Source organism: Mytilus californianus, unplaced genomic scaffold (assembly GCF_021869535.1).
Source record: "Mytilus californianus isolate M0D057914Y unplaced genomic scaffold, xbMytCali1.0.p SCAF_13, whole genome shotgun sequence".
In the NCBI taxonomy this organism is placed as follows: Eukaryota; Metazoa; Mollusca; class Bivalvia; order Mytilida; family Mytilidae; genus Mytilus; species Mytilus californianus.
Genome location: NW_026262615.1, coordinates 10,978,649 through 11,050,737, shown reverse-complemented (window position 1 = coordinate 11,050,737; position 72,089 = coordinate 10,978,649). Strand labels below are relative to the sequence as shown.

Here is a 72,089-nt window from a genome sequence, read left to right as displayed (position 1 = left end):
ATGGTTGTAAATGACTTTAATGCGTAGTTTAATGACAGCGACATGACATTTATAAACATCACAATTTATATTGACAAACTGATTCAAATAAAAGGTTTGTGATTATTTCAATAGTCTTATGCTTTTATCTTTACAAATCCAACGGTTGGAAGTCTTTCATTTATCAATGCCACAGAGTGCGTCTAGCTTTGAAGTTCATAAAGTACTTTCATTGTATATCTTATATATTCGCAACAACCGGAAAAGAGTCAGAAATCAGCTTTAGGGTTATAACATCCGTAAGTTTAACATGTTTGAGATCACCTTACCGTTCATTTTCACGCTGTTAAATTTATACACTTACATTTTTCAACTCATTCGGTATTCAAGAACTTGCAGCTCCTGCTCAGACTTTATAAAACGTAACCAGTGTCTGAGCAGAGAGATGCTGAACCAGGGTTATGTCAAAGAACGTGTCGTGTTTTTTTTTCTAAAAAAAAGTTCATCGGAAAATACCAAGACCTTGTTGATAAATATTCCGTATCAACTTCACAATTAATACATGGTCTTAAAGTATAGATTCTAGGTACTGACGTTGTTTGTCATCTTAATTACGTGTTATAGTGATTTTAATTTGTCTTTGTAAGCTATTGCTATTACTGTTTAGTCCATTTTGTGGGGTGGCTCGGTACTTATACATCCCGTCATTGTGTTATTGTGCAATGGTCATTTTTTATATTCTTGTGTTTCATATTTGCTTATGTGCTTTGTCTATATGCCATTTTGTTTTTCTCCGTTTACATATTTGTTTGTTTTTATAGTGATTAAGATTTTAACACAATTTTGACTGCTGTACCCCTATTTTTGACATTTTTACCTGTTATGTCTGTTTGTTTTGTTCACACATTGTTGTCAATATAACGGAATTGTATGCCACTGCCATACAAGTGAGAGGTTTGGCTAGCTATAAAACCAGGTTTAATCCATCATTTTCTACATAAGGAAATGCCTGTACCAAGTCAGGAATATGACAGCTGTTTTCCATTAGTTCGATGTGTTTAAGCTTTTGATTTTGCCATTTGATAATGGACTTTCCGTTTTGAATTTTCTTTGGAGTACGGTATTGTTGTTATTTTACTTTTTAATTTTGTGATGCATTCCATTCAAATGGCAATCTTGCTTTGCCGAATTGTATCTTATCATTTTTCTTCTATCTGACTTTGGTGTTATGCAGTGTTTTATCACGTCTGAATCTATTCTGGCAGATGTAAACGAATTGATTGCCTTTTAATTCGCCTTTTATTTTCCCTTGTTGATATTTAATGTAATTGTTATAAATCGTAAGTGCATTAGATTGACCTACCACATTAACAATGCAATATATTAGTATCTCTCGCAGACATTCTTTATAACTGTTGTTAGGATAAGTAGAATGAATTGGGTCTACAGCATCAACACGCTGTACATATTGGTAAACGATAAACGACGAGATAAAATAATTCATTAACACATTTGCAATTGGTTCTCAATAATTCTCTTTCCTTGAAACACAACCACTGAAAATATCCGTGGGCTATGATCCTAAATACCTTTGACTTAATTGGAATTTTTGAGAAAGCGATTTATTTTTACATTTGTGGTCGCTACATTTGACATGTTGATGACGGTGGAAACAAAATTTCGCCAATAAAAGTTATATGTGATGCCATACTATGGACTGGGCTAGGTATATAAAATTCCTGGAACTTTTATTCTATATAATTTAATCATCAAAATATTATAAATGCTAATTTTTTAATTCACTAGGGGGTTTAAGAAAAGAATAGAATGCTATTCGCAACCTTTGTCGTACTGGAAATTCAATTATATGTTTCAAATTTATGAAATTCAACAAACATTTAGTAGTGATTAACGACGGGAGGTGGATGCCCCACACACATATCCCAAGTTCTATTAGAACTACGTGTATTTACTTACATACATAATTACGTCTAAATGGTGTGTTGTAGTCTGAACTAATAGTCAACGTATCTGAATCCGAATTCAGTACACATTTTCTTAAATGATGATACTCCAGCCGATCACAGTTGGGGTTAACCTTGTTCAGAGGAAGTAGTAACTGTTGACATTGATGTCATTTGGTGTTTTTAACATGCTAGAATTGTTGAAAGGTTGTCTTGTTGGCAATTCCACATCTTCTTACTTTCATGGATATGAAATTTCTACAATCTTGTATTACAGGAGTATTTATATAATTTACATTTTCAATCCGATTTCCATTTAGGGAATTAAAAGGAATTATCACATCTAACCCTAGATTATACAGCAACCTCACAATACAACTTCATCAACAAATCAAAAGCTAAGGTTCATTATGAGGTCAGTTTTACTGATTTTTTGTTTGTAAACTATTTCTCAAACAGACATATAGAATAAATAAAGAAAATATCGAGTATTCATTAATGAAACGAGAACCCAACAATAAGAATGTTTATGTAATGATCAAATGCGATTATTACGTGTACCTTTAAATGATTTCTGAGATCCAGATATTCAATTTTTATAAGGTTTTAAACATTTTTCTGTTACGTTGACTTTATTTTATTGAAACTTCCTGTCAGTCTACTAATAAATGTGTCTCCATTTTATTTATAAGATATCTATCATGTCTATTGAGTGAAACAATTATTGGAAACAAGACATTTCTTAAAGCCTTTTTTTGCTGTTTACCACTATGTAAGCAATTAATACAAAGAATATTATCATATTTTCGTTTTCTGTGCTTTTTAGCAAGGATTCCAGTGGGGTGAATCTAAATCTGTATAATTCAATATAATTGATTGGATTTGAATAGATAGAGCTATAATATATTTGATTATTACACATTTCCATCGTGAACACAAGTGACATTCATTTTCTGTATTTAATTGTAACACAGCATCTCTACATTTTAGATCTGTTTCGATACGTACATTTGTACCTATACATATTATTAATTATGTAACACAATAAATTATCCACAGTTAACAAATATTTAAAAAAAAACTGGCATTCTTTCTCTATATCTAATTATAACGGAGTATCTCATGATTTATTTAGAACTATTTCGATATGTAACTATAATTATTATTAATTATATATATTACAAATTATCCACGATAAGAAACATTATAAAAAAAACTGGCGTCCGTTCCCTGTATTTAATTGTAACACAGCATTCCATTTGTTAAGATATGTTTCGATTTATCTCTATAAGCAATGATAAGTATTATTAATTATGTAACCTTTCAAATTATCCACCTTAAAGAAAATAAAAACTCGCATTCATTCTCTGTATTTAATCGTCATTTGTTTAGATTCCTTTCTATTCGTATCTATCGGCAAGATTTTTATGTAAACTACAGATTATCCGTGGGAAAACATATAGCAACAGGCATGCATTCTCTGTACTAATTGCTACACAATATATCGCTTTTTGGTTAGATTTTTTCGATATGTACATATGATTAATTATGTTACAAATGTACCTGACAAATTATCAGCATATACACAAAATTTTCAAACACATTTCCTAAACAAATGATTTTATTAAAGGAAGATTTTTTACATTTTTTTTTACGTTTTTGTCATGGTCATTTGGGACTATTCTTATTTTATTTTCTTTTGTCGTATGTTTATATCTTGTTTTTAATGTTTTACAGGAATTATTTAAAAATATGTAATCGGGGTATAGCACATCTTTTGTTCCTGTTCTATCTTAACAAACAGATAATCAGGCTGACGATTAGGAAGTCATTGTTCACTCAATCAAATTATCACAAGTGAGGAGCCTGCAATTAAATGGTTTTTCGTTTGTTCATGTCTATCATATTTGTTTTTTTTTAACTGTTTTGTCATTCGATTCAACGTTGGAATTGTGTTACTAGTATATAATGCATTTGGTCATGTCAGAGCCTTTTTATTGTTTACACAGATTGTTGCATATTAAATTGTCATATAGTCCATGTCATTTTGACTCTGTATATTTTTCTTACCACGTCTTTTTATATTAACGTCCTATCATAAAAGCCTCAAGTTACCACACACTATTAATCGCAATTCAACATAATTATAAAAATACATGATATTTATATTAAAAAAGCAACTTATTATGAAAATTTCTTTCTTGCATCATTAATGAGTAAATATTACAGGATCGATCAATGTGCAGTTAATAGCAATAACTGTCATAATTCTGATGCATACAATCAGTTATTTCCATATCTGAATAAAATTGTTGGAATATCAATTTCTTATCTATGAGCTGCTTATGTTTAATCCATTTTGTGTGACATTTTGTGCCGTTCTTTCTATTAATTAGTATTATCATATGAAAAGATCATTTAAACCTTTGCGAGAACGGTTCTATCAAATTTTCTTTGTCTGTGTACAGTTCAGATATGACAATTCCGATAAAAAGAATATTTCAAAATGATTACTAAAACGAAATGATGAAATTGGGAATTATATACAAGATGGAACTGCTTTTAAACTCTTAAATATGAGGAACTAGTAGTTTGAAAATACAAGTCAAAAATAAAATATGATTAAATCGCAGACTCTCGACATGAAAAGCGTGTCATGCTATGCATGCATCCTTCATCATGCTATACTATATACTAGAAATTGTTTAAAATATTTGAATGGATAATATGACACAGTCAGTAAATTTTCACATCGGACCATCTTTCTGGTATATTAAGACCTATGACTCGAGTACGCTATCATATTCTCCCTATGATAACAATTCATAGGAATGTTTTGTTGAGATCAGGTTATCGTTCACCACGCCATCTTTTTTTTTTTTCTTTTTCACTCTTGGATACCCTGCCCAGCGCATGGTATCTAAATTATTTTGTTTTTTGGGTACCTGTTGTTCAGTCTTTTCGTTATTTTTACACAAGGCATCTCTCCATAATCTGAGTATGATAGAAACTTATTCTTATTTTGTTGGTTTTTTTTCTGTTGTATTGGTCTATTTTTTCTCTATTTTGTACCCCATCAAGACCGTCATAGTATACAGTTAAAAAGAGTAAAAGTACTTAGGAAGATCCCAGGCCAGTAAGTTCAGGAACTTAATGTCAGAATAAGTCTTCGTACGAATATTGTAAACACATATCCTTACAAACACTGTACAACTACTTCCGTTCAAATACTGTACACAAGCTTCCTAATTGATATTGTACACAAACTTCCTTACACATACTGTACACACACTTACTTACAAACACCGTACACAAATTTTCTTGCAAATAATATAAATGCACTTGTTTACAAACACTGTACAAAAACTTCGTTACAAACATTGTCCATAAACTACCTTATGATTACTGTACACACACTTCCTTACATATACTGTACACAAATTACATTACAAGTATTGTAAACAAATTTCATTACAGTTGCTCATTAACTGTAATATTTTTTTGGGGTTTTTTTTTTCTACTTTTAATTTCATGTTTTTGCTTTATTCTACGTTCAATTGCGTTTGCGTGCAGTTTTGTGGTTCATCTTGTAGGTTTACCTTTATTTTGTCTTTCAACAATATAAAAAAAAATATGAAATCGCCTAACAATTTTGTAACATGGCTTTAAAAAATACCATTAGATAATCCTCATATTGACCAATATAGTATTGAATAAAATGAACTTTAAAACCCATTAGCCTCCTTATAACGATAAAATGAACAATAAAAACCAAATGCATTCTCATAAAGATATAATGAAGTGATATTCGTATTAAGTTAAGTGCAGTCTGTCTAACTTTATTGGCTGTTGTTGAATTACTAACTGCTTATTACATAAAGAGTCTCTTTTACACTCTATATTGGCAAGACTACTGTTCATGTACATATAAACGAAAAGGCGTGTAGACGGTGAATTTTATTATCCATAAACTTGATGTCATGTCAAATATGAAATTTCACACTTGTTGCCATTAACGCTTTTAATATTCGTTTGCTTAATACAAATGAACTTTAACCTTTAGTTCAAACAACTTTGATGATATGCGGTCATTGATATTTTACATTTAGTAAAAATGTTACGGCTTGACATGTATTATCTAAGTTCATCTTCCCAGGTATGTCATGTGTATACATTCGATGCTCCTCAATCAAACAAGAAAATTTCACTTTATTTGTTAACACTGTTATCGTATTTGTAATTTAAAGCTAAATCTAGTTGACATTATCATTGATTCTTTGCATTTTCGCATATTGGCTTTTCATTTGCGTCAACAATTATTTCATCATACTTTTCAGTAAAAAGACCTTTTAATTCGGTTTATTAATTTTTTTTTCTACAGTCAAATATTTTTGTCTGGCGATGTATACTTTTGTTCAATTATGTTTGGTCAAATGCTTTTGATAAAATAATATGTCGACGTGAAAATAAGCGCTGCGGTTTGACGGTGCATATAATGAAAGCTTACTCTTGTACGTTATATTATAGATATATCATGTGTGTAAACTGCATGTAACTTAATTTACCCACAAATTTTACACCATTTAACGACATGTATTGTCTTATTTGTAACTTATTTATCGACTCTATATATTCGCCAATTGGCTTTGTATTTGAATCAGCAAATCTGTCATTCATTCTAATCAGTTAATATTTTTTACTTGTATTTATCTCTTCTGATATCTAGCATGACGTGTAACCCTTCGTGGCCATATATAGGGAGGTTGGAGTTCTATATTGATCCAACCGTGCGAGGGGTTTATAGCCAGTCAAGGTAGTTAAAAACCCCCATAAGTAAGTATTGAACAAACGTACTTCCCTTACATCAAATAATTTTGATAAAATATAATATTTTAAGCTTTGGCTTACATTATGAGACTCTACGTGTCCCCATCTGTTGTCACAGTAATTCTTTCTCGAATCTATACAATACGTCTCTTTTGTACAATCATTGGATAATCCTTATATCTTATTATGAAAAATACAACTTGTTTCCTCTGTTTTTTTTTTCATCTCGAACTTGTGAAAACTGTAAACATGCATACCCAAGTGACTGTTAGAATTGTATGAGATATAAATATCAACTCACTAAATACTCAGGAGTACTCTTTAGAGTTTCTTATACGAGAATCGTATGCCGAATATAACTTACACTGTTAACTTCATTGATGCTGCATAAAAAAAGTATTCATGTATTGGCGCAAATGAAATATTACCCTGTGGCACAAATACTATATAGCCTTGAAGCGCAGATGAAATACTTCATTATAAAAAAAAATGGCGCACCTGCAATAAAATCCTCACATGTCTTTGTTTTCATATGACTTTGATTTGCTGTTTACCTTAAATTTCATTTAATCCATATATAGCTGACATGACAGTTTTACCTGCGTCGCCAACTGCGAAAGCAGTTTTACAACACTTCACTGAACACGCAACATTATCATCAATCTTTTCTTGACTACTGTGGAAGCGAATCTTTTTTTTTCATTTTTTCTGGAACTTGCTTATGCTGAGTTTTAGTGTTTTGGCGATTTATACAGCCATTTTGTTTTATTCTAACATGTTCATCCTTAAAGATTAAATCAATTAAATTTCTTGATTCAAGTCCTATTGAGTTAAGATTTTATAAATCATCTTTCATCAGTCGTGCTTCAGTACAAAGGGTACTTTAACAACTTGCATGCAGCGAAGCAGTTTCATATCCGGTATTGATCTTATTTAAGATGGACCTGTTAACAAAAATTGTGCAAATAACCCTCATATTAAATGATTACGAATATTGCTAATTACTTGGATAATAGTTAAGTCCCAGATGTCAGTATGGCTTTTACTCACAGTTTAGTTTGTTCTTCCTTTGATGGTCTGTCTCTATGTCAAATTGCAAAACCATGTCTGTAGAATATGTTGTTTTTACGCATCGTTATCAATATAATAATGGAATTTTATGCGACCCAGTCAGAAATATGACAGTTGTTATCCATTCGTTTGATGTCTTTGAGCTTTTGATTTTGCCATTTGATTAGGGACTTTCCTTTTTAAATTTTCCTCGGAGTTCAGTATTTTTGTGATTTTACTTTTTACATGGGAGTTTTTTTTTGGATTCAAACATTGTCGGTGAGACAAAAGATATATTTGTAAAAAAAATCTAACAGTACCAGTTATGGAAAAGCTTGTTAGACAAACCAATGATTTAGAAAAAAATAAAATAAATAGGAATCTTTCCAAGTAAGTATGTGCTTAACATTGAAACACAAAAATTAATTAACAAAAGGCATGTCCAAGGTTTCTAATAGTCAGAAGTAACACTGTCTGTTTGACCAGAGAAATAAGATCAATAGTTCAGTCATGTGTATATTATATAGTGTAAAAGTAAAAGTAACACAAGACCATTTAAATCAGGTGAGACTCTAGAAAGTTTTAATCTATAACTATCGTTAAAAATGCGAAAATGCAGTATCGATTTATTATATTGATCGATTGATTGATTTTTTGGTTGCTTGACGTCCAGTGGCAAATATTTCATGCATATTCAGGACAAGAACAAATTAACAATAAATACAATAGGTAGGTTCTGTAAAAGAGGCGTCCGGGATTAAGGTTGGAGAAATTTAGAATGCCACGGGAAATGAAGGTAAATTGGATAGGAACAGAAACTTAGCCTTGCAACAGGTCACCTACGGACCCCTCAATGAGTTGTTGCAAGGATTCTTAACGTGCAAAGAGCGTGGCACTCTCTTTACAAGAGGCATCGGATTTAACGTCCCTATTCTGATCGGATGTAGCTGCAAATTTGTACATCCCGCACAGCCAAACGGACGCCCCACTTTGGCGAGGATTTTACTGCCGGTCGGAGGTAGACCAATGTCGACCATACTTCTATTCCCCAGTCACCCTTGGGGGGGGGGGGGGGGGGGGGCGATTTATTAGATAAAAAAACAAGTAGTGGGTATAGAATAATATGATTATTTGATAAATAACTCCTTAACTTTAAGTAATTGAAGTAACCTTAGATAGATGAACAGTGCAAATAACATTTCCCTTTTTAAATACTTGTTGATACACTTCGTAATAAAATCAAATTGGTGTATTGCCTTAATGCTCGTGTTTTGTGGACAATTTCATGCTCAAATATATCATATTAAACAACCATTCAGGATTGCTGATATATCTCTGTTTGTAATGTTACATGAAACTACCATGGAACAATTCATCTAAGTAAAAGGTGGTTCGACACAACCACGATTTAGATTCTGCAATCTTATAGTAATTGTTGAGACCTGACATTCGGGAGGTAATTCCATCGGGCAACACCAAGCACTATGGATGCCTTGAAACTATAAATAAATATACTAGCAATGAATTTAAGTTTTCCGTTTTCCCTCTTATGATAGTCACTGACAAATGTTTTAGTAGTCCTTGTCTATTGATTAATAGGTGTTGTAACCCATTTCAAACAATTCTGACCATTTTAAATATTGAGACACATCATTGGTATTTTAGAGGTTGATTGTGATTTCAATGTGTTGTACTACTGTAACATTCAAACGTTATTAGCTTAAACTTATTGCATAAATGGTACCATGGTATCAAATTTGTCTGGAATACACTTTTTGTTAGTATATAATGTTGTTGGTTGTATTCTTTCATATATATTTTTATTTCATTTATTGGTATTTTCCTTGTATCATGTTGATAGCTTTTCATACAATACAAGTGTTGCTTCTTGTTGATGATTACATTCATGTCCTTTGGTCTATGGTTTTAATTATTCAACCATTGACAGTAACACTAAACCTCCCTATTGATATATTTAGAATCTACTAGTTATCTAGATTTTCTGTACTCAATGAAAGTTTGCTAATTAACAATAAGTAACCATCTAGCAGGTCTTTGCATTATAACTCAAACTTACATATGCAAGCGGTAACATATTACAATAATTAACATTATAAAAACATTAAAATATTGTCAAAATAAGTTAGACATCTAAGTAATATGTCATTGCTTCCCACTAGAATTCAATCTTACCAGCACTTTATAAGTATATCATCACGTTAAATACACAATCATACCTTTTTACATTGCACCTTGTTAAAGATTGACTTTATTACGTTGGGTCTTTTGGAGGGGGGAACTGTTTGTACGTGTGTGTGGGATTCTAACTTGTTTGTAGAGAGGTGTTTTTTTTGGCGGGGATGTTTTTGTGGGTATATTTTTATTAATGTTGTTGTTTTTTTTTGTAGGGGAGGGGAGCGGAAGGTTTATATATGTATCTGTTCCGGACCATATGAGTATTTGGACCATACGCGTATGGTCATGACCATTTGTGTATATACTCATATGGTCCGACCATAAGCGTATGGTCCGGGTAATTAACTGATGGTAAACGTTGAAAAGGTATCGCATAATTAAGGAAATTTGACATATTCAATCATATGGTAAACAATGTTACATGGTTAATGAAACAATGCGAATTTTACTTACAAGTAAGAAAAATTGTGTTTTTTAAATTAGAATTTCTTAAATATTTCAAATTGTTTTTAGTTATTTATAAAATGTGTTCTTGTTCTAACGATCTTACAATAACATTAAGTTCGTATATAATTAGGTGCAAAAAGACATAAGTTAAGTAAAAATATGTAGAAATTGGAAGAAAATTCTGGAATAATAATTTAAACACCAAAAAAAAAAACATGTCTAAAATAGGTACATGTCTCAATCGCCAGTGGTTTCACTTACAAACGAAAAAGTCGACAGCCAGGAGAACGGCCGCTTACAATTGATGCTAGCGAAGATAAAATAATAAATACACCTAAATTCAGACAATATATGAAAAAAAATAAAGAAATTCAATAAGTATCGTGTGCCGTTTTTGGTTTGGAAAATGAGTTGTGTGTTCCTGTGAACGCTAAAATTTATTCGAAAAATACCTTTATGGTCTAAATAGAAGATGTGATATGAGTGCCAATGAGACATCTCTCCATCCAAGTCATATGATCAGTCTCATTAATAACCAAACCAATATAATACTCATATGGTCCGACCATATGAATCTACGCATATGGTCATGACCATACGCGTATGGTCCAAATACTCATATGGTCCGAAACATATCTATCAAACCATAACATCTTCAAAGAATGTTGATCCGATATGTCTTTTATTGATTTAATTTTAAACTGTTATTAACTATAACTTGTATTTGATGTATTTCAGATCAACCAACCTTACATGTGGTGACCAATGAAACACCAGTCGAGGTTCAAGTCATAGGTCAATTTGGTCAGATACATTTATATGAGTCACTCCGGTAATGTTTGCTGTCGGCATGACCATGAGTACAATTTCATCATTAGTGTTTCTTACTAAGAAAATGAGGAAATTATCTTCAAGCGTATAGCTCGCAGCACTATCAACAGCTGATCTCATGGCTTTGATATTTCATGTCCTGGTTGAATGGATAAGAAAATGACAGGTTACAGCTTCATTTTTTGAAGGCAATGCATATAAAATTATTCTGTTTATGTCGTATACGTCCTTTCCTTTCGGCTTGGCGTGTAGCATGATTCACTTTAGAAAGATATGTCGGAGTTAATCATCATTTGAAACGCAAGAATGTATGTAACCTACGTTCTTCAGAAAGAATCGTTTTCCTTGTTTGTTGATGTGGTTCAAAAGTGTTTCTGGTATCTCGTTTTTTATATAGATGAGACAGTTTGTTTTCTCGTTTGAATGGGTTTACACTAATAACTTTTGAGGCCCTGTATAGCTTGCTGTTCGCAGTGAGCCAAGGCTCCGTGTTGAAGACCGTATGACTTTGACTTATAATGGTTTACTTTTATAAATTTTGAATTGGATGGAGAGTTGTCTCATTGGCACTCACACCACATTTTCTTATATCTATTAGCACACATATTTATAGTATCCCAGTTTTAGCGAGATTTCGTATTATAAACATATTTAACTTATGTCAGTTTAAGTGCAATTACCCCAGTTTTTTGTTGGAGTTCGTACAAACATATCTAACCCATACCAGTTTTAGCGCAATTACCCCTAGTTGTTTGCGGAGTTCGTGTTGCTCAGTTATCAGTTTTCTACGCAATGTTTTGTTTTTGTTTCGTCGGTTGTTCTTTTGGTTAAATGTTTGTTTGTTATTTAAAAGCAATGTATTCTTGGTTGTCCTACATGTATCTCATTTTTTCCTATTGGTACATATGTAACTAAAATGAGTCTAAAAGGATAATGTGTATTGCACATATATGCAGCTATAACACAAGTGTAAGCGATGCTTCTCATTGCACACAAATATTACAAATAACATATAAAGGGATACACTGTATTACAAATATATGTAGCTTATCTAAAGCAAGTTTAAACTAGATTTCGCATTACGCATATATGTAACTAATACAAATTTTAACGATTGGTCGTGTTTCATACACATGCAGCTTATACTTTTTTAGAGATACTTTGCTTTGCACAAATATGTAAAAACAGAAAAACATGTGGCATGATTGCCAATGAGACAATTATCCACCGTAAAACAATTGGTATAGATGTGAAACGTTGTATCGCACAGCAAAGTTTAGCGAGAGTTTGCATTGCACCAGTACATTCAGCGAAATTTCGTACTGCTGCACATATATGTAGCTTAGAACGATTTTGTATTGCGCACTTATTTAGCTAATTTAACTTTCAGCGAGACCTCGTAATGAACACATTCTTATACTGACTGCTTATACGATAGAGAACACTGACAAAATGAGGGAAAAACTGCAAAGTAAATAAAAAGGCACACAACTACAGCACCTAGCATATATAGCTGAAGACCATCTTGTATATTTGTGAAGAAGACTCTGAATATTTATCTATTAGGTCTTGCAAATTTCCGATGAATTTTTTGAGAAAAAGGACGAAACATTCTTTGTAAAAGCCCATCCTCGTAATTTTTGTTTTTTGGCTCAGACACCGATGACGTTTTACAAAGTCTCAGTAGCAACTACAACCTCTTGAATATCGTATAATTTGAAAAATGTATACCCAATACGTGGATAAAGTTTTTATCTTGCTTCTAAGGCGAGGAACATTTATAACTTCAAAATGGAAAATGACATAGTTGCTAGTACTTAGACCGCCATAAATGCCTAGAAAACAGAGATATAAAGCTGTAGCTAAGGTCTTTTTAACAGATAAAGACAAAGACAAAGGTTTTTTTTTACTTCAAGAGGATATATGAATGGGACTCATTCAGAAAAGTTTGAATTATTCGAAGAAAGTACATCATCAATATACATATGTGTGAAATTTAAGTAGCTAGCTTTTTCCACCTAGTGTTTACAAGTGTCTGAAGAAACTCCCTCGCAAAAGAAAATAAGAGAAGGTTGTCCAGGAGAGGTGCACAGTTGGTTTCTATTGGAATGAAGACAACCAGCTGGCAAATTCTTCCTCCAAATTCAACAAGTATGTTAACAATGAGAAACTCTATCATACTGGTTTCTTGTTCTTCGGTGTAGCATGTTTTATTTGCGGGCTCATGTTTAACAATATTGCTGAATTTTATCCAAAAACTTTGAAATTGTTGCGTACGGTACCATTTTTATGGATTATTTTTCTAAGAAGGGTTTTTAATTGTTCATGTGGTATGGTGTTGTTAAAAGGAGGCGAAAGATACCAAAGGGACATTCAAACTCATAAGCCAAAAATAAACTGACAACGTGAAGGCTAAAAAAGAAAAAGACCAACAGACAAACAACAGTACACAAAACACAACATGGAAACCTAAAGGCTGTGCAAAACGAACCCCACCAAAAGCTGAACGTGATCTCAGGTGCAGATTCTGCTCAACATGCGTCACCCGTTGTGTTGCTCATGTAAGTACAAACCTGGTGATACGTCCAATTCGGTAGATCACATTCGGGGAAAAGGAGACTATTCAAACATAATTGTCGTCATCTTTGAAACAGATATCAATCAACGGTAAACCAACTCATGATGGCGTCAAAAAAAATCCCAAGGTATGATTTCAACTTCACCACTTGGAACTCATGATAGACTTACCGAAATTTAAAATTTTTCAGAAGTTTTTTTGAGTTCTTACGAATCCACATTTTGTTATTAACACTACGCTTGTAGATATGTCGATCGGCGTATTTCTGGAATCTATCTTTCACTGCCGACAGAATTTTGGTTAATCTAACGGACAATTCCTAGGTACAACACTCAAATGAACTAATAATGTACCGTTGTTTGTACGGAGCTTTGTAAAGTTTATGCGTAATCCTGATCACAGCTGCGATAATGATCATTATCCCGGTGAAATTGTAAAACTAATTCAAACATGGAATCGATAAGTGCAGAACTTTTACAGCATCCACCGCATGTGTCCAATACAAACAATGTAAGGCCTCAGGTTTGCTGTTCATTGAAGTATTCAATGAGGCCATATTGGGACTTATGGTTTGGCAAGATTTCGCCTCTATCAAAAATAACGTTGTCGTACTTGAAATTCATTATTCTTTAATAAGACACTCATAGTAATGTAATTTACAGACAAGCACAATAGTCCTTGAAGCTTCCTCAGCAGGAACAACATATTGGTCGTTAAGAGCAATTTCATTAAAATGGCGTAATATCGTTTCACACTCGATGCATTGGTAGAATATATATGGATCCAATTATTCGCTATTGTATATGTATCAACAGATTTTCTATATCATCTATGTTTGTCTCCCATTATATTTTGTAAACCTCTTATATGATGCCCTATCATACATTAATCCAAAAATCGGTAAAAATTGCATTACAGTACTTTCTGGAAACGATGACAACTGGTTCTGTGGTTTACATGTTGAAAAGTACTATTATATTATTTATGTATGTATTTCTCTGTCTTTAATGTTTTTGAATTTAGTTGTACTGTATTCCTGTCACGTAATGTTGTCATTTTAGAGGTATGTTTCACATTGCCATACAAGCGGGAGGTTTTGCTAGCCATACACCATGTTCAACCCACCATTTTGTTCTTAAAATGTCCTGTACCAAGTCAGGAATATGGCAGTTGTTATCACATAGTTCGTTTCTATGTATGTTGGCGTTTGTTTTTGTAGCATTTCAGTGTTTCTGTTGTTCCGTTTTGTGTCCTCTTATAGTTGATGTGTTTCCCTCAGTTTTGGTTTGTGACCCGGATTTGTTTCAGTTAAATCGATATATGACTATTAAACCGCGGTATACTACTATTGCCTTTATTTATCACCATCGGATCGGAATTTCTGCTGGTGGACAGTACTGTCCCCGAGGATTCTACCGGTCCAGTAGCCTAGCAGCATGAATACTAGTTGAATGAATAATTTAATGCTTGATGACACGTCGCCATGGATAAAAAGGTGTCGATCGGAAGTTGTCAACGACACAACAGCCTCGATTATATCAGGTGTCCCCAGGTTCATCTTAAAGGTTGTAATGAAAACGAAACATGTACAGTCTTCTGATTCTTCGTTACACTATACAAATTATGTACGGTATTGAATGTGCTCTTTGTGGACTGATCTATGTCGAGGAAACTCGACAAAGACTCAATTTTAGAATGAATGACCATGAGTCTAATGTTATTGATCCTAATTACAACAAATTTCTCTATAAACATAATAATTAGCTTGCACATTCTATTGTTTCAATTAAAGTCAGGATTTTACATGTTATAGAGAAAATTTATCATTCAACAAATGATCCCATATTGAACACACCATATCGGTTACATAGAGAAGACTTTTTAGATTAGAGAGTTTGGAACAGCCATTCCATATGGATGCACTGACAACAATGATGGTGTGGGTATTTTGTCTAGTCCCATGTGTGGTACTGTCAATACACTACAAATATTTAACACTTCTGCTCGACGAAATAGAAGTCATGGTCACAGAAATTATACACCACCCGCTTTTCACACCGTGAACATTGATAGTCTGTTATCGTCTGTTCAAAAACCTTTATGAATTCACCATATCAGAACTAAAGTAAAGTCCATTCCATTATCTAAACTTTAATCACTATTTCAAGATGCCCAAAATACTTCCGTTATTGATTCTAATTCAGTTTTGTATAGGTTTGTTGCAATAATCATGAACATTGCTTACCATAAACTATTCAAATTATTCAAACCAGTATCCACCACTTCCAAAGATGAGGAAAAACGTTACCTTCTTAGTAGAATTCGCCAATAAAATTGTAGATGCTATCAATATCAGCAATATTTTCCACCAGAAATCTGTACAAAAAACTATACCTGATTACTTCAAAGATAAAGCTACACCTGTAATTTCATGTACTTACACCAAGCCTATCGCATCCACGATTTTCAACCAAAAGAGCTTTTAAAAGGCCTTTAACCTCAAAGATATGAAATCTTAACCTCCGAATTGTTCATGTGCATCGTCAAAATACAATTATAGTCCAACTGGTGATGTCATTACCGGCGACTTTGGCATCGTTACCAATGAACAACTAAGAGAGTTGTTAGCCAAGTGACCAAAATATAGAATTCCTCAGCCTATCAACTGGAAAAAGAACTTCAGGTTACTGATGGATGCAGTTAGTTGAAGACTATGCCAGAAAATGGAAAAGGTGCGAGCCAAATGAACTAGAACTGGACGACACTTTGTCTGAGAGGATCAAAGCTATTCGATTATGCATTCAGAAACGCATTCAGAAACAACGATGTACTAAGTGCACAAAGGTTTCTAACCCAGTCAAGAACCCGGGGGTTGTTGATGCTGTATACTCTTTGCATGACACATATGTCGTTGTTTCAGCAGATAAAGCCTCCAATAATATAGTCTTCATATGTCAAAACCATTACTTGGAATGTCTCACAAAAGAGCTTGGAGTAAACAGCAACACTGGTAATCCTACATATTCTTTAACATCATTTACAAAGGATGAAATTTTACAAAATCACAAATATGTCCTTCTTTCTTTTGGTAATAACATAAAAAAAACGAAGAAAATCTACCATCATTATGCTGGATACCAAAACTTCACAAAAATCCTTATAAAGAACGTTACATAGCCGGATCATCAAGATGTTTAACTAAACATCGTTCTAAAGTGCTGACTACTAATTTTTCTACAGTAAAAGACGGCCTTCAAAAATATTGTAATGAGATATAATCTACCAGTAGTGTAAATCAGATGTGAATTCTTAAAAATTCTAACGATCTACTGCTAAATCTTAGATTACAATCTGCAATTCTGCAGCAACATTAAAACTTGTGATTAGTCTACGCTTTATACTACTATTCCCCATGCTGAAAGATCGACTTCACCATCTCATTAAAAAGAGTTTTTATTCTATAAAAATAGGCATCGTAGATTTCTTGTTTTGGGTAATAATTATTCTTACTTTATGGAGAACCATACTGATTCTACCAGAAAATACACTGAAGATGATACTATCAAATGCTGGACTTTTTGATCGACAATATATTTGTTGAGTTTGGCGGATTGATATTTCAACAGTCAGTCGGTATTCCAATGGGTACTAATTGTGCACCCCTACTTGCCGATTTGTATGTATACTCGTATGAAGCAGAATTCTTTCAAAACCTTCTAAAAGACAAAAAGAAAAAGCATCTTGCAAGATTCTTTAATTTTACTCTTGATTTAGAAGAAAAACCTGCATGGTTATAAAATACAACTAATTACATCATTACTAACACAATTCTATATCAATATTCTTGTAATGGTTAGAAAATACATCAAATAACAGCATTACAAACTAAATCCCAATTGTGTATTCTATTTTTAGAAATTTACCTGTGACGTCAATTATTGTGGCGTTGTTACATTCGTGTGACGGACAGTTCATTATTCCATTGTGCTGTATTTGTGTTCTGTCGTAAATTAATTTTAGGTGTTCGTTGTTATTCTGTGGTTTACATGTTAAAATTGACTATGATATTATCAAGGTCTTTCCTTTCTTAATGGAAAGACCTTACTGTATTTCGTCTGTTTATTATATTTATTATTATTTTTTGTTTTCCTCGGCCGATTTCAAAGCCAAAAGTCCAAGAAAATAGGCGGGAGGTTTGGCTAGCCATAAAACCAGGTTCAACCCACTATGTTTTTCTTACAATGTCTTTTACCCAATCAGGAATATGGCAATTGTTATCACATAGTCCGTTTCTATGTATGTTGTCGTTTGTTTTTTTGTTTTTTGTTTTTTGTTTTGTTGCACTTTAGTGTTTCTGTTTTATTTAAATCGATTTACGACTATTGAACAGCGGTATACTACTGTTGCCTTTTATAAGCACCAGAATAAAACACTAAAACATAGATATGAATTCGAGAAAATGCTTGTGAAGGATAATTAATATTGATTGACAAATGATTCAAATCAAATAGCTGCTGTTGTTTTTGACAATGTGATCAGTGCTTTCTTGGTATTATTTATATTTCTCTTTATCTGAATTTTCCTTACGGTCATCTGTCTAAAGATTTGTTGAGATGAAAGACCACAAAAGGACGAAAGGACGTACATCAAAAACAGATAATTATAATGACATCTTTATATTAAGCAGCTATAACTTAAAAATGTGGGTAACAAGTATGGCAAAAATACCGAACTCTAAGTTTGATGCAAAAGGCGAAGTTCCTAATTATTGACAAATCTAAACATTAATAACCAACGGAACGAGTGAAAAACAATTGTCATATTCTGACTTGGCACACATATTTTCTGAAAAAAACATTGCGTGTTAAACCTGGTTTTATAGCTTAGTTAACGTCCTACATGTATTCTAGTTGCGTATAGCTCCGTTGTATTGACAACATTGGGTGAATAACGCAAACAGACATTATAGGTTAATAAAAGCAGTTTACCAAGAAGTATAAACTAATTTTACACGTGTAACACCCGTCACATACAAAACATCATCTGAATTATATGTTGCATTGCAAAAGTAAACAGTTTTTTAAATGTGAGAACGGTTCCTGAAATCGATATATCATTGGCACAGAGTAACCCTTCAGTTATCTCTCTAAATACTGCCTTTCCATCCCGTCCGATCGTATTCGTTTTGAAAATGTTGGAGTTGAGATAATTCCAGTCAATAATTATAACCTATATAAACAAGTCTACATATGAGCCGCGTCGGATAGAAATCGACCTTATGCAAAAAAAAATCTCAATTTGAGTTTTGTTCATATTCATTTTGCTAAAAGTCATACAATTTGAATACAAAAAAAAACGTTTTACTCTAGCTTTCTTCTTTCAAAAGTTTCGCCATTTCAAAGTTTTTACGGATAAATATATTTAACCTCAGAATCTCACGACAAGGTCGTGAAATTAACTTTATCCTGCATTAATTTTATTCTGTATTGGTCATTTTCTCGTAATAAAGAGAGACATGAAAACATGCATTTGTATACAATATTTAATTTAATTTATAAGATTGTTACAATGAAAACATAAAATATTCTCAAGTTTTCAATCCAACTTTAACCAGTACATGTAAAATGTTACTCCTCAGAAGCACGAGGACAAAAATTGGTCACGGAAATTAAACTGAACAAAAGGACGGACTTCATTGTACAGATAACGCCTTCTCTCCTCTGTCAGCCCCGCTGGCTGAATAACTTCTGGAAGTGTCGCGAGCAACTCCGGTAGGTTTGCGCTTTCATTTAGGAGGACTAGCCTTTTCTCCGGTTGATCAAGAGTTTCTCTCGCAAATACGACTCTTATTTCGTCACTGGTAAATCTGAAGTGATGGAATTTTCCTATACCTCTGAGTGGTTTAAAATATTTAGTGAAGAAATGATCCCATCTGTACCACTTTAAACTGTTTTCGTCATCGTCATTTTCATTATAAACTTCTGACCTGTTGCATTTGGCAGAATAGTCAACAATTTTAACCAGTTGTGATACAGTGTTTACGTCCGACTTTCTAGATTTCTTTTTCAACATGCCAAAACATGCGTCACATAAACATTTTGTGTGTCCAGCAATCATAAAATGTAAATTAATAGTTTTGTGTAAACACTTTGCGCACCTCCACAACAGATAATTCAAAGTAGTTTTATTTTTGTTTTGTCCCACGGAATTATCAGCATGAAAATGACACGCCTTTTCACCGTAAGTATTACCATGCAGATAATGATGCAGCATGCTTAAAACAGCATTGGGTCCATGTGTCCGACTTCGATTTTCCCCGATTGTTTGTTGCTCATCAATCAAATAATTCGTTTGCATTGGAAAGTTTTCATCGCAAACTCCAAATATTTTAACCTTTCGAGGTGTTAAAAAGTATAGAGCTCCAACCTGTTGAGACGAATGTGGCAAGTTTACATATTGTGAAAAGTCAAAAGTATAATGAACATTTTCAAAATGTTTTGAACATGGAGTGTTATATTTTCCTATTGGAGACTCAGCCAACTTTAATTCATCGCGTGATCTTTGTGTACATAATTTATAATATTCACGCTCCGTTCGCGCAGACTGTATATGGTCAATTAATTTTTCAGTTGTCACTAATTTCGCGTCTTCCGAAATAGATCCGGAAATTTCCTCAACTGAAAGCACGTTTTACACAGATCCGTCTTTGGTTTCATAAATTGAATATGAGAGACACATGCATTCCAAACTTCCTTAAAACCGGTTAGTTGAACATATTGTTGTTCTGAGTTAACGCATGAATCAACATATTTAGAGTGTACATATTTCTTGCTCTCAAGGTAGAAGAATGGGAGGGGTATTGTCGGTTGCCCGAGGCGCAGCCGGAAGAGGGAGACCAAATTCATCAGCATACCGCTTGATAAATTTTATCGTATTTTCAATCATTTCAAATGAATGTCCGTGATTCGATTTTCTTCCACTAAGACCAAGTGATCGAGGGGTCACGCCATTTTCATTTAAGTGCTGTTTTAAACTTTTAAATTCGCTCCTCCCAATGTTATAAACATTTCTCTATGTAACCTCGCATATCTCAACTCCTTGCAAAGAATATTGGTATCGTTTTTGTTCTCTCTTTCCGCCTCTGAAAACCGAGTCTGTTATTTCTAAGTTTTCTAATTTTGAAAGCAAGTATATGTGACGCTCTGCTTTTGTAAATTCACGGACAAATAACGATACATCATAGGCTTGTTCTCTGAATGTTGAAAGCTTTGTAAAACATTTTTTTGTGCAATTACAGTCGTTAGCAAATAGAGCATTTATTCGAAGTCGGGAAGGATCCTCTAATTCACCATTTTGATTAAGAGTACATGTATTTTCCGATTGATCTTGAGTGACGGAAGTGGGATAAAATTCCCGGGCCCTAGCTTGGATTGTGTCACATGTATTTTCAATATCAGATTCGTCATTTTCAATATCGGAATCGCCGTTATCAGACACATTCAGTTCATTACTGCTTGACGCCAAAACCTTTGGTATTGACCCTATATATTGTTCAGAATAGGCAACTGCTTCATTTTCTAGTTCTTCGCATCCTATGTTATTGAACCAGTCCATTTCAGGAATTTACTATAACATTAAAAAGGAATGGAATGCAAGACAAACTGAATCAAGAGATTATTTCCACACGACTGGTTGTCGCGCTTTGCGCCATAATAGTTCACCGGTGAATTGTGATACCGTATGTAGACCAAAATCTCAAATAATTAATATTTAAATTTTAGTAGTTCAAATTTCTAAATAAACGGGTTTTTTTAAGATGAAATTTTGGTTTAGTATTTATTATCCCAATATCACAGTTAACATCTTTTAAAATTTTTACCTTAATCACGCAGACGGATGGACGGACGCGAAAATGCAAAACCCACGGATGCAAAGATCGGGAATTTTATTGCCCGAGTACTAATTTTAAAGTTGTCGGGATATGAAAAAGGAGGTTTAAAAGGTTTTATCTTGATAGTTATTAGTTTTCCAAATACATGTACACATGTATTTTGCAAATGTTTCCCTCTTTCTTTCAATTTTTAAATAGATATGTCATTGAACAGAAATTACACGCAAAACATTTCTAAATTTCTGAATAGATATGAGCATAAATTGCACGGAAACAGTACAAAATCAACCTTGAGCACGCACAACGTTTTTGTCTCTCTTTAATATTGTATATTTGTGTTGTTGTTTCTTTTTAAATTGTCCAAAATGCAATGGTACAATGATATGAATAACTTTTGACTAATTTTTTTTTTTTTTTTTTTGCGTGCCGTGTGTGTCAAAGTTTTGCAATACAGCACAAATTTCGTTATAAACCACCAGAAATAGTTTTTCGGCCATTTACCTTAGTTTAGTAAAACTTAGGATTTGTATACAATTATTTTTATGACAGATGTTATGCTACTAAACGAAATTAAAATACATTTTTACTAAAATAGATAGTACTTTCGCTTTGTATAAAATGTAAAAATAGATCGTGGACGTAAAAATAGTTCTATATTTAGAACGTATTAGGAAATTTATACATACCTGAGCAAGACAATGTATTCTTGGAAGCCAAAACTATACTAAGATCGAGAAATATGTTACTTAGAAAAGAACAGGATTCAGGAGAAGAAACATTTGTTATTTTATTAAAGCAGACGACACGCGACACGGACAGGTGACGGTTCCCAGATAATTTGAAAATGTTCATGTCGGACCGGATAAGGCTGTTTCCGTGAAAGATTATCGGCATTTTTTTCTTAACTTATCAGAATTAATATACTAGTTTTGTCCTATATGTATGTAACGAGGTAGACATAGGCCCGATGTAATCAGATTAAAGTTGTATGGTTTCCCGAGAGTTCAACATTATATAAACAGTGCATGACCAAAAGTTTTGTTTTTACAAATTTCATATAAAACCCCACTTTTTCCAACAAATATTTTGAAGGCATTTTATGTTGGATTTTCACAAATAGGGAGTTAAAAGACGCAGAATCTTCTAAAGTATACTAGTTTAATTTGTCATAGTTTTGTCGTCCATTATTTTTGTTTTCTTATGCTATGAACATGTATCACAGTTTTTTACAATTTAATTTCGTTGAAATACATAAGAAATTTCTGAACAAAAACAGTACTGGTTATATTACCAAAAATTGAAAACATTCTACAACAAAAATCTAACCAAATGAACAAATATAACTGTGACAGTTCTGCTTCTAGTGGTTCCAAGTACATTAAAATCTTACCAGAAATGTCCCCACAATAATTTTTTGAAAAAACGTAATTTTGTATGAAACAGACATTTATAAGTTATTTTTATAACGTCAATTTCTACATGCATGAAAACGATGCGATGCTTTATCGTAACGTTACTCGGTTTGACGTCGAACTGCATAAGGTCGATTTCTATCCGACGCGGCTCATATGCTTATGCCTTAAGTTTTTTGTGCTTTTAATGATGTCACTTTATTTTATTTATTAAAATATATAATGGATTGCTTTCTTATTGAACTTTTTTCCACATCTTTCTATATTCGTGTTAAATTAAATATAGATATGTGGGGTTCGTCTGAATGTAAACAGTACATGTCGTACCGTTTTTAAACACAGATCAAATTGCTTTATTTAACAGGGTAATCGATAAGGTGATAATTAATTTCCAAAAATATTGTCCATATTCCCAGGGTTAACTTTATTGATTTATGCAATTATTTTATTCTCAAAGTTTTTCAACATTGCAATTGTGTTTGGCTGTCCGTTTAATTCCATGGGCACTGATAAGTTGCATGTAAAGAAAACGCTCGTTTGATATATTAAATGTTATGCGTATCAATGTTAATGGTTTTTACTCAGACAATAACGTAATTTACCATTTCGAAGAATCATATTTTCTAAAACGTTCAATTGAATTTATTTATCTATATTTTTCCTCATTGTTAGTTTGTTTTTCTACTTTGCTGATCTTCAGCAATTGGAGTTATATTAATTGTTTAGGCAATCTTGATCACAGCTTCTATATTGATCATTTTTCAACCGGTGAAATTGAAAACTGTTTAAAACATGGAATGGATAAATGCAGAACTTTTACAGCAGTAACCCGATACAATGTACATGCTGTAGACAACCAAATGATCAATAATTATTCATTTGTCTGGTAACTGTTATGTATACTAAATGTCAACCAGTCAGTATTATATCAAACCTGAAAGCATTATTGGCATACATGTTTACACTGCGGATTTCAATGTCAAAATACAGGATATAGTAAAACATGTAAAAGAAAATAGACAAATTATGCAACGCTATCATTAACATTATAAAAACATACCTGAAAAAGGAAAGAAATGTGGTATGGTTGCCAATGAGACAATTCCGCACCAGAGACGACATGACGAAGAATTTTACAACTATAGGTCACCGTATGGCTTTCTACCTTGAGCAAAACCCTTATCGCATACCAAGCTGTAGAAGGCCAAGAAATAACAAATGTAAAGCACGTCAAACAAGAAGATTAACGGCCTGATTTATAGACAAAAAAATAAACGAAAACAAATAAGATAAACAGCAATAAATGATAATCACAGAATCACAGGCTTCTGACCAAGAACAAACTGACATACAGAACGTGAAGGGAATAAACATGTTTGCTTGCGTCAAAATTCCCTTCAAACTTGGGACAGTGGTGTTGCAGTACAACAGAAGAACATGCTTAAGACATTGAACAGTTTATAAGGACTTGACTCATCCGATCGATACAAAGCACACAAAACTCGAACAATATGCCTTTTTTGCAGTAATCTGACAACAGTGCGTGTATAGTGGATGTGATTGAGCGTACGGGTTTTTCGTAGTTATATAAATATATATATATATATATATAAAATACCATTCTTAATGTGACTTGTAGAGTTTTGGTTCTGTGCACTTTCCGTAGTAAATCCGTAACAACATCCAATGGACTATAATATCACTTTTATTCCGGTATTTTAATGTCGTTTAAACACTTAACAAACAACACCATAACAGACCCTTTTGTGAATTGTCATCTGCGCCATTAGGTAGATCAGTGTTATTATGTCCGATCACGTTAGTAGGACGTTATACGTGTTTTACGATCTATGTGTCCGTCCGTCAGTTTTTCCTTTTCTTTCTTTTTATCTCATACAAACACAAAGGTTTTGTTTTAAGATAGTTTACCATGAAGTCTTGCTAACGGCTACTTCATTGGTTCACATGTTCATTTTGAGGTGAAATTTTTAAATAATTATATGCTTTCATATGTTTCTAGTCTAGATTTTCTGGTTCATTAAACATTTGTGATAATGCAAGAGGAGCCTGCACACATATGTTTCGTCGTTTTGAAACAAATACGGTAACTGGGGTGTCTGAATGTTTGACGATAAATTTTCAGTAAACTTCCGAATTTGCCAAAAAAGGGGTAAGTTCTTTAAAAAATAAGAAAAAAACACAAATGGTCCTATTTGTTGTCGTTTGTTGATGTGGTTCATAAGTGTTTCTCGTTTCTCGTTTTTTATATAGATTAGACCGTTGGTTTTCCCGTTTGAATGGTTTTACACTAGTAATTTTTTGGGGCCCTTTATAGCTTACTGTTCGGTGTGAGCCAAGGCTCCGTGTTGAAGACCGTACTGTGACCTATAATGGTTTACTTTTATAAACTTTGACTTGGATGGAGAGTTGTCTCATTGGCACTCATACCACATCTTCTTATATCTTTTTTATTCAATGTAATTATCTGCCCTTGATTTTAAATGATTTTTCTTCAAATTTTGAATACACTTAACGCCACTTATTTTTTGATGGTTTAGTCTTGAAATTTTAGATTTAGATATTTCAGTTGTAGATTGAATGATACTAGGTAACATATTTTTAAACCAAAATATAATGTTTGCAACAGTTCCAGATGGAATGCTCAGAAAAAGACACATGTACCTTTATGTCACTTTATATATTGTGTGTGTGTATGCCACTCAAAAAAGTTGATTTTCCAGCTGTCAATCAGAATGTTTGTCTTCTTGTTTTTATCCACCTATTGTTCTGGTATTGTCTTTTAGAATCTAGTTATCCTTAAACGTATCTCGAATTGTATAATGTGGCACCTCAATATAAGTTGAACCGGGACGTTCTCAGATTATATTAGGTATAAAAGCTTCAAGTTTAGAATTTGAAATATTAACTGTCTCGAGTGGAGGTATATCGTATCTCAATCGATGCAGTGGTAGAATCTATATGCAATAAAGTATTCCAAATTGCATATTTTTTAACCGATTTTTTATTCCTCTGTTTGTGTCGCTAATTTGTTTGTATTATGGAAACCGAATAAAAAAACATACTATATAATTCTTTGTAAATATACCTCGATATAAATCAGTGTCAATAGAAATCTTTAAAGATCTCACTAAAGTACATTTTGAGACGATGACAACTGATCATTTGGATTCAGAATAAAACACTTAAACATATATATAGATTCGAAGATAATGATAATAATAATAATAATGATGATAGATGTTTATCGTCCCGCAACAAATCAAATGCATATTTAAGACGATAACATGTTAATGTAATATAAATATCAACCATGATTTGAACTTGACCAACACGCTGAGCAAGATTTTAACGTGCTAGTTTACAAGATATAGCAGTCCACAGGAAGACATGGAACCCTACCCGGACACACTTGTTTTACTCCAATCTTGCCAGTGTTTGCTGTTATCCCTTAATGCCCCGTGCTTGACGGAAAAGCAGCGAACAATATTTTGGTTTGACCCGGCCGGGGGTTGAAACAACAACCTCCTTCTTTCGATGCCAACACGCTGACACATGACTACCGAGGCGGTTGATATGAGTTCGAAAAAAAAACGTTTTAGGATAATCATTGAATAGCAAATGTCTTATATCAATTAGCTGCTGTTGCTTTTCGTCGTGGCGATGACAAGTCCTTTCTTGCCATTATTATTATATCCCCTTGACCGAATTTTCCTTTGTTCATCCGTCATAAGGTATGTTAAGAGGAACGGTAACTAAAGGACAGACAAACAACAATAACAACAAGATAAATTGTGGATAAAAAAAATATAACAAAAATACCTAAATCTTAGGTAAATTAAAAAAAAAACGGAAGTCATAAACATTAACAAAACCAGACGTTATCAACCAACAAAATGAGTGAAATAGGGAACTGTCATATTCATGGAACATGCATTTTCCGAAGAAAATGGTGGGTTAAACCTGGTTTCATAGCTAGCCAACTGGATACTCCCTCTCCTTCCCATGAGGCTGTATTGGCTTTGAAAATGTTTGAGTTGAGATACGTTCAGTGAACAATTATAACCGATATATTAAGTTTCAATTTGCTAAAGCTATGAGAATGGAATGTTTTGAAATAATATCACGAAATTTTATTTATTACAACATATAAAGGCATGCATTAATGGTCCAACTAAAGTCTAGTCGACATAATCGTATATTCGTGTTACATTGAATGAACATATCAGTGTGATTCGTCTAAATGTAAACAGAAAATATCATAAAATTTTAAAACGTTTATTAAATTGTTTTATTTTTTCCATTTCATCGTCAAAGTGATCGACTATGTATAAGTTAATGTTTTAATATATTATCCGTATTGACAGGTTCTACATGACGTTTTCTGTAATTGTTTTTCAATTATGTAATTGTGTTCGGCCGTCGGCCGTCCGTTTTGAATCCATGGCCACTGATAAGAAGTATGCAAAAAAAAAAAAAAAAAAAAAAAAAAAAAAAAACCGCGCGTTTGATGTGTCAAATGTTAGGCGTTAAATTTTGGATGGTATCTGACTCTTACAATAAGTTACCACGCCATCGCACAGAACCATATTTTTTTAAACGTACAACTAATTTTATTTATCTATATTTTTTTTCTCATTGTAACTTTTTATTTGTTCTGTGCTGATCTTTAACAATGCAAGCTGTATTGAATTTTTCGCAGTCTTAATTACAGTGTCTTTATTGATTTTTCTCCCGGAAATGGAATGGATAAGTGCAGTACTCCTACAGCAGTAACTCGAAACAATGTTATTGATGTAGACAAACAAATCATCATTAATTATACATTTATCAAGTAACTGTTATGTATACTAAATGTCAAATGCATCAGTCATTACTTTATCATATATGGGAGCATTATTGGTATACATGGCAATGTTTACACTACGGATGTTAATGTCAAACTGCAGGATAGTAAAAGGAACTCATATTACATATTAGGACAAATTATGCAACGTTATAATTAACATCATAAAAACAGACATGAAAAACGTGCTTAGATCCAATGTAGATGTAAAAATAAGAAGAAGTGGTTTGGTTGCTAATGAGACAATTCTCCATCAGAGACGACCAGACGTAGAAGTTAACAACTATAGGTAACCGTACGACCTTCAATAATACGTACAACATATACACCATACCACACTGTAGAAGGCCCCGAAATTACAGATGTAAAACAATTCAAACGTGAAGATTAACGGCCTGATTTAAATACAAAACAATAAAGGAAAAACAAATTTGATATACAGCAACAAATGAAAACCACTGAAAAACTGGCTCCTGACTTGGAACAGATACAAACAGAACGTGGTGTTGTTAAGCATGTTTACTGGCTCCAAACCCTCCCCCTAATAGTGGACAGTGATCTTTCAGTACAACATCAGAAAAAAACAACAACATCGTTGAAAAGGGCTTCACTTATCAGATCGATACGAAACATAAAAAAAAACCTACCAATATGCCTTTTTCACAATGGTCTGATCAATTGTGTGTGTGTTGTGGAGGTGCCTAGGCGTAATATATTCTAGTAGTTATATATATTTATGAATAGCGACATATTGAACTTGACTTTGTCTTTTACGTAATTCGATATGTCGTTATCTGTCGATAACAACAGTGTTTGATGTAATCCTTTGTATCACCTTTTTTGATTCAATTAAATAACATTTCATTGTGTAGTTGAATACTAATTCAATGCATGTTTAACATGATGATAGATTGCTTCCGAAGCGTTTTACCGGACTTACATTCATCGGGAACGTTCAAACCAAAACTTTAAAAGCCAGGAATGTATAAATACGTAGAAACCTTTAGAGCTATATTAACAACTAAGACCTAAAAGGAATAGCATTTTTTTTTAATTAAAGGTAATGAGTACCAGGAATAGAAAAATCAAATCCATAAACACATATTTGTTTAAAGATTTCAAACGTCTTGCTTTTGATAAAAAGACTGCAAAAACATACTAGTTGAAAATATGTCAAAGATCTACTCAAATAGATTTTTTGCTACCCCACGTCTTATACAACGAAGCAAATGTCGATGTAATATCTTGTTTTGTTAATACATTGACTCTTGTTTGATTTTGGCAAACGTTATGTGTCAAATGGTCGTTTTATTTCACATACGTCAATTTTAATAATAGAACGACGTCCTCAATAATAATATTGCAGTGCTTCTTCAACATACGGTTCTAGAGGAAACAAAATTACTTTTGGTGGGTACTCTCCTCATTTATCCGACAAATTAAACATTTGAGAGCCAGGGATTCATTAATACACTGCCAGGTTAGCGCTATATGATTGTAAAAAAGGCTTGAACCGAATATCCACATTCATGTTAGGTCAGCATTGCTTTGGGGAGTTGGAACCTTAGTCATATTAGTTTTTCAGTAATTTCCTAATCTATGAACGGGGAATTTACGTTAAACAGCGGCATGACTAACATGTATTCTTCAGAATATGAAACCATGTTCTAGTGTTTTCATTGTTTGGTGGTTGTATCATGAAAAGAACACCTTAAAGCAAACAGACCAAAAGAGAGACATTAATGGAAAAGAAAAGAAATATAAAGCAAATATGGCTTTTTCAATATCACACGTGTATCAACCCTGTAAATTGAGGAATTATTGCGTGCGTTTATTATCGCGATTTTTGCAAAAAGGACACAAATGCGAGATTTATTATTGCGAATTCAGGAAAATCTGCATACACTTATTTGTATCAGATATTAGAATGCGAGTTTTTATTATTGGGATTATCACCCAGTCGCATTATTCGCAATACTATAAACCTCGCAATGATTTCTGAATTTACAGTACCTCTTGCCCTCGTGATCATATTGATTTAGGTTTGATACGATGTGTGATATTGAACGAGCCATGTCATATAAATGTTAATGTATACCTCTGTTAGATGTTTTTCTTGCGACATGACATTATATAGATAAGGGTTTGATACACTTTGCAACGGTGACTGATATCTATTACATTACGTCATTCAGATTAGTGGATTACGCGGCATTAATGAGTAATTGTTGAGGAAAAACTTGTTGGCTCAGAGTAAGAATAAAGTTTCCGGGTTGTGTGGCATATCTTACTGTGGACAGTTACTTTGAATTGCACGTTCAAAATCCGACTCAGCGTGTCGGTCTAGTACAAAACATATTAATAAGCTATGATCTGAATATGAATATAACTTTGATGTTAGTGAATATCTTGCTTCACCCAATCTGATTATTTTGATTACCTTTGAAATGTGTGAAGGCACATACCATTTAGGCAACAGTATTTGCCCTGTGTTCTGTCATCGTAGATCGGTAAGAAGATACAAATCAAGGTTAAATGTAAAAGTCAGGAAATTGTATGAACCACAAAAGAAACTAGATCAGATGCGTCGACATGGTAAGCGTCCCTTGCTATGTCTTCACCCGAACAAGGAATAACAAATTGCAAGACAAATTCGTAGGTAAATCCTAAGTATAATGCTTAAATATTGCTTAAATCTTTTAATGGAAACAGTTTGCGAGTGACTGTAATAGAACTGATTTACACAAGCAAGTCTGAAGTTCTAATGCAAATATGCAAGATAAAATTTAAAGATATTTTAAAATAACTATGTCTGACAGACCAATGTCTTAGGAACGTCTGATGTATATCATTAGGTAGATTTATGACACTTTTTGATTTCGGCTTCAATGGAATAAATACTGGCTTTGTCATACTGTTGCCTTTGTATATTGACAAGTATACAAAACTGGACTGAACATTTACTGAAAGGTCGTGTTGTTTTCTCTTTTGTTTTTTCTCGTTTTCCTGTTGTGTTATAAATGAAATTTGATCCAAAGATTCTTAAATCTAAGATGAACCTTTTTCTTCAAGCGTCTTAAAATCTTGTATATTATATCTTATTTTCAGACTGATGATTTATTGAAGCATTTTTAGAGTATTATAAACTACAAAATGTCGCTTTGTCTGTAAGCTATCAGTGCCTATTTGTCAACGCAGAAAAGAATGTAACGAAACGGAAATGCCAGTCGCCTACTGAATGTAATTACGAAATCTACTTTGTGTAGCAATGGTGAATTAAATTTCTAATTATGGTGTTTATTAGAATGAACTTTATGTATCGTTATTGTAATTGATCCTACTCACCTGGAAATAGAATTGAGTATGTTTCAAGGTGCATATACGCTGGGATATACATACATTTGTTTCGTTTTGATTTGATTCAAAATGAATGTTTGAAGGTGTAGATATAAAAGTTGAACCATTACATCACGTATATGAATCATGACTTGAATATATGATATTAATAGCACAGTTACAATAGCCAAATTCGTGAAATAGTCACTCAATTGATAACTTAGTCAACATAAACAGAACAGGAAAAACGTGACGAAAACAAATATAATATACTCTTGGTATTAAGTATGTTTAACTTCAAACACCACATGAATAATGTGCTCTGTTATAGGAGGCATACAATTCCACCAACACATTGATATGGGGGCTCTAGAGGAGTATTTTTAATGTCTATCAATAAATGTATACGGTGCTCTAGAAGAGTATAAAATACTTTTACCAACACATGTTTGAGGTGATCTAGAAGAGCATGCGTGATCTAATTGAGTATGCAAGACTTCAACCAACACATGTTTAAGGTTGTCTACAAGTGTGTGAAAAACGCGCACCTACGCATATTTAAGATACTATAATTGTGTAGGGATATTTTCATCCAACACTTGTAACAGATGCTCTTCAAGGTTATGTAAGACTTCCACCAACACATGTATAAGATGCTAAAGAGGAGTTTGAATAACTTTTACCAACCAATGTATAAGATGCTATAGAAACGTGTAGAAAATTACCATAAACACAAGTCAAATGTACTGTAGAAGAGTGTGCAGAAACTCAATCGTCACACATAAAAGATAATCTAGAACATTTAGTGAAACTGTCTCCTTCAAACGGATTATTTGCTCTAAAAAATTGCATACTAATATTTTGCTTGACATCAATAAATAGTCCCCAGTGTACGAAGACAGGGGTAGTTATAAAACTTTGGGAAGCATCAAGAGGTATATGTATAATGTATAAATACCCAAAATACAGAGATACAAAAATGGCCATTTTGCATTTCGCTTGGTTTGAAGACAAATGCTAGGTCATGAATTAAATTGTCACGTGCATAAATATCCTGTTCCTGACAGAGCTATGTAAGTATAATGATGATTTTTAACATTACTGGGACAAAAAAACAGAGCAAGAGAAAATGAAGTTTAGTGAACTATTTCAAATTTGCACGTTATGATTGCAATATAAACAAGTTGCACAAGATTTTGTATGTAATGACGTCATGACATTTAAATCGAAATGCATGCACCTTTTCACAAAAATGAAGAAAGTTGCTGAATTTATTGTTTTTTTCATTCATATTCACATTTTAGAAACATTGTGCGCTGCTAGGAAAAAACAACATAATTTTAGAGAGGATTAATGATAGCTTTATTATAACATGATATGTGTTGCTCTGTTTTTTTGTTTTCTATATTGTGTTTTGCGAATAAATAAAGCAACAAAAGTAATGTACACAAGTTCAAATTTCGTTAATATATTTTGAATAGACAAACTTAGGTTAAAACTTTACCCTGAGGTTCAAGCTATCGCGTGAACTACATTTGTACTGACTCTTGGTTCGTCGACATAGGCAGCGTCTCTTTCTATCCAGATTCATTGAAATGTAACAATCGAGCATAATACAGAGATCGGACAAATTACTTAATATCTTAAGATTTATTCCCAACATATCTCTCTTGAGTTGACTGATACACATATTGTTTACCCTTCCCGACAACCTGAGATCACCTTCAGCTTTTGGTGGGGTTCGTGTTGCTCAGTCTTTTGAATTCTATGTTTTGTTTTGGGAACTGTTGTTTCTCTTCTTGTCTTTTTTGTTGTGTGTTTTTTTTTTTTTTTTTTTTTTTTTTTTTGGAATGGCATTGTCAGTTTAAGTTTGACTGCGATGAGTTTGAATGTCCCTTTGGTATCTAGTAATATCTCATACACATCGTGTTTGCAACAAACTTATGACAGGAGTTATATAATTTGCAAAGTGTACATTTCCGTTGTTCTGCCTGAAAAAATAAACCTGATGTCGCATCAACAATGGACCAGAGCAAATCATTGCAATAGTTTACTTTTCCTTTGACTAGGTGTAATGACCATTGTCGCATGCAATTATATTACTATAATATAATTAACTAAAATATATCTAGCTGTTTGAAAACATTTAATCTAAATACAAACATTGTGAAACAAGTATCAAAATTATTTACAAGCTTGTAAATCGCATACTAGATAACTAAATATTTGCTAGCATGCAGATGTGATTGAACAATAGATCTAAAGCAACAAACAACCAATAAAAATTAGCAATGCATACATCAACTAAAATAAATGTCCAATTACATATTAATTAATTATGGACTTTGGCTAGGTCAATACGTTATCTACTATTTATTTTTAAGTAACATTGAGTGAATATAATCCTTAAAAATGGTAACGTCGAGTCAATATGTCAAAATCGCGAAAATATATAAAGTATCTATTAGGAAAAATGTGACCAAATCAACTAATGAGAAACAAGAAAAATTAAATCATATGTAAAATTTGTTTATATCTTTGAAGGTTTGATATATGTCCTTGTACACACTTGCAACATATACATGTAACACTCAGCATGACAATATATGGTTATGTTGTATACACGTTGCAATTTTGTAAACATTATAATTTGTACATAATTATGCACTATCATTATTCTGAACTATCAACTATAAACAACTGTTTTACAACTGGGAGGTTCGGTTAGAAATAAAACCATGCAGGTTAAACCGACAATTTGTGTTATCAAGTCAAAAAATATATAAGTTGTTTTCAATGCGATCAGTTGGTTGATATAATCGTGCATTCAATATTATCAAGTTTAATTGACTTCCCCTTTATAAATTTACCATAGAGTTTCGTATTTTTGTTAAGATTGTGCAAATATGTTGACACAAATGGATAACACATACTATTAGTTACGATAGAACTATACATAACACTAATACAAAATTAATATAAGATAACCAGGAGATAAATTCAAGACACTGTCTGAATTAGAGCATTTAGCTGTTGATGGGAGGGTTAACACCCAGCTAACTAATTTTGGTGACTAATCATCTGTTATAAACAGAATCTGATTTAATCTGCGTACCCAACCGGAGCACCTGAAATCACCCCCGGTTTTTGGTGGAGTTCGTGTTGCTTCGTCATTGGCTTTTCATGATGTTTTTTTTATAGTGTTATTTGTCTTTTTGTTTTTTTTTTGGTCGGCTTTTGTGTTTGAATGTTCCCTTGGTATCCTTCGCCTCTCTTGTATTATGGCTCCTTACTTTTTTTCAGATTTTTGTTTAAATGAACAGTGCTGAATGTCACGTTGCAGTGTATGTATTAGACAAGCCACTAGTAAAACGCCAAACTAGTAAATAATTGGAAGCACGATAAAGAATAATAAAAAAAAAATAAACATCCAAAGAACACATACGGTTGGATGTGTGGGTATTACTTCATCTCAACATCTCGATGAAAATTGCATTAGCTGCATATGTGTGCAATACAAATGCTCTCGAGCTGGTATTAGTTACAGATGTGTGCAATACGAACAATCGTTGAAATTTGTATTACATTGCAGTTGCATATATCTGTAATGCGAAGTTTTGCTAAAACTTGTAAATAGCTAAAATACATGTGTTTGCAATACAAAATGCACTGGCGTTAGAAACATATTGGTGCAAAAACTTTTATTTTAGCTATATATGTACGCCACACAAAATATAACTTTAACTCGTTTTCGTTACATATATGTACAATTCGAAAAAAGGGACAGAAGAAACCAAAAATAGGATAAACAATAAAAACAAAGATAAAACCATGGCCAATGGAAAACGAAGTAAAAACAAACAATAGTCAACAAACATTGTTGTCATCAAGAAAGCTTAAATTATTTAACCCAGAAAGTGAAATTAACACTTTCTATGTAGCAACATTCCAACAGCGCCTGCATACGGAGTATATATCGACCAGTTGAAACGATATCCCACGCCTTGAAAGAGGGTTGCTGCTCATAAGGAAGGTATACAACCAAGAGTTCCAAGTGTTGAAGTTGAAATCATCCCTTCGTAAGTTTTACGGACGCCATCACGAGATGGTTGACCGTTATGGAATATGCGTTTCACAGATGATAGCGGATATGTTCCTAATGTCGTAACTAAAATCCCGTCCCCTTTTCAAAAAGTGACCTATTAAATTAGACGTATTACCGGGTTTGTACTAACCTGCGCAACACGACGAGTGCCACATGTGACGCAGGATCTGCTTACACTTTAAGAGCACCTGAAATCACCCCAAATTTTTGTGGAGTTAGTGTTGCTCAGTCTTTAGTTTTCTATGTTATTTTTTGTGTACTACTGTTTGTCTGTTGGTCTTTTTATTTAGTCATGGCATTGTCAGATCTTTTTTTTTTCGACTTATGAGGTTGAATGTCCCTCTGGTATCTTTCGTCTCTCTTCTAAAAAGTGGGTCCATCAATAATCTTTGTTCATGAATACAACTGAAGAAAAAAACAAGTCAACAACAGAAACCCTTTACCAAATCAGGGGAAAACTTGGTCGAACTGTTTTTTGTACTTCGAAGTCTCGCTAAAACTGGCAATGTTTAAATAGTTGTAGAAAACGAACTTAAGCCAAAACACAATATGAAATCTTGCAAATACTGAAATAAATTAAATATGAATGCCATATGACGTTTCGCACAACCTGTATCTGATCTTAATTTAATTGTCTTCAAGTCATTTTTGCTGATTGTTTGGTATTTCATTGAAATATAACTCACATGTCTATTTATTTAAACATTGCACATGTCAGGTAATTATCAATATCGAATCGTCTTTTGTCACAAGATGAGAAATGAAATAAAATAAAGCATTCCTCATATGAAATTATTCATTGATACAGCTAGTTTTACACCTTTATTGAACTGTGAACTTTACACCTATATTGAACTGTAAATTTTAAACCTTCATGAACATTGAACCGTTTTTTGTTTTTGTTTTCATATTTCAAGCAATCCACGATTGTGGTGTTGTTGCTGTTGAGTTAGGGAGGGAGCATTTGTGATAACTTTGATAAACTTTACTTCTATATGTAAATAACATTTTGAGTTCTTTCCGGAAGTAAGCACCTGTTATACTATACAGGAAAAAGTTAATGCAATAATTCATAAAAAATATAGTCTTCGTAAAAATCAACAAGTTTTGATTTGTTGGAACGTACAAACTATCCTCCATCCGTATAGAGCTCATTTGCAGAAAATGTTTAAACCATATAATGGCATATGGAGTATTAAAAGCGATGAAGCAAAATGATATAGTTATCAAAATGATGGTAAATTCTAATCGAATTATGCTTTCCTCTGTTATTATTTTCACCCGTCTGTGTCTTTTGTTTCGAGTGATCAACTTCCGAATGATCAGTGTATTCAGTATCGTTATAATCAGGAATGGCAAAAAGGTGATACACACACCAAAAATACAGTCATAAATGAATGACAGGTATGTGTGTTCTACTCGTCTTGTACACGATGGAACATTATTGGGCCCAATATAAAGCACTTCGCTCAGCCATGGTCGGAATGAGGCTATCACGAAGGAAACAACTATTGCGAAGAAAACGATTCTTTTTGAAGATCGTAGGTTACATACATCCTTCCGTTTTAATGGATGACAAACCCCGACATATCTTTCTAATGTGAAACATGCTACAAGCCAAGCCGAAAGAAAACGGAAAGAATACGACATAAACAAAATAATCTGACATACTCCATTACTTTCCAAAAACGGAGCTGTAACTTGTCCGGAACCGACTGGTATTCCTTTTTTTATCCACTCAACAAGGACATAAAATATCAAAGCCATGAGATCAGCTGTTGATAGTGCTGCGAGATATACGCTTGCAGATAACTTCCTCATGTTCTTAGTAAGAAACACTAATAAGGAAATTGTATTCCCGGTTATTCCTACAGCAAGTATTACCGGTGTGACATATGTAAATACATCTGACCCAATTGACCTGTGAACTGAACCTCGACCTGTGTTCCACTTGTCATCACATGTGAGGTTCGATCCATTTCCACATGACAGATAGTCGGATTGGTTGATCTGAAATACACATAATAAAGTTATATCTAAAAACAATTTAAATTATATCAATAAAAGATATGTCGGGTTCAATTCCATTAAAGATGTAATGGTAAGTTAGATACAGGTATATTGCAAATGCCCCCTCACCTCTAAAGAACAAAACAACAATAATAGCAGAAAAACATCCCTAAAAACAACCCCATCTGTAAAAAAAAAAGTGAACATCCAACTTACACATACACGTACACATACGACAATCCCGTCCCCATTAAAAAATCAAAAACGCAAAGTAAGCACGACGCTCTCTGGAACAATATGTGATGCAATATACAAATCTTTCAATTACGAAAAACCCAAATTCCATATCATTTGGTCTTTGGTGGGAGTTATCTGATTGACAATCGCACCACATCTTCTGATTTCTATGATTTTGTATTACGCGTAGTGAGATATTAATAAAGTGTTGGTAAGTTTGAATTCTTGAGGGAACCAATGACGTATTACTTAGGTGTCTATCTTATACTGATAATATTTTCCTATTCTAATTAGTATTATAAGATATCGCTTGCGTATGTAAGTTTGATTCATAATATATAGACCTGCCAGATGATAACTTTTTGCTAATTAGAAAACTTAGATTAAAAAGAGAAAATCTAGACACTTGTAGATTCTGAATGTATCAATGTTGAGGTTTGGTATCAGCAAACTACCAGAGACAACATGGCGTGGATGTAACACTTGGTGGTATGTAAATTATATAAAAGGCATCGGCATAACGAAATATTAAACAATGCAAACAGTAAAACATACGGTCTGATTAATGCGTCACCATTGAACGAAATACAAACATGACGGACTGCTGTGTATGATCAGCTTTTAAATTTTGTTTACGCATATCTTTTGACATTTATTTTTCGTTTCAACGACAACATTTGAATCATGTATCAATTCCAATGTGAAACATTCTATTTTTTAGACATAGTATTGCGATTTGACAGGGTCATGAAGCCGCCAAAGGCAGAACAAATTAAATTACGACAAAAGTATAAAATCAACAATGATAGATGAAGTTAACGATTATCCTAGAAATCTGCAACATTACACATGCTAATAACATAAACGGTGCCAATATTTCTGCACCAGATTCGTTTTTCGAAAATCAATGTGTCTTCGCTATTATTGGCTTACTGTTCATTAAGAGTTATTTACACACTATTTTTCAACGGAATATACCGATACAATGTTTTTTTTTTACCAACACCAATACTGGGCATGGACCTGCGTGTAATTGATTTAGGGACTATCTGTATTGAAATATGATGGATAAGAATAATTTTTAAAAGTACGTTCAATAGGATATGAATAAAGTACGTTCTTTGATGTAACGCTTAAAGACGAAAATGTTAGAATGTAACTGTATATTTTGTGTAAAAATTATCATATTGTTTAAAGGTTTGAAGACATACATATTTATATGTGCTAATGAATTATGTGATTAACTACACACTGCAATCTAACATTATCACATTTCAGACCAAAAATAAATCGCTCCCGTTCATTGAAGCAAAAACACTGTTCCTTGTTCAAAAAGTATTTTCAAATTTTAAACTATCGGAAGTGATATTAGTAATTGCTTAAACACTTCTACTCCAGACTAAATTAACAGTATCAACATTCCATGAAAGCCACGAACAAATGGAAAAACAATATCCGTGTACAAAGAGAATGTAAAATTTAAAACTATCCAAAAAAAAGTACTATAAACCAACTTATTTTCGCGAGCAATTTATTTTCGCGACATTCGCGAGAAGAAAAAACAATGCGAACATAAATCGTCGCAAATATGTGAAACTTGAATCTTTCCTTATTTAACTACATCAAGTTAATTAGAAATTCGCGAAAATAAATCGCTGCAAAGTGGACTAGAAAGGGCTTAACGCGAAATAAAGTATCAGCGAAAAAAAGTTGGCTTACAGTCTGCGCGGTAACTTGTTTACTTTCAACATAATAAAGCTACATACCAAATATAAAATCATTGCGCTGACGGACAGACGAATGAAATTACAGACAAAGTCAAGCGGTTACTAGACTTGCTTCCACCGTTGGCTAAAGTGTACACTTTACTGAAATACAATGAGATGTACACCGACAATCAAAGTCATATGCAAATCAAGGGATTTAGATCTGTATTCCAAATTAGAGGCTAGTATATACACTATGTAGAATACCCTTGAGCATTAAGTGAGTTCATGTTTATATCTTATTCATTACTCACAGTCACTTAGGTATGCGATTTTATAGTTTGCACAAATTTGTAAGCTGGACATAATACGTTCCAAGATAACATAGGAAATAAGTCCGTGTTATCATTACAAGACGTATTATCCAGTGTATTGAAAAAGAGAGATACACTACGTAAGGTTTATCATAAGTGTAAACTGTATGCTATATAATACAACACAGAAACAATGCGGCAACAGAAAGGGACATGTAGATTTTTATTATGTACCAATAATCTGAAAATATTGATTTTTGACTTAAAATATTAAATTTTAAAAGGAGTTATCTTATTCAATATGGTACTTCATCCTCCCTATTGTGGCAACGGGTAATATGTAATGCTGGGTATCATAAACGACAAATATAAATAAAAATTAAATAAACTTAAAAGTGTGATTGAAAGATTTGTACACACAAACGAAAAGTCATTTTGAGAAAATACAGAGTCGATGTAGAGGTCAACTAGTTTTAACGTTTAGTCACAAATAAGACAACAATGTTTGAACATTATGCAAAAATTGTATGTAAGTTTATTATATAGCATAAAGTTTACACATATGATGCACCTGCAATGTATAACTGACCAGAGGGATCTTTTACTTTATCTACCGCCAATCCGTAGCGATTATTGTCACATCAACATAACATTTCATCAAAAGCATATTTTCAAAGTTGATTGAACGAAAGGTAGAAGGAATTTTGGCTTAGGAAAACGAATGAAGTATTAGCAATAAATGTCAAATTTCATATTTGATTTGAAATTTATTCTTATTTAATTTCTTTTCTAAACGTCTGTCCTTCTATATTTATGCAATAAACACGTTGTAAATCAACAACAGGACGTAAAATGAGATATACTGCACTAACACTATATGATAATTACACTTCATTTTATCGTTAAGAGGAGGCATGTGGTGTTTATTGTTCATTCTATTCAAAACTATTCAAACTATATCGGTCAATGACTACACTAATTTAAGAGGATTATTAAACATAACATTTTAGAGCCGTGTTACATTATTGTTGGGTGATTTCATTTAAACCTGTTAAACCTAGCAGGTGTACCATAAACCCGCATGCTTACGCAACTGGTAGAAGAGGAAAAAAAAATAATAATAATAAAATAAAGAAAAGGGGAAAGAAAAAGAAATTATCCAAACTTGATGAAAATCTGAATGAGGAGTCCTTTGTTTAAGATTCCTTAATAGTTAAGGTAATTGGTCTCTATTTGTTAATTTTTTTTTTTTTCAATTATACTTTATTCTTTATATTTTAGCATCATTTATTCTCTCTAATATTTTCTTTTATTATTCTATATTTTGTATTTGTTTGTCCATTTGTCAAGAGATTTGGCAAACTATTTCTGTGTCATTGGGTCTCTTCTGGAGAGTTGTCTCATTTGCAACCATACCACATTTTCTTATTTTTATATCTTTATTGTTTAAACCATATCTAGAACTTCCTATATTAGTGAAAAAACAAACAAGTTTAAATAGCAAATAAAACTAGATTTGTAATAGCGAGTAATAACAGATGGAACCCTAGTCCCCCCATTGCCAGGGTAACGGCAGCCATTTTGAAAATTCCAAAGTCAAAGAGTGCATCTACACATGCCAATTAACATTATTGTAAAGTTTCATTAAGTTTGGAGCATTTTGAAATTTTGGACATGTTTGCTGTTTTCATGGTAACGGCGGCCATCTTAATAATGCCATTCCCCGATTGCAAATCTGCACATGCTGGTTATCATTATTGTATAGTTCCATTAACACTGGTTCATAAAATTCCGAGATATAAGCTGGACAAAAAAAATGGACAGCCATTTTGAAAGTCAAACAATCCATTTACACATGCCAATTAACATTTTTGTAAAGTTTCATCAAGTTTGGAGTATTTTGAAATTTTTGATATTTTTGCTGTTTCCATGGTAACGGTGACCAATTCCAAAATTCCGAAGACAAATGCCACATTGGCACTTGCCATGTTACATATCCTATAGTTTAAATTCTCCCTCATGAATTCGTCCGAATTTAAAACATTTCTTCTATTCTAAATACATGGCTAAATAAGAGACAAGTCATAATTTAGGTTTGTTTGCTCGCTGTAACTTTCTTATTTTCTCAGCGAAACAACATTTAATATCTTGTAAACATTTTACAAATTACAAAAATATACCACAATTCCATCTATATACATTCACAATGTCCTCTAAATACATATCAATACAAACATAACTGTAATATATTATGCAGAGCTTAACGTTAACTTCGTCTATCAAAGTTACTGGAGCACATCGATAATAATAAAACGTAATCAGGACTTATATATGCCTATAAAACCCCACCCGTACTACCGCCCTCGAAATATTCGTGCAGAAAACAACAGTAACATCAGACCACTTCTGATTTACATACTAGCCAAACTTGTACCACAAGTCTAAAGATAGAAATAGAATAGGGAAATTCCAAATATAACGGAATAGAAATAAATTTAAATTCTCCCTCATGAATTCGTCCGAATTTAAAACATTTCTATTCTAAATACATGGCTAAATAAGAGACAAGTCATAATTTAGGTTTGTTTGCTCGCAGTAACTTCGATAAAACAAAGGAATAAATAATTTGAGAACTATATGCCAAGATTCAAGGAAACAGCCATTTGAGATTTTAAATTGTCTTTAATATACCCATCTTTGGCTTGATCAGAAGCCCATCTACCGTGGACTTTAAGTAACCTATCAGAGACTCCTCTATTAGCCCCCGTAGAAGCGCCACCACTTCTCAAACTATGAAGCCCAAACTTAAGCTTATCTAAACCAATATCTGATAAACTCTCTAACAAAATTTCTCTCGCTCTGGTATAGGACAATGGACTATTTATATTACATAATTTATAAACATCCTTCGATTTCATAAAAGACAGTGCTCTGAAAATATAGCTATCAGAATTTTTGCTCAATTCAGCTAAATTGATATACTTATTTAACCAAAAAACTGGACATAAATCTGTACCTGTTGCAGCTATAACAACAGAATTACCCCTTCTGTATAAATCAGTTTTGCTTTTATCAATGCGAATTTTAACATGACTGACTTGAAACTCAATATTATTCATCTTAATGTTAGCCAATTCACTATACCTCAAAAATCCAGAAAATCCTAACAGAAATAATACTACTACACGCAATATTTTGAGATTATTATGATCTCCGAACTTCAAAACAATTTTCCTTAATATATCTGGCGTAATAGGTTCTTTTTTGTTTATAGGTTTATTTAGCAATCTCCTTCCTCCTTCATAAATAAGACCAAGGAATTTGTCTGAACAAGGATTATGTTTGAAATTAAAGTCATGAAACCATTTTATTGAATAAAAACTTGCATCTAAAATCGCAACACTGGATCCCCCATGAATGAGTCCACCTATATACATAGAAATCGTAGTAGTTGTCGCTGGTAAACACTCAAGTGAACATGAAACACACCATTTTTCAAACTTTTTAAAATAGCACTTGTATTTCTTAATTGTAGAATTTGATCTAGACGATTCGACAAAAGAGGGTAAATCTCGTATGATACTGGCAAATCTCGAATCATTGGCATAACACTCAAATTGTTTCCATTGATCTTCATCTATGTCTGTATCTGTTTTGTTACTGGGTCTTTCCTGTGTTCTGTTCCTGGAACTTTGGTGCACCAACTGTCGCTGTAGGAATCCTTTTTTCGGGGCAGTTCCTTGCAAAGTGCCCGGGCTGGTTACAATAGAAACACTTGTAACTTTCTGACTAGCCTGCTTTGGAGAACTCGGTATCACTGACTTGGCCAAGGCCACGAAAAAAACTCCTGGAATTGAATTCTCCTTTTCCGGAACCACTATTGGAAGATTCTGGTTTACTGTACGGCTTGAAACTTCTTTTACGAGAAGCCCTGGAAATAGCAGAACGCAAATCACTAGCATCTTCTTTATTGTCGGCCAACGGACTATCCAAGTACTCTTTAACCGTGTCCCATCCATGCTTGTCGGCTATCTTTAGAATTTTGTTACGCTTACGGGTGATTTCCTTTTCCTGAGTAATAATTTCACTAACTTCGGAAGCGTTTCCAAGCTTTATACAACTTTCAACGGCAGCAAGCCTCATCAGACTCTCGGTATTAAACGAATGTTGCACTTTAATTCCCTCACTTTGGAATACAAATTCTGGTTGGTCGACACCGGTTGCTTTAACACTTTTTCCTAAACGAGCTTCGAAATGATTAATCAAGGAATGTTTTTGCTTCTCTAAAGCATTGTTTAAAGCTGAAATGAAAAGCGAAATAACCCCGTCCGTACTTAACTCTGTTTCGTTACTATTTTCAGCATGTTGAGTAGTAGCACGGCGTTCATCATGGTCGGAGCCTTCCTCGGACATATTATGCAGAGGTTAACGTTAACTTCGTCTATCAAAGTTACTGGAGCACATCGATAATAATAAAACGTAATCAGGACTTATATATGCCTATAAAACCCCACCCGTACTACCGCCCTCGAAATATTCGTGCAGAAAACAACAGTAACATCAGACCACTTCTGATTTACATACTAGCCAAACTTGTACCACAAGTCTAAAGATAGAAATAGAATAGGGAAATTCCAAATATAACGGAATAGAAATAAATTTCATTTGGTTTGATGTTATAATCTTTAAGAAAATGTTGCGTTAATGTATTTCTTCATAGGGTCAATGTTAAACTTTCTTCCTGTCTCCATGACCATGGCGGCCATTTTGGAATTTTTAAATACTGTCTGCACATTAAGGCATACCAGGTAACATTTCCATAAATTTTTACCCGAAAAGGTGTTATAATAAAAGATTTAGATTTAGATTTTTTTTTACTTTTTGCCGTTTCCATGGTAACGATGGCCATTTTGAATCATTCCAATGTCTCTTGCACAACTTCACATAGTGGTCCACATTATGGTATAGTTCTATTAACTTTGGTCCATTCAATTCCGAAAAAAAGTGTAGACAAATTGTGTGGAAGAATAAAAATGGTAACTAGATTTGCCATTGCAAGCAATAGCGGGTAGCACAACAGGACGTAAAATGAGATATACTGCACCAACACTAAATGATAATTACACTTCATTTGATCGTTAAGAGGAGGCATGTGGTGTTTATTGTTCATTCTATTCAAAACTATTCAAACTATATCGGTCAATGACTAAACTAATTTAAGAGGATTATTAAACATAACATTTTAGAGCCGTGTTACATTATTGTTGGGTGATTTCATTTAAACCTGTTAAACCTAACAGGTGTACCATATTCTATATTTTGTATTTGTTTGTCCATTTGTCAAGAGATTTGGCAAACTATTTCTGTGTCATTGGGTCTCTTCTGGAGAGTTGTCTCATTTGCAACTATACCACATTTTCTTATTTTTATATCTTTAGTGTTTAAACCATATCTAGAACTTCCTATATTAGTGAAAAAACAAACAAGTTTAAATAGCAAATAAAACTAGATTTGTAATAGCGAGTAATAACGGATGGAACCCTAGTCCCCCCATTGCCAGGGTAATGGCAGCCATTTTGAAAATTCCAAAGTCAAAGAGTGCATCTACACATGCCAATTAACATTATTGTAAAGTTTCATTAAGTTTGGAGCATTTTGAAATTTTGGACATGTTTGCTGTTTTCATGGTAACGGCGGCCATCTTAAAAATGCCATTCCCCGATTGCAAATCTGCACATGCTGGTTATCATTTTTGTATAGTTCCATTAACACTGGTTCATAAAATTCCGAGATATAAGCTGGACAAAAAAAATGGACAGCCATTTTGAAAGTCAAACAATCCATTTACACATGCCAATTAACATTTTTGTAAAGTTTCATCAAGTTTGGAGTATTTTGAAATTTTTGATATTTTTGCTGTTTCCATGGTAACGGTGACCAATTCCAAAATTCCGAAGACAAATGCCACATTGGCACTTGCCATGTTACATATCCTATAGTTTCATTTGGTTTGATGTTATAATCTTTAAGAAAATGTTGCGTTAATGTATTTCCTCATAGGGTCAATGTTAAACTTTCTTCCTGTCTCCATGACCATGGCGGCCATTTTGGAATTTTTAAATACTGTCTGCACATTAAGGCATATTAGGTAACATTTCCATAAATTTTTACCGAAAAGGTGTTATAATAAAAGATTTAGATTTTGATTTTTTTTTACTTTTTTCCGTTTCCATGGTAACGATGGCCATTTTGAATCATTCCAATGTCTCTTGCACAACTTCACATAGTGGTCCACATTATGGTATAGTTCTATTAACTTTGGTCCATTCAATTCCGAAAAAAAGTGTAGACAAATTGTGTGGAAGAATAAAAATGATAACCAGATTTGCCATTGCAAGCAATAGCGGGTAGCACCCCTTCCCATTGTCACGGTTACGGCAGCCATTTTGAAAATTCCAAAGTTAAACAGCACATCTACACATTGCAATTAACATGTTTGTAAAGTTTCATCAAGATTAGAGCATTTTGAAATTTTTGTATTTTTTTATGTTTCCATGGTAACGGTGACCATTTCCAAATTTCAAAAGATTGATGCCACATTGGCACACGCCGTGTTACATATCCATAAAGTTTTTTTGGGATTGCTTCAATATTCTTTAAGAAAATACAGCTTTAATGTGTTTTCCCATAGGGTCAATGTTAAACTTTCGCCCTGTTTCCATGACAATGGCGGCCATTTTGGAACTTCTAAATATTGTCTACACATCTAGGCATACCAGGTAACATTACCATCAAGTTTCATCCAGTTAGGTCTCATAATGTAAGATTTAGAATTATGATTTTTTTTTTACATTTTTTTAGTTTTCATGGTAACCGTGGCCATCTTGCACATTCGAAAGACAGGTGCACAACTTTACGTAGTGGTCAATATTATAGCATAGTTCTATCAAGATTGGTCTATGCAATTCTGAGAAAAAGCTTGGACAAAAAGTGTGGAAGAATAAAAATAAGAAACTAGACTTGCTATAGCATTCAATAGCGGATGGCACCCTTCCCACATTTCCACTAAAATGCAGTCATTTTGAAAACTCCAAAGTCAAATATCATTTCCTGATATCTAGCCAGCTAGCATTCCTGATAATTTTCAGAAATTTTGAGTATTTTGAAATTTTTGAATTTTTGCTGTTTCAATGGAAACGGGAGCATTTCCAAAATTCAAAAGACGAATAAGTCATTGACATATGCCATTGTATATATCCATAAAGTTCCATTAGGTTTCATTGAATATTCTTAAAGAAAATACAGCTTTAATGTGTTTAGAGTCAATGTTAAACTTTCCCCCCGTTTCTATGGCAATGGCAGCCATTTTGGTATTTCTAAGTACAGTTGGTACCTCAGGGCACCACTGGCAACATTTGCATAAAGTTTCATTAGGTTGGCTCTTATAACGAAAGATTTATAATTTTGATTTTTTTTTACATTTTTTAGTTTTAATGGTAACCGTGGCCATCTTGCACATTCCAAAGTCTGGTGCACAACTTCACATGGTGGTCAACATTATAGTATAGTTCCATGAAGATTGGTCCATATAATTTCGAGAACTAGCGTGGACAAAAAGGGTGGAAGAATAAAAATAACTAGATTTGCCAATGCAAGCAATAGCGGATGGCACCCTACCCCCATTGCCAGGCGAGCGGCATCCATTTAGAAAATTCCAAAGTCAAAAAGTGCATCTACACATGCAAATTATCATTTTTGTAAAGTTTCATTAAGTTTGGAGCATTTTGAAATTTTTGATATTTTAGCTTTTTCCATGGTAACGGCAGCCATTTTGAAAATTCCGAAGTCAAACTGCAAATCAGCATATGCCAGTTACCATTCCGGTGGAGTTTCTTTCAGTTTGGAACTAAAATAAAAAATGTCTACTAAAAAGAAACTTAGAATTACAATACATCACCCCAACTCCGTTGAGGGTGACATAGTATTAATAAAAAGAAAAAATAGAAACGTAGAATAACAATATGTCAAGCCAACTCCGTCGAGAGTGCCATAATTAGATTTACTGCACTTATTCTAAACACGAATTTCACTTCTTTGTATCGATATAATAATGCATGTGGTTTTCATAGTTCAATTTATTTAAAACAATGTTGGTCAAAGACGAAACTGGCTTAAAAGGATTATTAAACAGAGCATTTCAAAGCTCTGTTACATGATTTTTAGATGATTTCATATGTTTTTTTGCAAAACTTATCAAGATAGAATGCAGTTAAACTTAACTGGTGTACCATAAAACTGCACGCTAACACAACTGGAAAAAAGTAAAAGGGAGAGAAAAAGAAAACAGAATTAAGAAATGTTGTAGTTAATTACCATGAGGAAGTTTGTGTTAAGTATTCGAATGGAAGTCATTGATACATTCTTCATCGATCATCAGTTTTCGAATGTATTGCCAATAGGTCTTCATCGATACTTTTTTGTTTTTTTTCTATACTTTACATTTTGTCTTTTATTCATTATAATTTGACGGCATTTTCAACATAAAAATCGTTCTTTATCAATATTAAATCTAGCAAACCAAATATTGACATAGGGCATGCAGAAAACTTAAGTTCGAATATCTTCTTAACATGATATTCAAAGACACAATGAACTAGTTGTTGTGCCCTTCCCCAAGATCATGTTAGATCGTTTGAAACAAACCAGCAAGCGGACAAAAAACAAAGTAAAATACAATCTGATCCTAAAATAATCGCGTTCATGCATGTACCTCATACCGGAAATAAGATATTTATAACTGTATAACCACGCGTTATCCGATGGAGAATGTCTGTCATAAAGTTGTCACGTGTTTAGACGTGTATATATATATATGTATATATTCAAACTACTAATTCCTCATATTAAGAAGTTTAAATGTAGTTCCATCTTGCATATTATTCCTCATTTAATCAATACTAGTTTAATATGTTTTTTAATCAGAATTTGCAACATCATAACTTTACAAAGATAAAGTAAATTTAAGAGAACCGTTATCGCAAAAGTATAAATGATCTTTCCACATGCTAATATACGTTAATAGAAAGAACTGTTAAAATGTCACAAAATAAAAGATTAATCATAAGCAGATTATAGATAGAAATTGATATTCCAACAAGTTCATTCAGACAGGGGGATAACAATTGTATGCATCAGAGATATGACAATATAATTGCTTTTGCACATTGTTGGATCATGTGACATTTCATGATTAATGAGGGAAGGAATAAATCTTCTTAAGGTATTTTTTGTTAATTAAGTTATATCTTTATTTTCATCATATTGTTCAATTGTGATTATTAATGCGTGATATTCTGAAGCCATTAAAATTGTATTGATACGTTATTATAATAAAAAGATGTGGTATGATAACAATCCAGAGTCAAAATGACGTGGATGTAAGCAACTATAGGTCTTCTCAAGATTTTCAGATGTGGGTGTAATCCGATTCAAACATTCAAACAAATGATCCGGTTTATGACAAAACAATAAAACTAAACAAAACAAATATGATAGACACAAAAACATGAAAAACCAGTAAACTGAAGGCTCCTCACTTGGAAAATAAAACTTTGTGAACAATATTTGCCTTACCATCAGCCTGGTTATATGTGTGTTTACAAAAGGACTATTTTCAGAGTCCATATTTTTTACTGTCTTCTGATTCTGTAAAGCGTTAAAAAAAAAAAAAAAAAATAAACGACAAAAGAAAATAGGATATGAATAATCCTCAATCATGTTAATGAAACATATTGACTTCATTTAATAAAATATAGAAACAAGGAGATGCGGTATGATTGCCAATGATACAACTGTTTGTCAAAGTACACATGATGTGTTGAAAACAATTTTTTCAGAAATAGTGTTCTTCATCCGCTGATAATTTGTCAGGAAACAATATTAATTATAAATCACATTTACAAGCACATATGGAGACAAATTTAAACAAATCTAAACAGCGATTTACAATTAAATACAGATAGTGAATGCCAGCTGCTATATTTTTGTTAATATCGTGGATAATATGTAAGGTTACATTATTAATAATAATGATAGGTACATATCGAAATAGATCTAAACAAATAGTGATATGCTGTGTTACATTTAAATACAGAGAATGAATGCCATTATTGATCACGATGATAATCTATAATAATCAAAAAGAGTATAGCTCTATCATTCAAATCTAATCACTAATATTCATTTATACAGATTTAGATTCGCCCACTGTGATTGAGCTTAAAGCACCAGAAACAATGAAAAACAAAAATAGAATAATAGTTTTGTATTAATCTGCAACATACCGGTATACTGTAATGAAAGATTTTTTAGAAATGTCTTGTTTTCAAGAACGTCATCACTGGATAGATGCTAAAGTACAAGTGGACTGAAAAAGGATGTTCCTTAAGAAAACGTGCTTTTAATAACTAAGTAACGAAAAGGGTCGAAAACCTTATAACAATTATCTTGATCTTTAAAATTATTTTCAAAGGTACCCGTAATAATTTATCTTAATCATTAAATAAAACATTTCTGTCGTTGGGTTGTCGTCTAGTTGATGAGTACCCGATATTTCTTTACTTTCATTAGCTGTAACCGATTGGGAAACATGTCATATAGAAAATCCATGAAGTTGAATGCATAATGACCCTTAGCTGTAAATTTGTTGATAAAGTTGTAATGTTAGGTTGCTGCATACTTTAGGGTTATATATCATTATTCATTTTATTTCCTTCAACGAAAATTGGATTGAAAGTGTTACCAGGTTCAACCCACCATTTATTCTTAAAATGTCCTGTAACAAGTCAGGATTATGGCAGTTGTTATCAAATAGTCCATTTATATGTATGATGACGTTTGTTTTTGTAGCAGTTCAGAGTTTATGTTGTTCCGATGTTTTCCTCTTATAGTTGATGTGTTTCCCTTGGTTTTTGTTTGTGACCCGGATTTGTTTCAGTGAAATCGAATTATGATTATTGAACAGCGGTATACTACTGTTCCCATTATTTAATTAAATAATTAAACTTCAATATAAAAACTCGTGTCATAAAACTATAAGGAAATTTCACATCTAGCACGAGACAAAAATCAAATGAGATCTAGAGGTCAACAAATTATTTCTTCTCCTGACCTACATTAACACCAAGTGTGTTAAACTAGCATATTATCATTAAAACAAATATGTATCTTGATTCGGTTTCAGTTCCATTGAAAATTATTTCAAACTACAACAAACTTATAAGACGTAAATGAATGTATGGAAGTAAATAAACTTGGAATATGTTTGAGGGGTAACGACTTCTCTTTTTCAATCATTACTCGTTGTTTGTTGATTTTTGTCTCTTTCAAAGATATAATTGAATTTCAAATACGATATAGGTTGCTAATAGCATTATTGTCTTCCACCACCTAGTGATCCATACAAAAAAAGCGTGCATAGTATTTTGATTATCAAATTATTTAGAAAAAAAAGATAATTTTATATGCCTAGCCCAGTTTATGGATTGACATCAAATTTTTTATTTCACATTGCTATTTGCACAGTCATCAAAATTAAGATGTAGCAACCACAACTATAAAAATATATCGTTTTCTCAAAAATTCCAAATAAGTCAAAAGTATTTAGTATCACTGCCCACGCATATTCCCACTGGTCGTGTTTCAAGGAAAGAAAATGAGTGAGAACAAACCGTAAATCTTTTAAATGAATCATTTTATCTTTTTGTTTATCGTTTATTAATATATACAGCGTGTTGATGCTCTAGGTCCAATCCATTTTACTTATTCCTAACAACAATTACACATAGTGTCTGCGAGTCACAACAATATAGTACATTGTTATTGCTGTATGGCAATCAATTCTAATTGTTACGTACAGCAATAACATCTAATGTGATCAAAGGTTAACTACATTACGAATTAAAAATGTGATAATTACGCGTTCTTGCAAATTTACATCTTGAAGAATAGGATTACTCGTTATTAAACTATGCATCACATTAAAAAGAAAATTATAAGATAAGATTAGGCACAAAATGCCAATCACATTTTCAACACCATGCACATGAACGGTAGGAATAGTTTACTGCTACGTAGGCTATAATCCCTTAGTTGATTCCCGGTGTTGTGAATGTATAAGATGTACAATAAAAGTAATGTATGACCTTCAAACTTCAAACTAAGACATTACGTGTTCAGTATTCTACATGCCATTGATAACTTAAAACATTCCCAACCGTTCGATTTGTTAAGATAAAAGCATTATACCAGTGAAATAATCACAAACCTTTTACGTGAAACAATTTGTGAATTTAAATTGTGGTGGTTCTTAATGTCAAGTTGTTGTCATTAAATTAAACCTTTAAATATTTTATAAACATAGTAACAAGAAAGCCACTAGGTGTATATCGCTCAATTTATTTCTATAAATAGAAATATTAAAAGGACAAAATTATATAGTTTTACATTTTTTGTAATTTTCCCATATAAGAGTTTAGGCATGACATGTGGTCTGATTGCTGTAACTAACATGCAATGGGTTAGTAGACTCACGCAATGTGGGATACACAAAAGGATAAAATCTATAATTTTGGCCAATGTTAACTTTCATGATAATGGACTATGGAGGGACAATACAAATACAGAGCACATCAAAATTAACCAGACATATGTACGGACAAATGATCAAAAACGTGTCCTTCGAAAATGCTATATGAGCTCAAAAAAGTGAAAACAACATAAACAAGATGACAATAATGACCAGCAAAACATTCTTCGTTGAGAGATGTAAAAGTACCATGCTGTGCATGCGTCGTTGTGATCCACGTCGGTTTGTTAACGGTCGAAACTTGTTTTATGTACATATGAAAAACTCTGCAAAATATATACAAATGAATACAAGAAGATGCTTGAATATATCATATATATGTCGGTCAGTCAGCAATCCAACATAGCCTATAAACTAAAAAGACATATTGATTGCATGTAAGAGCGTATCAAGGAATCGAAAGTTGTTACATACAACAGTTGGAAAATTATAAGTTATATGAGCTTGGGATTCTGTAAGATTAGCAGTGTTTTAGAACAATATAGCAGTGCAGCTTATTATGAATAAAATGTCGTGTAAGAATCTAATGTAAAGAAACCATGTCAGATAAAGAAAAAAGGCTTTTTCCAAAATATAGGAGTGATGTCCGTTTGTTAAAGATATAAACGTGCGTGTTATGTAATACTAATGAGATGTCGACTAAGATAGTACAGCAATGGATAAGAGAACTGTTGTACTATTAAGTTTAGAAAAATTAATGGGTTTTTTTCTGTGTAATTTTGGTATGCTTCTTTATTACCTGATTCAGTAGAGACCAGTGTCAAATGTACATTTGATTCCATTTTAAGACCCGAATCATGGATTAAAGTAGTAGGTTATGCAAGTTTCAATTAAGTTAATTAAAGAGATACAATGGATATACGATGTGTTATCCCACAAAAACACACACAAAACAACCACTTATTTGAAGAACATACGTAAAGGATTTAAATCAGGAAAAATATTTAAAAATATCTAATTAAGGCTAAGAAGCAGGTAGATTGCGAGACAATCTGCTGATATCCTATTTCTTTACTGCTCTCAAAAATTTTTCAAATAAAATATTTAGCGTGAAAAATTGTCAACTTGGAATTGTAAAGCAGACACAAATATAGTTCCGAGGATTTGTATTCTTCATTGACGTCACAAGTAAAATTCTATGGAAACGAATCATTATGGAGATGATATACGACCACATTTGCATATACGGCCAATTCAATTTGACTGCGCAAATACCGCAGTTCTGGTGTAAAATCGAAGACAACGACAGAAGAGGTTTCTGGGTTCTAAATCCTCAGTTTGTTTTGAAAAAAAAGCAACAATTACATTGATAAGCGCTATTGAACATAATAAATCCTAATCAAAAATAGAAATAAACTTAACAAGTTTCCGTTAATATTCATTGTACACACAAACCGTACCTAGAATGCCCACATAAACTGAAAAGCAAGCTCAAAGTTCTTAAACCTGCTGATATATATACTATAACTGATTGTCTTCCTCCACAAATAATGATTTTTATTATTCAGTGTTTCAACAAATATGTTTCATACTGTGATCCTATGGTTTTAATTTATTCTTTTATGTTTATCTGTATCATACGGATAATTGGCCAACTTTATGCAACAACACTTCTTACCAAACTTAATGAGAACATTCTATGTGACATATAAAAAACACATGACATAGTACATTAGTATTGATATATAACATACACTATATGAACTCCATGTATACGCGCAACACTTCTTTCTAGAATAACATGCTTAGGTTAACTTGACCTTAAATGGTCAAAGATTTAAACAATCTTAACGGACTATCAAAAGTTCAGTTCGGTTGATTTTTATCATTATACGGTTTGTATTGGTCGTATGTAAGACAAACAAGCAGGACAATTTGATTAAATTGATATATGGTTATATTTGGCATAGTACTTTCCCGTTGATATATAACAGACATTACATGAACTCCGTGCATGCATACAGTACTAATTTCTTTAAAGCAATAAAGGTTAAGATGTCCATATAAACCTAGCAAACTATTCGAAATATGTCAATCTTGTAGGTCAACAAGAAGAACACAAATATATTGTCAAAATATTGGGGTTGTTGCAAGACTTAAACAAATTGCATTAAACTCCTGAATCGAATAATTGTGGTTATAATTTTATCAAAAAATATTATTACACACTATTTACAATTCTTGAAGGTTCCGCGGACCCAAGTGTCTCGCCAACGATTGCTGCTGCCATTGTAAAAGTGTAATGTTGACTTTTAATCAATCCATGTAGTTTTACAAATTTATCATGTCATAAAAATTAAATCTCAGATTGTCTCTAAATGTTAACTGTTAAACTAAGTCCATCTATCACAGAAAAAAAATGAACACGAAAAAAAATATATTCTCGAACATTTGCTTCAAACATTATCTCTTAATCATAAAATAGCTTCTGCCAAAGTTTTATGAAATTGTATGAGGGTTTGACAAAGTAGATGTATAACAAACTTTTACCCCAGACTGCATTTACTTGTTGACTCTGGTAAACATACTATGTGCATTTATCAGTAAAATACGGAAAAATAAAAATAAATATTTCCAAAGTTGTGCTCTGGATACTTACATAAACAAGCTTCTCTCCAAAGTTGTTAGTGCAAATTGAAAAGTTATTATACATATTCTTAACTTTGTTCAAACTGCACCAATGTTCAAGGAATTTCAGAAAATAAAAACAAGTTTCACATTTAATGTGTTACTATGTGATCAATCTATGATATCATGTGTATAATTTGTAAAATGTCATGATTAGCCTTGTTTTACGTCAGCCTTTAGGTATATATAAGGTTGGAAAAGTATGTGCGCACCTAAAAAACAACTTTATTTTTGGTTAGATTATGTCAATAGGTATAGTAAAGAATCTCCTAAATTAGTCTGTTGTATCTTGCCTGCGCACGATGTTTCCACAAAGGAAATAGTGAAGGAAAACTGCATGAAATTTGACATTTTCTTTGTTTTCATGAAATTGGTGCATTTTATGACGTAATTGTGACGTCATTACATACAAAATATAATGTCATTCATTTATTAAATTTCTTGAATTTATGTGTTTTTAAATATTATGTGCAAATTTGAAATAGTTCTCAAAACCTTAATTTTCTTGGGCCAAACCCGGGTCTGAATGACCCTACTCCTTTCCATGCAAGTTTGACGAAGCTATTGATATCGAAAATTAAAGATAACCACAGACAGGACTTAATGTTGACGCCACCAATGCCGAAGCAAACGGCGGAATCTAGGATCGCTAAGTCTCGCTTTCGTGACAAAAATGTCGCATGAACGACAAATAAATTCACAAAATACACAGTGTAAATGTTTGCAAAGTTCAAACTTATCAAATACTAGTAAAAGTCAGTACTTATATAGGTTCACAGTTAGAAATATGTACATGATGTTTGTACAGCTATGAAAATTCCCGGTTATTTTGAGTTTAGCTTAACAAACTGAAAAATAGAATAAAAATAAAACAAAAAACAAAATATAACTATTATACCTGCGCATTAAGTTTCAAACAGGACAACACAAATAGAAAATGTTAATGAGTAGTAGCCTTGTAGAATTATCTTACTGAGAAAAAAGCACCCCTCCTTAAACAACACGCATTTCTAATCTATAGAAAATAATTCAAACACATTTTAAAAAAATACGGATATCCAATGTAAATTCAACACGGGGTAAAACCTGACAAAATTAAACGGTCGACTCTATCAATCAAAGGAACACACGGAAAACAACCGTCATATTCCTCAATTTGACATTTGTAGAAGAAAAAGAAAGGCTGACTATGGTTTTAAAGCTAGTAAAACTTTCCTTTCGAGAAGTTGGTTACCCTTCCGTGTATCCGTTCGTTTATCTGGTTTCATTTAACCTAGACAGAATAGAGTACCTGCTGTTCCATCGACATCCTTATATAAGTATGGTAGCAAGAACGCCTGGTTATCCGGCTGGAAATTTGACAGATTATGTTTCAACAATTTTTGATTTACGGAACATATTATAAACATTAAACCTTTTCTAACCGTTTCAATGTTTCTGACTTTTGACAATCACTTTCTCGTGATTTTTGGTGAAATTTGTGCTGTGACCACTCAACACAATGTCTCTATTTAAAACAAAATACTGAATGAAAGAACTTAAATCAGCAAAATTTTTTTTACTGTCGATTGATATTATGTTCTTTCCCTTGTTATAGCTTTTAGTGTGTATATGCCATAAAACACAAGCACTAAATCAAACCAGCATTCAAACATTTGAAACGAACAATCCAGTGTGTCAGACCTATATGGGAATATACATTGTAAGTAAAATAATGTTAATTTACGTGTTCTTATAATATTGATAATTGTATGTCAAATTTGGTAATTTTATTTCGCATTCAACATCAACTAAATTGATTTTGTAAACTTAAGCAAAATAAGATAATAAAATATCATTTTGACTCTTTTGTCAAAAAGTCTGTTTTAAATATTTTATTTATGCTTGTCATCAACTATAATATGACAAACTTAACTTTTAAACTACGTCTTACCTTTATATCCTTTATAAAGTCACTAAGAAAATCACGGATATAATTGTCTCCGTCATCCATCTTTTGTTTAAAATTATTATTCAAGGGTAACGAATAGTTGTGGCACAGCTTAACTTATTCATTCGTATCAATAAAAAGACCTCGTCTGTTTCATTAGTTAAAAAAAATCGCTTATTATTCTTACATTCGTATCAATTGGACTGTAGAAAAGGTAATCTTCCAAAACAAATAGTTTCCCAGCAATTTCTAGCAAAATATATTATCAAGATTTTCCAAAGTTCAATTGTTTCCATATTTTTTAACCACAAGATATAATACTCGGTTTACTATAATATATCACACGAGAAAAACAACATGAGAAAACTGTTGAAAGTTATTCAAAAATAAATCTACAGGCTCCGTAAGTAGGATAAAAGGCTATACATTCAATTAATTGAAGCCAATACTGTTAAAACATATGTAGTGCCCAGATCAATGATCGACAAGACGTTTTACGTCTCATATGAATAAAGGAGTCAATCAATATAAATATATGTAAACTGCCTCCGCTTTAATCTCCCACTGTTTAATTAAATGATGCATACAAGTTATTCACTTCAATGTTAAGTTGAGTACAACGAAACATTCCGTTATTCTATCTGTAAACGCCATATTAAGACAATCATGCAGCTCTTATTTTTATGATAAAGTAAAAACAAATAAAAGTAAAATACTGTCTTTTAATTTAAAGTTCGACCTCTTTAAGAGTATAAGCTTTTACGTTTGGAAATTACATCTTCAGAATCGAAATTTTGTGTTTCTCTTCAAAATTTTTGTTAAATCTGATTCAATAAAGGTTATGCAATGACAATTGTGTGTGCGAATGATTTTTTGTATATTACGTTTTATATTAAAAAAACAAATAGGATGTACGTTGTGTACTTTTTTTGATGGTTGAATTTCATTTCATTTGATTTGTTTTGCATGTGTTTTCCTTTAACTTTTTAGCTCACTATAGTCATTTTTTTTGCGAATGTTTTTTGGGGATAAATCTTCTATTTACTTCAGGTATCGTAACAGGAACATATGTGATATGCCTCATCATTCAGATAGCAACACAATAATGAATCAGAGTAGAATTATATATTGACAAAAGTATCGTGTATTGTAATTAAATGTATAAAGTGTTGTTTTCATTTTTTACAGCATTTGGTCGATATCTCTGCAGGTGGACTATCCGTTTCCGAGGGTATCATCAGTTTAATTGCAAGTACTTAGGTAAACACATGATTTATATCAAACCTTTTAAGAAATATTCGTTGATGAATTTTAAAATCATCAAGAAAATAAGGTTTCAGAGCTGTCCTTTGACGGACTTGACTATTTGTAAAGGTCCTTTTGATCAAAACACGTCAACTCTCTACGTTCTTCTACATCTTTGGCTTTTAAATGTTCTGTTTTCAGCGTTCCTGCTGAAGGTGAAATTAGAAAAGGCCGTCAGACGCATGAAATTTAGAACGTTTTGTTTTTATAGATATATTTATAAATAGGTTTCTTAATTATTAATATTAGAAGATGTGGTACGATTGACACGAGACAATTCTCCACAACAGATCAAGTTATAGAGTTTCTATATGCCGTTTGTTTTTCTTTGTTGACAAAGTTGTTTGTTTTTATAGTGATTAAGATTATATCCCAATGTTGACTGTTGTACCCTAATTTTTGACATTGTTACCTATTATGTCTGTTTGTATTCATACACATTGTGGTCAATATAATGAAATACAAGTGAGAGGTTTAGTTAGCTATTAAACCAGGTTTAATCCAAGATTTTCCAAGTCAGGAAATGCCGACAGCAAGTCAGGAATATGACGTTGTTTTCCATTCGTTTGATGCGTTTGAGTTTTTGATATTACAATTTAATAATGGACTTTCCGTTTTGAATTTTTCTTATAGTTCGGTCATACAGTAAAAGCTACAAACTTTATATTCGTTTTAATGTGAGACAATTACAAAGAATTAATGCTTTAAAACATTTACTATGTTGTCTATATGCACGAAAGTGATCTCGATAGAAAAATAATCCTTAACATGGAGCTTGCTCATAAAATATATCATATTGCGAAATAAATTTTGATTTTATATCAATTACATGTTTTAGTATGATGTAATACGACGAGGCATTCGTGTCTACTTAAAGGATGGATTATTGATTACGTTTATGTTTTATGTATGGGAGTAAATTTAAGACAAATAAACTAGGAGAAAAATGTCTAAAATAGCCAAAGTGGTTTACCAATGTTCTAATCTGATAAATTGAGTAAGGAGAACATTAAAAATAATGAACACCAACTGAAAAAACCACGTGAACTCAAAAAGAAGAGATACCGTCTGGTTCAACAGGCTAAACAATTAATGCTTAACGAAATGCAGTTTTTTTTTATTTACATGCACAAATGTGATCTCGATAAATTGATAGTTTTAAACATGAAATTGGTTCCTCAAAGAGATCACGTGCTAATAAATATATACAAGTGAACAATAATATAATTTGCTTTTGTTCAGAACAATTGGTTGATAAGTCTTTTCAGAATAGCTTTGTTTGCCTTAACGCGAAGTTCGGTTGGTGATCGAACTTTGGTGTTTTGTTAGAATTGTTGGGTTTTAAAAAACAATAATTTCTAAGTTACTTTTTGTTTTTCGCTTTCATTTTGTACCCGCCTGACCAGTGTTTCTCCTTTTTTTGGCAGTACCTTAATTTGAATGAGAGATAAGGCCATTTGAAATAAGTAGGATTCCCTCCGACAAAAAAGGAAACATAACATAAGTCTTGAAATCAACAAACAATTACCAATAAATTCAGTAATGTCGGGGTTTTTGGTTTGGTTTCTACATTTATACAGTGGTTTTTTAATTTTATACTATTTTTTTCTGACTTTTTGGCAAAGATATGATTTAAATGCAAGAAATGTTTGTTACAATGTATTGTACCTTAAAAAATACTTATTGTCTATTTTATTAAGAATCATCTAAGTGTATTGTTTGATAACGACGTTAAATAAATTGGCTTCATAAGATCCGTAAAGGAGAGGCAAAAGATACTAAAGTGACAGTAAAACTCATAAGTTTTCGTTATTTAGAAAATCCTTAATATTTCGAAAACTTAAAAATTTTGTAAACAGTTAATTTATAATTATGACCATGTCAATAATAATTCACGTCATCACAGAATTAACAGTATACTTTGGAGTCAATTTTGTTCTTGGTCTAAAGATTGATTTCAATGAGGACGACATACGTCATCAGTTCCCGTTGATATTCAAATATTTAGAAGTCAAACATATGTTTTCAACTTTAAATGCGTTAAATTTTAAAACTGAAAACAAAGATGTACTTTAACTTGAATAAAAGAAAATGCCATTTGGAATAAGTAGGATTCCCTCCGACAAAAAATGAAACATAACATAAATCTGGAGATCAATAAACAATTACCGATACAATAAGTTATCATCTCCTGTATTTAATCTTCAATAATTGAATTAAAAAAAAAGTACAATGTGTGCAGATGATTGCATATACGTGTTTCTATTGATTACTATTTTAATCACTAAGGTTTTTCTCCGCCAGGTATAGCTAGCCGTATTTGGCACCACGTTTTCGTAATGATTGGTTATAAGTACTATTCCACTCCGTATATGATTTTACGTTACAACTGTATTGATGTGAGCGCCGCTTATGAGACTTATGTACAAGTGAGAGGTTTAGCGCTATAAAACCAGGTTCAATCCACCATTTTCTACATTTGAAAATGCCTGTACCAAGTCAGGAATATGACAGTTGTTGTCCATTCGTTTGATGTGTTTTGTCATTTGATTTTGCCATGTGATAAGGGACTTTCCGATTGAATTTTCCTCGGAGTTCAGTATTTTTGTGATTTTACTTTGTACACGAAACGCGCGTCGAGCGTAGCTAATTAAAACCTTGGTATTTTATGAGTTTTGACTGTGACGTAAAATATAAAATATAAAATGTGTAAAGATACGTAGTTTTACGTCGTTAATACTAAATGAAACCTAATGTGCTGCTATCATATAGAACGCACTCATTGCATTCTATTATCAATTTAACATGTACGAATAAGATAAACCATTATCGATAGAGTTCAAACGTTCCATTACAAAAGTAATTGTTTGTTGTAAAAAATAGACAGCAATTGAGTAGTCATACTGTGCGGCGTTAATAGAAACTGGCATCTGAAATCATCTGCACACATTGTTCTTTTTTGGTCAATTCAAGTATTGCAGTTTAAATACAGTAAATGATAGATACTAACTTCAATGTGACAGCACACCGACGACACGAAAAACAAACACCTTTGAAAAACCCTCCAAACATATACAGGTTTTATCATAACGGTCTTTAACAACAGACAAGTGTCTATATATTGTAACATATATGAGTAATGTAAGTTAGTCACCGACCGTAAGTTATATGAAGGCGATACAACGGATTCGCATTACTGTGTTGAAATGTTGTATTTTTTAAAAGTCGAACATTATTTTTTTTACGAATCAACGACAATTGTTGCTTTTATGTAGACTATTTTGTGACGTCTTTTGAAAATACTGTTCTTCCATGAACTAATTCCCTGGTATCAGTGGCTTTAAATAACATCCTCATTTTCTAGAACGAAAACTTTAAGGTAATATATTGTGTCGCTGACCGTTAACATCACACACAGTCTGCGATCGTTTGGATCACACATCGTACATCTTTCTTTGAAATGATTACATCAACCAAGCTAGTTTTCGATAAATACATTTCATCAGAAAAAGTCGAAAGCTTGCATTTTAGTGCGGCTATTCGTCATAGAGAAAGTGTCATTAAACAGACACAGGATGAATCTAAATTGATAATAATTAAAGCTACACATACGTTATGAGATCAATTGCATCAATGCCTTTTAACATGTTTCATATAGTCATGGATTAAACTTTTTAAACTCTCGTAGAAATCCATTCGTAAAATATAAACATTAAATGAACAGTTCAAACGACTACCTTAATAATATCAACTGTACTAATGTTACTGCGCCTGATGCTCATGTCGACAATTAATATATCTTCAGTTCTATTTGAAAGTCCAGAACATAATTGTAAAGATTTAAGTAACTTTCTGAGATAATTGTCTATCTGTAAATCGAATAGTTTTCAGTCAATTCACTAGCAGTAATCAGATCTTTCAGACTATTCAGTATTTTCTTTTTGTACAGGTGAATAGCAGTTTAATATTGTTCTAAAGACATAGCACTGATAAATCGTAGATATTTCTAAAGCTTGACTCAAAAAAAGCTTGTGTACTATTGTTTGTCTGTTTGTATTTTTCTTTTTTAGCCATGGCGTTGTCAGTTTATTTTCGATTTATGAGTTTGAATGTCCCTCTGGCACCTTTTGTCCCTCTTTTTTAACATGATTTACTTAATCAAACGTATAGTTTATAAATATTTGATGAAACTATACGCGTTCAATATAACGTTCCTGGTATGAAAAATAAATGAATAATTCTCACGGAAAAATGTATCGAGAAGGACAAATTTTAAGGCTAGGACTGCCTGAAAATATAACATTGATAAATTGGACTAAGTTTGAGATTGTTTCACTTTGACAATTAACCTTTTAGTTCATTTAATGTGACATGGTTATTTCATAAACGGCTGTGATAATTGTGTTCAAATGACCTGTTACTGATTTGGAATTATTATTTAAACAGCATGAAGAAAAACATACAAGTTATAAAATAACAAATCTAACTTTGATTAATTCACGTCAGATCATAACAACAACTCTAAATGGCCAAAACAGTAGGGATCAAAGAATCAATTGATATCTACATTTATAATTGGTGTCTGCTTTGGTAAAATTACATATCATTCATGTGAACTCGTATACATACAGAAAGGTTTCTGGGATAGAACTATATATGGAATGTCCTCAAAACATTGGTACACAATTTATATCTTGACAGTTGATTTTATTGATGAAGAAGAACGACAGGAGTAGTTTTCACAACGTAAATTATTGATTAGAAAGGTATACAAGATATGTTGAAGGACATACAGTGACCTCTAGCTGCTAACCTTCTACGTCATGTAATCTCTGGTGGAGAGTTGTCTCGTTGACAATCAAACAACATCTTTTTATTTTCATATGTGTTATTAATATAATATAACTTCTCTTTGTTCTATATATTAATGAGTGATCAAAATTACAAGTACCGTCTTAAAATTTACATAAATTAAATAAATTTTAGCTGGTCACTTGCGTAAATGGTATAGGCAAATTTTAACTAGCTATTCGACCAAGAGAAACTTATTACAATAACAGAATTGATTTGATCCCTCAAGCGATTGGGTTTGTGTATTAGAAATCATAAGTTTAAAAAAAGATGTAGATGCGAATGATATCAAATGTTATGACACGAACCTACCATTGCGCATTATAGAGGAGTTCAATAATATCGATACGAAATATAATATATTAGCTCTATAAATCTTGACGTTCATAAATAAAGGCAACAGTAGTATACCGCTGTTCAAAAGTCATCAGTCGATTAAGAGAAAACAAATCTGGGTTACAAACTTAAGACGAGGGAAACACATCAACTATAAGAAGATAACAACGGAACAACAGCAAAACTGAACTGCAACAAAAACAAACGCAAAAATACATAGAAACGGACTATTTGATAACAACTGCCGTATTTCGGACTTTTCATTCTATGATTTCTTAATATACTAGTGAAAATTGTTGTGGGAATAACAATTATTGTTTAGGTCTATAGTTGATATATTGCGTCAGTTACTGGATTCATTTTCTATCTGGCGTAATTGTCCTTTTTCTGACGACTATCGAAGTTGACACATGAATTTTGTTTTCATTGAGGAATACGATGACTACCACACAATCTATTTAGTCCGCCTTCATTGCGTTTGTTTGATGTACATAACTACAGGAAAAGCCCTCATCGTGTTTGATAAGGTTGTGTTGCTCACTTTTTAGTTTCTATAATTCTTTTTGTATATGTTGTTTTATGTTTCGTTTTTAGTTGACACTAGACCAATATCTTAACAAATAGACAATTATGTAATCAAAAAATTTTATTTTGTTAAAAAGAATATATGATATACACCTTTTCAAAGATGCTTTATTTACTGTCTCGAATAGTTTGTTTGGTGTTCGAATATCAATGTTCTAATTTTTTGGAATGTTGTGTTTTATTGATTAACTTTTTTCAAATTGATGTTTTTCTCTTGCTGTGTATTTGTTTTAACGCTGCACCATTTGTTCTGCTTTCTATAGCAGTAACTTTGCTTAACTTGGAGAGAACGCCAGTTTGAATATACGTAAATAAGTGAGATCCCCTGCGACAAAAGAGGAAGAAGAACAGACACCTACTACAGTTCAACATACAACAAAGATGAACATGTTAGCTTATTTTTATTCTATATATTTTGTTTTATTCTAATTGTTTCTATTTCATTTTATACACTTCCGAATTTTATATAACTACTTTGTTTTTTAACTTTTTTTGCAATGATATAATTTGAAAGGGGATAAATAATCTAGATATTTTTGGTTATTATTGTTATTTGATTTTTTTCATTGACGTATAAAACACATCTCCTTGTTCTCCTATATAAGATCTTAAACAAGTGATAAAGGTCTATACATTATGTTATATGAAGATGTGATGTATGTTTCTGACTGTTTACTGTACCTTAGAGATTGCATATGACGTCTGATTTGTTGGGAATAGTGTAAGTAAATCGTTCAATAACGTCGTTTAGAAAATTGTCTTCATTCGATCTGTAGTTGTGTTAATCGTGTATATTTGATCGTAGGTCTCACATAGTTATAATAAATGCAATGTTTTTTTTTTTGTTTGTTGCTTTTATAGTATGTCATATACTACTAATATCATTCCCAAAGGTTATTGTAGACATTTGCAAATCTCATAAATGAATCTCGTTTACCACGTCAGTTTTCATTAATATACTTTTCTACCAAAAAATGTCGTAGGTGTGCTGTTTTGTGTTTCCATTCCTTACAGATATAATGTCTCTATTAGATACATAAAGTTCATTTAAATGAATACTGATTTAGGGCCAACATACTTATCCGAATAAAGGTTATGTCAAAATTTTCAAATGATTTATCTAGACCTTCATAGAAATAGGCTTGGAAGCTTAAGACGTATCTGCTGCTATATTAGACAACGCAGTCACTGCGTTTTAATATCAATTAAACATGCACGAATAAGAAAAACCATCATCGATAAAGTTCGAACATAACATCACAAAAGTAATTATTTGTTGTTAAATTAGAAAGTAATTGGTTAGTCATACTGTGTGACTTTAATAGATATTCGTAGTAATTATCAATTGTAACAGTTGGTCGGGTCTTTTTATTAAATTATTGTATTGGATTTTAAATAAGGAGATGATTGATATATGCTGCAATTTGACAGTATACCGACGACAAAAAACTAAAACACAAAAAAATACCTCCAAACATCTAGAGGTTTTAGTATACGGTCTTTAATAACTGACAAATGTTTATATATTATAATAATATGTAAGTAACAATGACCGTAAATTATATAAGGAGGATAAAACGGATACGCATTGCTAAAAAAACAATAAAAACACAAGATCTAGAGGTGGTATTATACGACCCTTGACAACAGACAAGTATATATATGTATACTAATTACATGAGCAATGTTGTATAACGTCTCGTCCTTTTTCTAAAAAAAATCGTCCGAAAATATTCCGTGTCAACTTCTCAAATAATACACGGTTGTCTGTAAGTATAGATTCTAGGTTCCAACGTTGTTTATCATATACATTACGTGTTAACGTGCCTTTATAAACACAAGGAGTTATGTAATGATTGCCGATGAGACAACTTTCCATCAAAGTTCAAATGAAGTGTTTGTTACCAATTATAGGCAACCGTACGGCCCTCACCAATGATAAAAGTCATACCGTATAGTCGGCTTTCAAAGGCCCCCCACATGAAATATATGAAACAATTCAAGTTGGGAAATTAATGGCATAATTTATTAAAAAAACAATTACAATTTACTAAAAAAAATATGACAATAAAAACATGAACCAACGACAACCACTGTACTACAGGCTCTTGACTTGGGACAGGCACATAAGAATGTGGCGTGATTAAACGTGTTTGTGAGCGCCAACCCTTCCCCTAACCTTGGACACTGGTGTTACAGCTCGACATAAGAAAAAAACTATAAAAATAAGTTAAGAAGGACTTAATTCATCTGATCGATATAAAGTAGATAAACATCTAACAAACAAACACACAGGAAGTGGCAGGGTATTTATACACCCCTCAAATCGAAAAAGACACAACGTACATATTAGAGAGTACTCGCAGTTTAATTGTACTGACACCTAGTTCAAAGCCAATAAAATAATAAAAAAATCATGTATTTAAGACTAAAAGATTATTTAGTACACATCTGATATGCAATGAATTAGGTGTAAAGACGTCATTAACAGTCAGAAAAACATGAGCTTGTGTAATGCAAAAATATAGGCATCGACATATTGTAGTAATGTGAAAGTGCATATGTGTATAACAATGGCATTTAGGTTTTAACTTACTAGTAATAAAATCAATATTTATTCCAATAAAAAACAATATTCAAAGATATAATTACATTGTTGAATTGGTAACTTTTTATAATATGTTTATTCAAAGGATTGATAAGTTTACCCGGATTGTATCTAAATTTCCAGGCACGGTAAAACAACACATTGTTGTCAATATAATAGAATTATATGCGACTGTCATACAAGTGAGAAGTTTAACATAATTTAAGCAACATTTCAATTAATATTTATCATTATTTGCAAATACGCATGTGTAAAGGAATTTCAGAAGAAATTAAATATCACTAGATGAAAAACGAACCAAAAAAAAACATGGACATATAGAATTCCATCATGTACTTTTGAATTACATGCAATAGTCGATGAAAAACTGAAATACAAAAAATCTATTCACTTTAAAGGAAAAGGTTAACTAAAGCATTAAGCAATAAAGCTTTATTTCCAAACTTAACTATACAGTCCCTTAAGCTTCGTTGATGCCTGCTCCACATGTGGCACCGTCGTGTGTAAATACAAACCCGGTAATAAGTCTAATTCGGTAGGTCACACTCGGAGAAAAGAAGACGGGATTGTAGATGTAATCTGAGAAACATATATTTCATAACGGTCAACCGACTGATTGTCGTTCATCACGTTATATCCTATTATAGATTGTTTGTTTTTTTTTTGTTTTTTTAGAAAATGTCAAAGATTTGCATTTCAGTGCAAGCTATTCTTCATAGATGAAGTGTGATTGAAAGATACACTAGATTCATCAAAATATATATTAATCAAAACGCTAAATAAGTAATGAGATCAATCGCAACAAAGCCCTTGAACATATTTCATCTGGTCATGGGTTAACCTTTAGGAACTCTCATAGAAAACCATATGTATAATTTAAGACGTATGAATAGTCGCGAACAAATGTAATCAACAATTTACGATTAGTTATTCGTTTATACGAAATTAGATTGTATCCTGCTATGATGATTTCAAAGAGAGTACGTTCATGGATATGCATTATCTATTGGAAATTAACAAATCTAATATAGCATCAGTTAAAGGATTCAAATGTCCCAGCTTAAAAAGTGTTTTTTTTCTTTTTGTTAAATGAAAAATAAACTCATTTTTCTCTTCGATTTGCCAAAAAAAAAAACACGTAGCTATGCATTCATAATTACTTGAATAATTTGCGATTGTTTTGAATATTAAAATATTCCTTCCCATCACAGGATACTATAGCACACCGAAAAGACGATTTTCATGTCTATATGTACTTTTGAATGGGAAGTATTAATATGTTGTTCTTCTATCTTAACAATCACATCGTTCAAGTGAGACAAAATATTAAATAGTATGGTTAAAACATACTTTTCAAACGGTTTTTTGGGAATGTATAAATACACATCCACGTTCATTTTCTACGAGTACTCTCAACTCGTACTTTCGTGTTAATTTGACCCGTTGATACAATTTTAAATGTATGTTTGTAATGTAATGTTTACTTATTCAGTGTTATATCTAGTCTCACTATTTTTAATAGATACCACCTTTGATAAGTTTTTAGTATGACGATAAGTTTTCACTTTTGTTCTCGTACTAGGAACAAAATAATTTGGTAAAAAATATTTCCGTACTCCATGTATCCCTAACAGCAATTTTTTTTTATTCACCGGTGTTCGTTATTTTATTTGGTGGCATTTTGACCAAGGTAATGGTTGTCTTTGTGATATTGTGTTACATCTAACACCCTCGTTTTATTAATTTTCTATTTACATTGTGTCATAGATAAAATTTATTCGTTCAGTGTATGTTCACTTGTTTTTGTTAATATGTCTTTTGGTTGAGATAAGCCATTTCAAATGATATTTCATAGTGTGTCTTTCTATGTTGTGATGTTACACTATTGTTTCAGGTAGGGTAAAGGTTGGCTCCTATTTAAACTTTTCAATCCGCTGCATTTATTTGCACCTGTCCTAAGTCAGGAATCTGATGTTAAGTGGTTGTTGTTTGTTGGTGTGGTTTATAAGTGTTTCTCGTTTCTCGTTTTTTATATAGATTAGACCGTTGGTTTTCCTATTGAATGGTTTTACACTAGTCATTTTTGATGCTCTTTGGAGCTTTCTGTTCGGTGTGAACCTAAGCTCCGTGTTGAAGACCGTATTTTGACCTATAATGGTTTACTATTACAAATTGTGACTTGGATGGTGCGTTGTCTCATTGGCACTCATACCACATCTTCTTATATCTATTTAAAAATGGTTGAAACAATTAAAGTTTTCCCATTTTCTACATTCAATGTCTCAGCAGTAATACAACGTGTTTCCAATCGTATGTCGTATTAATTATTTGAACCTCAGTAAACTTCTATCGCCTAATTTTACTAACACAAACGTATGAAATGAGATCATGTCCGTAAAATTACGCTGTTGAGATTAAACTAAGTTGATTAAACAGGACTTTTAGTTCGTTTAATTTGATATGCTTCTTAAAAAAAACCATTGCAACATAATTTAAATACTTGGTCATAGGCTTTGAATTGTCCGATAAAACGCATGAAAAAAATAGATAGCAAAAAAAACAAATCAAAATTCAAATAATTCACGTCAATTCATAACAACATACATCAATTGCAAAGCAGTCTTCCGCATGGATTAAATAATTAAATCATATTATTATTTATAATTGGCATTTGCTTTGATCTAAGTATGTTCATTTCAATGAGGCGTAAAAAACATTCCAGTGAACTCGTACGTAAACAAAGGTTTTCTGTAAAGTGCTATGTATAGAATTGTCATCAAAACATTGGTAAACAATCTTTTCTTTGCATTTGAAGTTATTGATGAAGTAGAACAGCGAAAGAAATAAATTTCACAATATAAAATATCGATAAAATCAGGCGAAATTGGCTCTCCGAAATAGGAAAACAGTATATCAAACCAGTTAATACATTGCATCGTATAACTTCATCAGGTAAATGCCTCAATTAGCATATGAAGCGTTATTGTGATCAAGCCATACATGAAAACAAAATTATGCAAATGCCGTCCTTAACTGCAATAATCTGTGATACTTTGCTTTATGTTTAAGACTCAATGTGACATAGAGATAAGGAATAGCAATAAAAGCGTGGTTATTTTTTTTTTAACTTCAAATAACATCCCATATATTCCATAGAGTCGACATCGAAAAGTTCATGTTTGTCACCGGTATATATCGTTTGATGACGATGGAGAACAACGTCTATTATTATAAAAGAGTGCTCGGTGATTTGAATAGCATATTACAAGGTTAAGTACTATTATCTAGGCTTCAATAACTCCCTGCGTTTTTGTTACACGGTTTTCTGCTTAAATGTAGTGCTTAGAGCAACCTTTGTTCATGTGATCTATTCCCACCATTATCATCAAGTTAAGAGCATTTACAATTATGTTATTGTTTTTCCATGATCATGATAAAACAGAATTCATACTTAGCAAAAGGCCTGTAGACTTTGTATGTTTTTGTCGTTAGGTTGTGGTTTGTTTATTGTTTCTTATTGGATGAGGAAAATGCAATTTTGATATGTAAAGAATCTCATTTAAGTGCAAACTTTTGCAATACAACGATCAAAATGTCTAACCGAGCATACGGTATGGGTTTTTCTCATTGTTGAAGGCCGTACGGTTGCCCTTAACTGCTTAAATCCACTTCGTTGGAATTTTTGTGGATAGTTGTCTCATTGGTAATCATACCACATCTCCTTATTTTTGTGGATAGTTGTCTCATTGGTTATCATACCACATCTCCTTATTTTTGTGGATAGTTGTCTCTTTGGTTATCATACCACATCTCCTTATTTTTGTGGATAGTTGTCTCATTGTTGTATCATACCACATCTCCTGGTGGATAGTTGTCTCCTTGGTTATCATACCACATCTCCTGGTTGATAGTTGTCTCATTAGTTATCATACCACATCTCTCGGTGGATAGTTGTCTCATTGGTTATCATACCACATCTCCTTATTTTTATATAATCAACAGTAGTTTATCGATGTTATCATAAATTGATTAAGAAGAAAAGTCCAGTTAGAAACACACATTGATGAAATAGCATTAAATCTAAGGGAAAAAGACTGGATATGTCGATATAATCGAAGCCTCCTTAACATGGATGGGTAAGAAATGTATTGTTACAGCAGCCTTCATCAAATAGAATTGACTTTGAGGAACCTAAATCAAATGCATTAATTATCAAAAATACAAGTTGTTAAAAGAGTGATGGTTAATGTTATCAACTATGAAATAATTTGTGTATACGTCTTTTACCCTCGTGCATTAGTTTTCAGCTACAGATCAGACTAGTAATTTGGTAAGTATGATTGGTATTACACTAGCTACATACACACATACATGTCAGCCTTCAAAACTTACGATCTTCAATTTAATATATGATGTGTTGTTCATTTCGGAAAAAAAAATTAGGAAAAATCATGAACTCTTAGGTAAATTTAAAGTCCATAGAACCTGACAATGTCAAGCGTTAGACAATGGAACGAATGAAAAACAACTGTCCTGTTCCTTTTAAGAAGTTTTCTGAGGACAATAGAAAGTTATTATTTGTATGACAGTTGTTTGTTTCATTAATACTATAACTGTAAAACGAGCATCAGCTGATGACCTCTCCATAAAAGGTACCTATTCGATAACGGACTTGATTGTTATTGGTGCCCTACTCACTGACACTTGTTTATAGATTATGATTATGTGTAATAAATTCAATATTATATTTCTGATATTTTTGAAACACGAGGTTCATATCCTTTAATATTTAGATATATTTCTGTAATGAATAGAATAATTTCCTAGAAGATGAAAAAAGATTAAAATAAATCATTGTTCAAATCACAACGGTAGATACATCTGTTTCGTACCTTTTCAATGTACAGTCACCAACAGAATTTCATTTGTCTTTAAATTGACGCATTTATTAAGACTTCAGCAAATGTTGTTAATTTTGGCATCCGAAGGAATTTGCGTATGACCTAATAATGTGTTTAAACCATCAATTGTATCAATTTGAAAGGTAGTAAAGTTGAAGAGTAAGTAGATAAGCCAAACGAACTGTGTCATTATACAGATTACACCGACCTACTGTACATCCAAGCAGATTCCATGAAGAAACGTTTTTAACAGAGCTAATTATTTAATTTGACGGACGAAGTTTGGTTGTTTTTGTGTTGCCTAATAATCGGGTTTCTGTGAAGTGTTTTTTTTTTTATTATTGTTGTCCGTTCGTTTTTTTTTTTTTTTTATTCAATTTGGCTATTGTGTTTTGTTTTTTTATTTAATCTTGATGTCTTTTTAGTAGGTTCTCACACAAATCATTATAAAATGATTACACGTAAGTATGCAGCCTTATATGTAAATAATGGGATATATTTTTTTTTATTTAGATATTAACACAGTAACATTAGGGTAATACGTCAACTAAA

General features: G+C 32.3%; 1 protein-coding gene and 1 pseudogene across 1 annotated transcript; both read right to left on the bottom strand.

The window, feature by feature from the left end:
* Positions 1-19,506: 19,506 nt before the first annotated feature.
* On the bottom strand, positions 19,507-21,494 carry LOC127723852 (uncharacterized; annotated as a pseudogene).
* A 14,334-nt stretch (positions 21,495-35,828) lies between these two features.
* Positions 35,829-57,014, bottom strand: LOC127723851 (FMRFamide receptor-like). The gene is made up of 2 exons (XM_052230572.1): positions 56,955-57,014; positions 35,829-37,490 (listed from the first exon to the last, which is right to left on the bottom strand). Exons 1-2 carry the CDS (start codon positions 57,012-57,014, stop codon positions 36,393-36,395), a joined length of 1,158 nt encoding a protein of 385 aa, XP_052086532.1. The 3' UTR covers positions 35,829-36,392.
* Positions 57,015-72,089: the final 15,075 nt, after the last annotated feature.

What these genes read in the sequence shown, in the direction of transcription:
- LOC127723851 (XM_052230572.1), bottom strand. Translation starts at nt 57,014, where the DNA reads ATGGATGACGGAGACAATTATATCCGTGATTTTCTTAGTGACTTTATA. An exon ending in ACTTTATAAAGGATATAAAG is followed by an intron (nt 37,491 to 56,954) that starts GTAAGACGTAGT and finishes TGTGTATTTCAG; the next exon opens with ATCAACCAATCCGACTATCT.